The sequence below is a fragment of the Alosa alosa genome, chromosome 12 (genome assembly GCF_017589495.1).
Source record: "Alosa alosa isolate M-15738 ecotype Scorff River chromosome 12, AALO_Geno_1.1, whole genome shotgun sequence".
Taxonomy (NCBI): Eukaryota; Metazoa; Chordata; class Actinopteri; order Clupeiformes; family Clupeidae; genus Alosa; species Alosa alosa.
Genome location: NC_063200.1, coordinates 27,104,808 through 27,176,896, shown reverse-complemented (window position 1 = coordinate 27,176,896; position 72,089 = coordinate 27,104,808). Strand labels below are relative to the sequence as shown.

Genomic DNA, 72,089 nt, shown 5'->3' with positions numbered 1-72,089 from the left:
TGTGGTATTAGCACTCTATGTTTTTAAAATACATACAACATAAGCATCTAACAGAAAAAAAGGCTATACAGCTACTGTACATGATTAACTTAAGTTTTACAGTATGTGTTGCGATTATGAGGGGTCCTTGGAGAATTTTCCACTCCATGAGGGGTCCCCAACCCACAAAAGTTTGAGAACCCCTGCTCTAAATTGATTCCTTGATTCCTTGGAAATGGAAACCTTGGGGCATTTAAACATGTGACTGCTGTGAGCATTGCATATTGTGAATGCAGTGCAAAGCCAATGTTTCATTGTAAATATGTATATTGTATATATAAGGTATACACTTAACAGCTTAAAACAACTCATAATCAAAATATAATGGATGCATCCCATCCAGATGATTCAGTGACCAGGTGGAGATATTTATGCACTTTCGCTACCTACTGCATTATTTTCAACTACTGCTGCAGTAAGCTTTTACAGGTAGCGCAATTCTGTATTCCTTTGCCAGGTAGGCCTACTCTGCTATAGTGAGACCAGACAAGGATAATAGGGACCTCTTCTCTCTGACCTCGTTTAGCTATATCCGCCTCAACCCCTCTCGTTCTCCCTCTTCGTCTTTCTCGAACATCCATTCCCACTACTCTGTCGTGGCAGCCTAAATGTAATTACTGCGCAAATTAAACTTTGCCACGCTACTCTCCGAAGCCGTTTGCGTTTCGTTTTGTTTTTCTTTATTTGTTTTTCAGAGTGAGGCGTCCTGCGGAGCTGCGAAGACAGCAACCGCATCTCATCCTCATTACCCATGCATACCGCTTTTGTCACCCGGTCGACGGGTGCCTCTGAACAGCTGTTTTCCATGGCTGTATACAAGCATTTGTTCTAACATGAAAAGGGAAGAAGGGAGAGGAGGAGAGGCGAGAATAACGGCGGCGCCCGGTCTAGACAGAGAAATGGAAAGATCCGAGCAATGTGCATTCTGTTGCTGTCACTTTATATAGGCCTATCTAGTAACCTCTACCGCCTTATGACAGGGAACATTACATTCTCAAGAAGGCTACTGAGATGCTGTTTAGATGGGAACGTGTTGGTCTATTTGCCTCTGAGAGGCTATCTTTAGAAATGGATAGAATACCTGACATAAACGAAGCTTAAGCGTCTGAAAGGGGCAAAAAATGTTTTGGAATGTTGAATGTTGACAACACATGCATTACTTCCAACTGCGCCCAATGTGGAATATTTAAATTGTGTATCTGCCTCAAATAGCCTATGTAAAAAAGCCAGTTAAAGAGAGCGGCAGCAGTCCTCCAACCCAACCAACCAGTCCTCTGTGGCTGGTTGAGGGAAAGCTAGCAGCTGTCAGAGCTTTCTACTCGTGCGCTAGGCCTATGACATGAGTATGGTATGCTAACGCATGTGCCATGTAGCAGATTCGATTAGATCAAAGTCAACACATGCCAGTGGCCAGGACGAACAGGCAGCCCATCACTCTATCACAGCGCGGTAATGAGAGATAACCTCACCAAGGCATAGTTCTCCTCCGGTGCCACCCGCATGCATTTTTTATCAGGCGCAATTACTCAGCCATGCTGATACTCATCCGTTCTTTTCATTTGGCGAAAAAAATTTGCATCGCCTAACTGGAGGCCAGCTGTGGGAAGGCGGGAAGCGCGCGAGAAGAGCAGCCCATGAATGAATTAATGACCGAACTGTGCATCTGTCGGCCGAGACTAAATGTGTTTTCAAATAGGCTAATTCCATCTATACATTGGTATCCCCACTTTGACCATAGATATGGCCTGAAGCAAATAAGAAATAGGTGAATAGACAGCATTTACAAACATTTTTGCAGGTATTGTCTGAAGTCTTGTATGAGATAACATGAGTCTTGGCAAGTGGCATGGCCAGCTGTTACGACTTTCTTCATGCTTGAACAAGAGGCAAAATAAGCAATCAACTCTGACATGTCCAATGATTGTCCATCAAGCCAAAAATAGGGCTGTTTACCCTGTTTACTTAGGTGAAAAAAAACATCCTAGATGTGCCTGCCTCTCTTGTAAAACAATGTGTTCCCAGAAGTATCCCTTATAAATCTTGGTTGTGTTTTATCACATCCACAGAATTAGCTGGGAGTAGGCTCATTAATGAACATTCCCTGTCACTGACATATCTCTTGTCACTTTTCTAATCTGTGCCTCGAAATCTGGAGCTATCCTCCAGGCAATCTTTAGAGTCGAACTGCTAAGTGCTCTGAATCCCCTTTCACCAAATTAGGGAGAGGAGCGAAACACATTTGGAGTACAAAGCAATACACCTGAGGGATGCTTTCCAAGAGGATGTGTCTAGTTCATAATCCATTAAAGGTTTCTACACTGTATTGCATCTTTACTTGTGTCATACACAAGGATGATGTCAACACAGTTTAACCATAAGTGCTGCCAAAATATTCTGAAAAAAGGAGGTATACATTTTAACAAATTATATATACAGCTTTTTAACATTTCTGAGAAGGCTCCAATATCCACACCTTGAAATGGAAATTAACTGCTAAACTGTACATATTCCAAGTAAGGATCTAATCAGCAAATAGGTGCGAAATTCCAAAAGAGCCCAATGTTATTGGCAGTCAGTTAAAGTAACCATCAGTAATGACAGCCTGAAGATGAAAACCCAAAATGGACTCCAGTGGATCGAAGTAGAGAGCAGTGGGGAGCCCAGTCAGTCACTCTCACCACCCCCTCTTCCATCACGCCATAATGAAGCCGTGGTACCACCACTCAGCCATCTTTATGTGATGTGTCAATCATCCTGTCAGATGATCTGTCATGTTCCATTAGCTGCCAGTCATGCCACCATGCAAACCTGGGCGCTGGCATCCCACTGGTAGACCTATGCCCGGCACAGGGGGAGACAGACTGGATGTGACTGGCACAATGAATGATTTCCTACTGAGTCAAGTGAAGAAGGAGAGAGAGGCAAATTCCTGGCGGACGTCCATGGCATTTATGCAGATATATTGGAATAATATATAAATAACCCGATAAGCACAGCGAGCTGCTAGCCTGAGGGGATGAGCATCTATTACTAGATTAAACAACAGCAATCACCAGCAGTCACTCATCTTAAAACGTGCAAAATGTTAAAAGATGCCAAGCTGAGGGGGTGAAAAAAACAAGCAAAATCATTTCAATTGCTTAAATTGGAGGGAAATAGAAACTGTTTTCTCAAATTAATTATGAAAAAGAAACTAAACAAAACATTAAAAAGATGCTTGCATAATTAAATGACAGTAATTTTGTTCCTCCCACAAAGGCAACAGTAGTGGTATTTCACAGAGATGCAAACTACTGTTGACTCCTGTTGCTACTAACACAGGCTTTTAAAACACATCTTTACACAGTGGGTATTACTTAATTATGTTCTTAAATATTTCAGTGGAAAACATGTCTGGAGGATCAACTAAGATTTCAAACAACTTTGGGCAATGGACCTGCTTCTTATAGCTTCTGCAGAATTTATTTGCTTGGCTGAGACCAACAATATTGTTTATAATTGGCAAAACACAAACAGCAACTAGCGATCTGTCATTTCATTGGCTCTAAAGACCAAAACAAGTCATAACTGACTGGGAGGGCTCCAGTCAGACTTCAGTAAAGTGTGTCAACTCCCCATGGGACAACGGAACCCTGGGTGATATCACTCCTGGGACATGCAGGTGTGAGTGTATGGGTGTGTGTGTGATGTTAGAATGCCAGAGGTTGTGCGTGCATAAAGACATACAAAATTAATCAGGCTCTCACAGTGTGTGTCCGTGCCCGAGTGTGTGTGTGAGTGCGCGCACACACGCGGTGAATGCATTTCCCTCAGCTTTGAAATCCACATCAGTCGATATCAAAGCGGCTCACCGTCTCCGCAACACAATGAGAATGTGAACTGACTGAGCCGGATTGATCAACAACAGCACACACCGCCGAGCTCTCCCCAGCCCAGATAGAGTGCCGGGTCCCTGGTGCCTGTCTGAAAGTGCTGGTTATTGCCAGTATCCCCCGAGAGCACTCGTCTTCTCAGAACTACAGTCAGTACTGTGGACATCCTGAGGAGGCTTTCAGGAAGCACTGATTAGTGTAATAATTGAAGCAATGAAGGATTGGACTGTTATTTTCAGAGTTTTGTTTGGCTGAATGAGGCTAGTTTTAGACTGTTTGTATGTTCCATTAGAGAAGGTAAAATCATTTAAACTGCTCAGTTATTGAAATAATGAAAACTACACTGACATACCTAATTTGACAGGATCCTGGCAACATGCCATCCAACAAACTAAATTAATTCAACTCTCAAAACCTGGTCTAACTCTTAACCTGCCCAAACACTCTTCAGGGGTCTAGCTCCTCAACCACCAAGTGGTACCGAGTTTTGTAGCATTTACCTCTCTTTCGCTCTCTCACTCTCACTCCCTGATAAACACACACTCACTCGTTTATTCTGCTGTTGTTTTTGCCCTCAGGCCGACAGTGGGCCACTGCTTGTTCCAGTCTTTGATCATCGTTCAGCCAGTGAATTAACATACACGCTTATTTCAACAAGCACACACACACACAGACACACACACACACACACACACACACACACAAGCACACACACACTCCTTCTCATTCAGCTGCCATATTAACATATGCACTCTTCTTCCTCCCCTCACCCCTAATAAATCTCTGCCCCCCTGCATCCACTCCAACACACGATGAGGAACCAATCAATCAACCCCAGGTTGCTTCAGCAACCCCACTGCCTTACCGGCCTGCCGCATGCAGACATCACACAAATAGAAAAGGCATCGCAATAAACTCAGACACACACACATACAAATGCAAGCCCAGACACATAAATCTGCATGAACACACACACACACACACACACACACACACACAACCACCAGTTTAAATAAACAAAAGATGGATGGATCTATTATTGTGGGAGCATTTGCCTATTGAAAGCCCTCCCTCCCTCCACCCTCCTCTTCTCCTTCACTTCCTCTTTCATCACGCCCTCACTCACTCACACGTGCAAACATGGAGGAAAAGGCAAATATGGCCAGGGAGTTATTCTGATCTTTGGTACACAGCAGGGGTTGATTCCCGTGGCAGAGAGGGAGGCGCAGACTGAGACGGGGACTCTTGACCGAGGGGAAAACTTTGATCTGCAGTGATTTTTGCGAGCCAGACAAAGAGAAGAAGGGGACAGCGGGAATCAAGTTAAATCCTCTGCATGTGCCCCAGAAGGCTGTGTGTGTGTGTGTGTGTGTGTGTGTGTGTGTGTGCATGAGTCTGGGAGAGAGTCCCAAAATGACTGTGTGTATGGGTGTGTACTTGTGTGTAATAACAGACACAGACACACTACATGTGTGTGTGTTAGGAGTAGAAGGACTGCACAGAGACACAGACAGAAAATGTGAGGCTTTTTTATGTGCATATCTGTGTGTGTGTGTGTGTGTGTGTGTTTGTGTGTGTGTGTGTTTATTTGCAGGACATTGCACACTTGCAGCCCTGCACTGGGACCTGGCTGGCTGGTTTGAGTCTCCAGCTCCTGGCTGTGCTGTAAGTGCAGGCATTAGTGCCGTTTGGGGCGCTAACCTCCTCAGTTTGTCTGCATCAGCCCCGGTGCTCGGCATCCTCCTGCTTTAACCGCCGAGGCCTCTGGGATTGCGCCGCGCCACTTCCTGATTGGCTGGCATCGGAAGCGGAGCACTGGCATCTGCGCAGCCTGCTGGCCCTACACACGAGCTCTGCAAGGACGACACACCAGCACACCGTCTCCTTCACGTCTCACACACTCTCCTTCAGAGAGGCCTGAGCGATAGACCAGCTGGATAGGGCTGGAACGTGGTGGCCGAGATACGGTGGTCACCTGTTCCAAGCGCTTATAGGTCAGTGTCTGGAGGGGAAAGGACAGGAAGAGAGGGAGGAAGTTATTTAAAGATTCAATGCTGAATTCTGTGCAGCGACCTGTTAAAATAGGACATCTGGGGTGAACTCAGAACTGCAAACAAATGGAAATTCAAGTGTTGATTTATGTTTTCCTGCATGCCTCAAGCCCTACAACTGCACCAAACACAATCTTATGAAAACCAAGTTTGCAAAATTATAGGCTTAGTATAACTTTCACTGCAGCACAATTTTGTAGTTAATTACACTGAAGGTGGAACAGGAATTCTGTATACATGAAAAATAGTCCCACACGGTCCCACAAACAGTATGGTACATGGGCATTTATTAAATAAAATGTTCACCGTCTTCATGATTTTATTGTCAAACTACCCCAAATGACCCCCATCCCACTTTGTTCACTCGCTAATGGGAATGCATATTTTCTCTCCACAGAAAACATGGGGTTATTTGGGTTATTGGCATGGCCAAAGCATAAGTGCACTCCATTTTCACACTAATCTCCCCTCACATTTTCTAGAGTTTGGTATATTGGCCATACGATACATCATACATTTGCTGAACTTTAAGGGTTAGCTAATGTCTCTGAGGGGGCATTAGCGTTGAAGTGCTTATCTTGACCATTAACCTAGATACAGTGCCTTATCAGGAGCAAATAAAAACTAATGATACAGTGATCATAATGAAGCTGTGTGACCATGCACAAACATTTGACACGTATGAGAGACTAAGTGCCAAAAAGTAAAATTGTGGGTAAAAAAGTGAAAAATAAATAAAGCAAGCAATCAACAGTTTCGCTTACTTTTTAATTGCCTCACAAACGTTTCAGGCTGACACCCTTCTTCAGTGTGAAAAATGGCAAAAATAAGTCGGCCTCAGGGTAAAAAAAGTGATATTTGGATGAGATAGAGAGGTCTGCAAACTGGAGTTAGGGGTTGGGATAAAGTATAAAGTGCATGTTATGGCTTCCGTATGCCATAGTTCAAACTGATACATGCCATACAATTTCATTCAAAACACATCTGGTTTATTCTGCTCTTTTCACCCTTGAGGCTTGGTATTTCGATCCTTTGTATGTCTCTGCTGGCATTGGTCTTTCCAGCTAGTTATTCTGTTGAAGCGTAAACTAGGTGCACCTTAAAAACATATATCAATTCAAAATCCTCCTGTTCAGATGGCCCCCTTGCCCTGCATGCATTTAGCGCTTGAAAGTGGCACCTTTGTCAGTGCTGGGCTTCACCATAAACTGAGACAAGAGACAGCTCACAACCCATTTCATTCCTGGGGACTGGGGTCAACTTGGGCACAAAGCGTCTGCTGTTTATGCCATTCAATGTCCAACGAATGCTGAAGGCAGTGGCACAAACACACCATGGTGCCAACACACCCTGCAGACTTGCTCACAGTTACAATGTTGGTCATCTAACTGAGCACAATGCATCTATGCTGATGGATCCTCCATATAGCCACATGTATATGCCTAACTCCCACAGAAGTGTGTTCAGCACACCACTAGAGTAAGCTATTTTTTATTATGTAGGACATGCCTATGAGAGAATTGCTTTGAGAGCTGCAACTGCTAAGGCAAAACACTCTTGCAATCTGATAATGTTAAAAAGAAAAAAAAAATTATTGCATCCGCCCAATCCAGATCTGCACCAAAATGGGTTTTTTTTTTTCCTTGGCCCAATCCACACCTTACCACCAAGTTTCATGGAAATTGTCTTTGCGTAACCCTGCTGACAGACAGACAAACAATGCAACAAAACAAAACACAGTAAAACATGCCTTCCTTAGCTGAGGAGTGAAGTGAACACATTAGCATACTTAGTCTTGTGAGAGCAGATAGGTGTACCCAGGTGCTCTGACTGTGATTGATTAAAAACAAATATAAAGCCTGCACACAGCAATATAAAAATATAGTACACTTTTAAATAGATAGTGATACCTCCAAATTACCCTAGGCAAACATGTATCTCAGCCAGCCAAAACACAAACATGAATGCATCTCTGGCTGGGCCCATTAGAGGCCTGGACCAGTAGGAGTGCATACTCCAGAAACATGCTGGTGCGGCGGGGAATGAAAACAAGACTCGACATGCCTCCAAATCAAACCAAATAGGGAGAGGAGATTGTAAACAAGCTGAGGGGTGAGCAGTGAATGGGCAGACCTTTAAGTCTGGAGCTGAGGCCCCATTAAAGCCCAGGCCTGCTTGACTCACGGGTGCTGTGTTTGTGTGTGTGAGAGTGTGTGTGTGGCGCATCCTGTAACCACAGTAAAGCAGTCCCTGAGGCAACAGTCAGACAATCAGTCGGTGTGTGTTTTCAGGGATGGGGGGGGACTGGCTGTTGGCTGCCCAGCGGAGGTGAGCTCCTCGTTTCACACTGATGAGCAGCAGGACTTACTTCAAACGCTGGCGACTCCCAGTGACCCCTGCATGTGCACAACACACACACACACACACACACCTCACAAAACAGCCTGCCACTGTCACTCCACCAAACATACACAGACTAAAACACTCAAATTCTACAGTATTTAAAAAAAAACTCCAATTCCAAACATAGATATTACAAACAGATAATGTCCATATACAATACACTCACACATACTGACAATCTAAAAACATTAACATGCCACAAACACAGTCAAACAAACAGAACACACAAAAAACACTACACCCCTCATGGACACATACATATTGCTTCATTCATGAACGAGAATGACCCATTGGCACAAATCGATCACACCTCACAGTGGCAAAGCCCTCCCACATAACTCCTGAGGTGATTAGAGGCAGGCCCAGCTGATGCAGCGGGCAGAGGGTGGGTGTCTGGGAACACTCCCTAATCAGCGATGTGCGCACACACACACACGCACACACACACACACACACACACACACACACAGAGGTATCGATCCCTGGGTGTGCAGAGCTGTGGGGTCTTCTCACCTTTCACTCGACTCCCAGACTCACCTTCAACACAGGTGAAAGGCCGTCTAAAAACAAACCAACCACGCAACGGATTACACAAAAAAGACAAAAAACTCACCAAGTGGACCCAAAGCTAACACTTACACCAGCTCAGAATTCATTGGCTTTATTCTACACCCACTCGGTCTCTCTCAGTCTCTCCTAATCCATCTCTCTTTTTCTGTCACTCTCTCTCTCTCTCTCTGTCTGTCTGTCTTTCTTCCTTTCATCAGCCTCTACACTCCCTCTCCATCACTCGCCACCGCCGTCTCCGCGTAAAAACAGACACACACACAAGACAGTCAGCCGTCAGCCGCCCCCAGTCATCTTGGCGAAACTGGCACCGGCTGGCACCATTCTTTCAGTCACCTGCCACTGTGCCACCGTAGCCCCAGCCCCTGGCCCGCGATAAGAGCGCGTGGCACACCCGTCAGAGAGAGAGAGGCGATATTAATTAGGGGGGGGTGCAAGGCAGGTTTTTGACAGGGGCGTCCCGCAGGGGCCACGCCATGCGGGCCTTGGCTCTGACCTGGCCCAGTGGGGGTTAGCGGGCGCTGGTTTGGGATGGGGGAAACACAGGGGTGGGGAGAGGGGGAGGGGGGGGGTGGGCGAGGTGGGAGAGGGAGGGGGGGGTGGTGGTGGGTTGGCACCATGCTGTCTGCCAGGCTGAGAGCGTCTGCCTGCCTGCTTTGAAGTGTCACCTTGAGGGAGGAGGCACTGGCCAGCCTGCATGGGAGAAGGAGAGAGACAGGGAAAGGGCTGGGGGGGTGGAGGAGGAGAGGAGTGTCACGCCTCTGGTTGCCAGACATGGCGCTTTAATATTACATGGGCTGCTGTCCATCTTTCTCTCACACATACACACAATGACACACACACACACACACACGATCTTAAACGCACACAGGATATTGCCTCTGCTTGATTTACTCTGAAAGTGGATCTCTCTCTCTCTCTCCTCTTCTCATGCTGTGAATCACCTTTCTCTTTTTTATGTAAAACTCCATCGATGCTTTCACCTGAACTGCTTTCGCCAATTGCTAAAAAGTTTGAGTGGGGCATAAGGCTGCTTTTAGGTGAACGTGTGTGCATGTGTCTGTGCTTGCTAGGACAAGGACAGGTTTCAAACAGGGCCTGTTTATCCAGCGTGTATGGAGCAGTCACTCCCCATTAGGCAATGCTTGCTGTTAAAGAGGCTTCGGGGACTTGACGTCAAGTTGGCCGTTGCAGGTGGCAGGCGCTGATGCGAGGCAATGGCAATTCATTAGTAAGGCGGTTATGGGTGGAATTCGACAACCATATCGCTGGTAATGGCAGCCTTATGTGTGGGAGGCTACACTAACCCTGTGATTGTTACATCCACTTATTCCCTACATAGTGAACAACTATATAGTGGTTATTCATTATATAGTGAATGAGCTGGTGATCTGAACACAGGGTCTACCACTAAGTAGGTAAAGGTCAATTTATGACCTGAAGGCCTCAATGTGAATTATCTTATCATTTTGACTAGCAACGACTGAAAAGGGGGATTTGCAGCACTGTCATCCAAATGAACATTTGGTAATGCCATAGTGGTGTACAGCACAAGCTGAGGAACACAACTGATGTATCCAGACATGATATCCACAAAAGATGTATAAAAGCAAGGAGTCGGTTGAAGAAGCATTGAAGTTGCGCAGAATGTGAATAAAGAAGAGAGAACAAAAAGAGTCAGAGAGCGCTTGCACACATATAGGCCTTCACAGTGAGCAAGCATGCTCAAGAGAGAGGAGAGGAGAGAGCACAGTTTCTGCCCCCTTGTACAGCCGTCCCAGTTCACAAATAGCAGTGTTAACTCCCCTGATTAGCTTTGACATCTGCATGCTTTTATCTCTCCTCCATCTTGCTTCTCTTTTTTTTTAATCAGATTAACCCAAATGGGCATCCTTTAATGGGGCTTTTTTAGGGGAGCTGAGAGGGATGATAATTAAAATAATTAAACCACAGGGACAGCTTCCCCTCTCTCCCTCTTTTTTTTCCACATTTTTTTTTTTTTCAAAGTTTGGAGGCTACAGTGCTTGCGAAATCAAAAAAGAGGAGAAAACGAGAACAGCACACAGCATCCACGTTTAATTACATTAACTCTTCTCTCAGTGGTCCAACTACACAAGGCTCTCTTCTCCTTTGCCTTTCTCCCCGCGTCTTCAGGAGACAGTATCGAGTGATTTCTGAAGTGGTTATCAGCTATTTGACTGATGCAACGGGGAGGGTTGGTGAATAAATAGGCTCTTTTTAGCACGTAGCAATTTTGTCTGTTTTGGTACATTGCGTATTAAGCCAAACGCAGAAAAAGCAAGCGCAAAAAAAGTATTCACTTTAATGATTATTTATTCATGGACTTTTAAGCTTTTAATGAGGACAAATGAATTCGTTTTTCAGAGTGTCAGTGTGAAGTACACTTACCAAAAATTATGTTGTTTTGCATTTTCCCGCTCCAGCACGCACCCATGAGGGATGAGTATAAACATTTAATACAACCAGACTTCCGGCAAGGGACTGGTCCTGACCGTGATTGAGTTGGTTTAAAACCCGCCCTGTTCTTTGTTTGAACCTCTTATGAAAACATTTAAACTTCAAAAAACTATAAAATGCATCTTCCATTTTCATGATTTTCACCGCAGTGTAATCGACTGTCACTGGGTTGTGTTTCCCAAGTTCTGGCTTCCATAACACCCTTAAATAAGACTGACATTATTATTCATGTCTCATAATTCATGATGGCGATTTGGCCATATATAATATGATGTCTTAATCTGTGGTGGTCAAATTAGGCTGTCGTCCAGATTGTTAAATTCGTAATTTTCGGACCACTGGTGATTATAACAAGTAACATATTATTGCTATTGTTATTAGGGCACTATTACCACTAGTAATAACAATAGTAGCCTGATAACACTAGGCATATACTGGCCTAATAACATATAATCATTGAGGTCGAAAAGTGAGCTCTTATTCAATTATAGTTAGACTATATTTCATAGAACTCGGATAAATTATTTACAATGTCATTGCCTAAATATTATTTAAAAAAAGAACTTCTGGAGAGAGAGAGAGAAAGATGGCATTGTCAAGCTCAATCTCAACTTTACATTTGTCTGTTTTCAGTACTGACTGTTTCACAGGGTTGCATAAAAAGTTTTGGTGAAAATCCTGATCCCTTTGCTGAGAAATATTTAGATTTATATTTAAATTTTCATAGAATCTTTGAGAACATTGAGGAGCAATTTCACATTTGCACTGACATCTAATTCCTCAAAGTCGAGTCTGAAATCACAAATTGCTACGGATTCCCTCAGTGCCCAATTATCCGGCATCAATTTTCCTGACCCCTCGGAGTACTACTAAATTAATCATAAGATTTTTTCCCCTAAATCATGAAATACATATGCACACGTTTGATAAACTAATCATACTTGCTCGGTTATGCTCACAATGATTCTTTTTTCCTGAAGCTGTAAGTGTCAGCGGCACTTACTCGAGGAAGCTGGAAACATCTGCCAAAGAACTACAGAGAATAATTGGACAACGGCAGGCTATATGCTCACCGCATACACTGTGTTCCATCTCTCAAATACAGCAGCCTTAATTTACGGTATTAAAATATTAAGTAAAGAGGCGACAGAGATGGAGAGGGAAGTGCGGGGGAACAGGAGATGGTGTTTGGCATATAAAATGAGTGTTACCAGAGATGAGGCTGCGTGAGCACAGAAGCAGTATTTTTCCTTTTCCTACAATTATTTTAGGCCCATGCCTTGCTTTGAAAGCTGGTGACTGTCTGTCTCGAAGAATAAACGAGTTAATTAAATTCGACTTTTAACCCCATCAAGAATGACTGTCGCGAGACTACTCGAACTAATAAGCCAAAATTATTTTATGCGTTGGGTTCAGCGAGCCCATCACTGTCTGGTTGACTCTAGTCGCATCAGGACCAGGCACTACCTGTTGATCATGGAAGACTTCACGAGTACTCGGAACAACAGCGCTCTCTGGTGGTTGATACAAAATAATCTACTACGCCATCCTCTCGTATTGACGTACAATCCTGTTTCATGTACCAGAGCATCGCTTTACGCATACTGATTTAGCTCATCAGCAACTCTATTTTAAACATGACACGTGTTACAGGCATGTGGGTTTCTTCAGAGGTGGATGAAGTTCACAGCCTACTGTTCCTGGCTAGCATGACCGAGTCCAGACTCCAATTCCTAAGTGTTTGGCTCACAAAAATGATATCTAAAGGTGACATTTTATTCTTTCATGTCACCTCTGAAGGATGCCTGAAGGTCATGCTTGTTTATTCTTGAAGGTCTCTATATCCCCAAAGTTCCTTCAGCTATTGACTGTAACAAACTGTTCCAGGAATCAAGCTTTTGCACACCTGAAAAATATTGACAACTAGTGCCACCTGACCTGAAGGTCCTAAATAGTAGTTTACCATAGGCTACTGCAAAATTATTTGAAGAACCCTTTTGGTTTCAGGCATTCAGGGCCAAAAAGTATTTTTCAAGAACAGGTCTACCTTGTCAAACAGTTACATTTGTTCTATAACCACAAGGGTTTGATGTTAGGACATTGTGATTTATCAAAACATTTATTGTACCAGTCCTCACTTTGTTGAATGTCAAATAGAGAAGTTGATGAATTTTGATCCAGACACATACACAATCATAAGAAAAAAGTCAGAGAGCTGAACTGTAGTGCAAAACATTGAAGACAATTTTTTTTATTTCATTTTTCTTTTCTTTTTTTAATCGTTCACAGTTAACACAAGCAACTGCTTTTTTTTCTTAAGAACTTTGTCCCCCTCCAAACCTTTTTTTCCTCTTTATTCGTAACGTCCATCTCCAGTAAAGGAGCTCCCATTCAATTTCTCCAGTCAATTTTTCACTGATTGTACCTTGTTATCTTGGTAAGTTGTATTTCCTATGGTTGGCGTTTAAAGTGGATTGTTGTACATGCTTTAGATAGCAAGGCAGAAGGACTGAAAGAGGCTTCAGGTGGACAACAGGATTTTGGACATTAAAACAACTGGGCAGACAGACAAAAAGACTTTTCACATTCTGTTCACAGCAAAAGGAAAACAGCAGAGAAGCAAGTAAAAGGAGGTAACACCAGACACCCTTTTAGTATGTGTTGACTGAAATAATGTATTAGATATGTTTGGTGTGTGTGTGTGTGTGTGTGTGTGTGTTCCACCTCAGCACATCTGATCTGAGCTATGCTCCATATGCTCAGCAGCATAGTGATGGGAAAGACAAGAGTGCATGTGAGTGAAATGTGACAAAGTGAGCGTCACAATAATCAGTGTGAGCGCATCCCATTGCAAGTCTTTATGAGTAGGAGAGAGAAAGAAAGAGAGAAAGAAAGAGAGAGAAAGAAAGAAAGAATGAAAGAAAGAAAGAAAGAAAGAAAGAAAGGAGAAAGAAAGGAGTGAATTAGCTCATGGCCTTCTGTGCAATCAGAGAGCGATGCAACTCAAAAGTGATATGTGCATAAAAAAGGTTCTACATGATTCTTTTCTAACAAGAAAAGAAAACTGAAATGATAGCTCATACTTTTAAGGTATGCGTTCCTTCGCCTTAAGTACCTCTTCAGCAGCATGTCATGGTTTGGCACTTCTCACGCAGAATTGTGAAATACTTAACACACCATGATGCCATCGTTTAAAAACAAAACAAAACAAAAAAATAATCTGTGTGAGCCAGTATGCGTTCTAAAGGCAAAACATCAGGGAAGGCAACGGAATAGCTTTGCTCTGAAGGCAAAGGCCAAAGCAGTATTTAACCAAGGGTTAAATTAGGGAAAGACTGGACAATACAAAATTACGGTAGGTAACATGGCATACTGTGGGTAAATGATGGGGTTAGTCTCACAAAAGGGATCATTCCTTTCACTAGCAATGTTCCATGAGCCTGGAAGCGACTGGCTCAGCAACAGTTTAGCTTCACGAATCACTAGACAACTGCGGTTGCATCACTCATTGTGTTCTGGTGTGATATCTGCTGCTTGGTGTCAACATTGCTTAGTGTGTTGGTGGGAGGAAGAGATCTACATTAACAGCTGTGCTCAAGATCTGTGAACGGGGGAAAAAGGGTTCTCCATGTCCTGACATTGGCCATCTCCTCAATTCTACTTCTAGCACATTCAGCACCTTATTAGTGAATCAAAGTTCATTTAGTGCACCTTGAAGACCTACCTCTCTCTCCGAGCAGAATTCAGCATGCACAATGGGTATACGAAGGCAGCAGGAAAGCATGTGACAAGAGAATAAATAATTTAAAACTAGCTTAATAAAAAAATCACCTCTGCACTTCCTCACTCCTGAAAATTCCGCTTTCTAAACTCTTACACAATGGAAGGACAAACACATACACACACACACACACACACACACACACAACGACCTTCATATGTTCACTGATATTGGCAAAGACACACACAGATGACAGATGCATGATATGAGTGTCTTTGATTTAGTTGTACTTGACATTCTAACGTTACTTGGATTTTAATGGGGGTGCCTGAAAAAAAGTGTGAAACACGATGACCAAACACACACTTGACATTCACCTTCAATAGCAAATCATCAGTGCCCAACAAGAACCTTGATACCTTCAAAGTGAGATATTGCTCGAAAGAACCTGGCACTTTTGCCCACTGTTAGTGGCTGTAGTCAGGGCACATACCGTGTCTGTTGTCTTGATGTGGACAGGTTGTAGTAAAAAGCTTATTGTTCTCTAAAATGGCTAACGGATGGCAACACTAAAAGCTAAGTGTCCAGCTGAGTGCAGAGGTCTGTGAGAACGGACTTGATGGGGGGGGCAAATGATGGGAACACTGAGAGCCCTCTGCTGGTGAACACTTGCGACTGCACGAGGTGAATCCTCCATCATTTGTTTTCCAGTTTTCTTAAGGTAGATCATGACAAATAAACAGAGAAGCCAAAAGAAAGATAGTCCAAAATCCTGTTGTCCACTCGAGGGAATGGAACAAATAACACTGAAAAATCAAAAAAAGTCTTAAACGCTCTTTTACTGGTAGAAGCCAGCAGTTCTCTCCATCACTCACTTCAGCTTCGTTTCTCCTTCCAGTCACTCAGTAACTCAGTACCTCCTCCCCTCATCTCTCTACCTCTCCTCTCTCTCTCTCTCTCTCTCTCTCTCTTTCTCGCTCTCTCTTTTATTCCTCTCCTTCACTCCATCTCTCTGTCTCTCAGTCTGTCTTTCTTAACTGCTCTCCTGGTGGGTCTCGTTGTAGTCCATGATCTTCAGCTGCTTTTGTCTGGGCCGTCCAGCGCTGGCCGGCGAGCCCACCCCGGGCCCGACCCCCGACCGCTCCCGACTGTTGGCCCTCTGCAGGGCCTGCTTGGCGGGCGAGGACCGGGGCCCGGGGCTCGGAGTGCTCGCAACAGGGGCCGAGGCAGGAGGGGGGGTGGCGGGGTTGGCACTGCCCTGACCTGGGCACTGCTGCTTCTGCTGTGGGTGCAACTGCTGCTGCTGTGGTTCTAGTTGTTTCTGGTTTCTGTTTCTGCTGCTGCTGCTGCTGCTGCTTGTGGGGGTTGGCGGGTGGTGGTGGCGAGTCGGGCCCAGGCGACGGAGGCTCCATGCACAGCTCGTTCTTCAGCGCTTGGGAGAGGCTGGTGAGGCGGCGCGGGGAGGCACGCACCCGGCCCCCACCTCCTCCTCCACCTCCTCCTCCTCCAAGTCGGCCCAGCCCGTCCTCTCCTTCTCCACCGCCGCCACCTTCGCCTTCCTCTCCCTCGTTCTCCTCCTCCAGGTCCTCCATCTCCTCCGACTCTCCGCAGCGACTCTCGCTCTTGTTGCGGAAGAGCTCACGCGCGCGCATGCCCAGGAAGCTCTTGGCGCTGGGGTAGGAACCCACGGTGAGGGGCTCGTCGTGGGCGCTGGTGCCCCGGGGGGGAAGCCCCAACAACGGGGGCTCCAGGAGCTGAGGGGGAGGCTGGGGGCCGTCGCGGCGGCCGTTGACGGAGTTGGTGGCCGAGGAAGTGGCGGAGGAGGTGGACGAGGAAGAGGAGGGGGACGAGGAGGACGACGGGGAGGGCTTGGCCTTGGGTTGCCCGGGCGATAAAGTGCTGGCGTTGCCGTTGCGCGGAGGAGGGGAGGGCTGGACGCCCGGGCCCTCTTTGGTGGTGGCCTTGGCCAGGCCGTCAGGGATGGAGACACTGGAGCGACACACACACACACACAAATACATATAAACTTTCCTGTAAACATTTACTGAAAGCTTTAGGATCCTACTTTGATGCTTAAAACAGCTGGGTGAAATGGCAGCATGTGTACAAAACGAAGGGCTGCAGAGAGTGAGGCAAAGGTGTGGTCAGGGCACCTAATGGGCAGAGCCGAAGATACGTTTGGTCAAAGCCAACCAATAGCATTGTCAAGCAATCCCTTTGGGAATGTATCAGAGGAGATTGAAATATTGCTGTAGATTCTGGTAGTAAAAAAAAGTGTTTTGTTCACTTAAATTTCATGAGGCTTATTGTGATGAAAAAGTCAATAAAAAAGACCTATGAATGATTTCATGAAGCTATTTGTGTCGAGATCAATACAGCATAAATCCATTCTGGAGAATTTATTTACGTAAATTGAAATAAATTTTATCTACTTTAATACTCTATTGGATTTTGATCTCTAAGGAGTTTTAAAGGAGTTTAAAGTAGTCTGCTATTAAAATCTCTGGATTTCCAGGGTAGTTTGGGTCCAGCTTGAGGTCATTTCCTCTGAACCCACCCATCTCTCTCCCTCACTCATGTCCTGTCATCTCCACACTAAAACTGAGGCAGGCATTATACGATGACAGAGGGGGGCAGTTGGTACCATCTTGTACATAACCAATGCCTGCAGTGATGGGGTTACTATTAAATGACATGATATGTATTTTCTTCTAAACTTCTTTCTTTAACTACACTTAAAACCTTTGTTTACAATGTTACTTGTTATACTTCCAATTGGATTCAGTTAAGAGCTAAAAGAAGAAATCTGGCGATGTTTCTCGAGGTTACCGAGTACCGTCAAAAAACGAAAACAATCGGTTTTACCTAACTCAAGTTGCTGCAGCCAGCAGCTAAAGCAGTCAGGCAGCTACAGCGCTACACCCCCCCATGTTCATGCCCCCAGAGTGTAGTGCTGCTTTAGCTGCTGGCTGTTAAGTAAAACCAATTTTTTTTTTCCCGTACCGACAGTAGTCTGTGACATCGAGAAACCGGATTTCTCCTTTAATGTGCAACTTCAGTTTAATTTCACCGGTGGTTACCTTTAGAATTCAAAGTGAACTAAGAGTGCCGAGACCTATTCTCAGTTGGGGATTGGTTTGGTGTCAGCCAGGCTAGGGGTCAGACCCAATCAGAGGTAGAGTATGGTTAGGTGTGCTCTACTTCCACCCTTCTTCTCTTCTTGGTATGATGGTTGTGGTGCATCCTGTTACACTATCATGTTTTAGGGTAGGTTGTTGGATATGAATATTTGCATGTGATAGTGAGATGTTAGGCCACAGATGGCAGTCCCACAATGCAAGCAACATCTTTTCCTTGTTCCTGTATTTTTTTTTTTTAATTACTTTGGCATACTGCTGACATTTATTTTCAAGTCAAACAAATTAGACTACCTCTTCCTAGACACTCCAGTCTTTCAAGAGGTTTTAACCTTTTAAAACAAATATTTAATTCTTAAACCCTGACATAATATGTATTAACTTTGTGGATACCAAGATAAATTAATTGCATTAACCCTCAACATTTGCTCCTACATTAGACATGGGCATTGATGGCTTGTGATTGCTGGATACATGTTCCCGATCAGAGAATAGGTCTCCTCTCCCATACCCAAAATCCATGCCTCCGCAGCGAGTTTAATTTATCGCCAACCCGCCAAACGTTTAAGCCAACCCGCCCCGGGCAGAAAATAGGGTCCTTAAGGTTCGCAACGTTAGAATGTGTCTGTGTTTGTATATCTGTGTGTGTCTGTGTTACCTGGCCTCTGTGGGGCCGTAGATCTCGGTGCTGCCCCCTGCTGGAGAGTTGGTGGTGTTGGCAGGAGCCTCCATCTCCAGCCGGCTGTAGAGCTGCAGCAGCTCGGCCTGGAGGGCCTGGGTCACATGCCGCTGCGCCTGGTACCGGCTCTCTGAGGCCTGCAGTTCCCCTCTGTACACACACACACACACACACACACACACACACACACACACACACACACACACACACACACACACACACACACACACGTACGCACAATCAATTTAATTAGAGATATGTTCCGGTTAAATGCTTTTCAAATCAATATTTACACAATATGAACAATATTTACGGAACATGAACTATCGTATGAAATTCAAAAATATCCAAAGCTGAGCAAGGCATTTTACAGGATATTAAGAAACCTGTCGTTACAGTCACTTCACTCATCAGGACTTCAACACAAACTTGGATCTAACTTGGTTACACAACCCCAACTTTAAGGACTCCCATGTGTGATACAAAGTAAGTGCCCAACTCAGTATGAGGGTAGATGTGTGTTTGGTTGGTGTATGTGTATGTGTATGTGTGTGTGTGTGTGTGTGTGTGTGTGTGTGTGTGTGTGTGTGTGTGTGTCCATTAACTAATTCCACTCCTAGGTGTGTCTGCCTGCCCATGGGCGTACTTGGCCTGCAGCTTGACGTCCTCCAGGAACTTCTTTTGCTCGGCGATAAGGTGCTCCTTCTTGGAAAGCTGCGTCTCCAGTTCCGCAGCGCGCTGCTGGGCCGCCTCCAGCTTCTGGGCCTGGGAGAGCAGGTTCTGGCGCAGACGCTCCGCCTCCTTACTGCTGGACAACTGCAGCATCTGCTTCTCCTGGGGGGTTATGTAAATCCTTATGTTAGTGTTTCTCAAACAAAAACAAAAAAAACTTCTTTGAAGTTTTCAAAGAATCTTGCACCTTTGAAAAAATAATGCCATGCTATGTCAGTCTTTTAGAGTTATCAGCAATATTGCTAACAAACAGGTAAGGGGTTCTGTTCTTCCGAAAACCTTTAACTTCTATCTGACTTTTTATGAGCCTTCTACACATGTGAACAGAGGCTTCATTATGCACATAGCAAAGTATGAAAGTAATTCAAAATTGCTTGCATTCCTTTCCTGAGTAGAGTCTAGGAACTGATTCCAAGTTCATGATGCAATTAACACCAGTCTTTGGCACCTGAGCTTTAGATCCAGTCAGTGTCCTCCCTGTAGCCAGTCTGTGGGCTTACATCACTGGCCACTGGGGTCTGTGGGCTTAGCTTACTGGTGTATGTGGTCTTACTTACATGGTGAGTGTCTGTGAGCTTATCTCACTGTTGTTCTGCGAGTGTCTGCGGTCTTACTTCACTAGTGTCTGTGAGTGTCTGTGAGGTTACCTTAGTGGTGTCTGTGGTCTTACCTCACTAGTGTCTGTGATTCTATTTTAGTGGTGTCTACAAGTGTCTGTGATCTTAGTGATGTCTGCGAGTGTCTCTGGGCTTACTTTAGTGATGTCTGTAAGTGTCTCTGGGCTTACTTTAGTGATGTCTGTGTCTGTGGGCTTACTTTAGTGTCTGTATGTCTGTGGGCTTACTTTAGTGGTGTCTGTAGGTGTCTGTGGGCTTACTTTAGTAGTGTCTGTAGGTGTCTGTGGGCTTACTTTAGTGGTGTCTGTAGGTGTCTGTGGGCTTACTTTAGTGGTGTCGGGGCCCGAGTGCTGGAGCTCCTGCACACACAGCTTGTGGGCCTCTCCCAGCAGCAACAGCTGCTTGCTGAGGAAACTCATCTGCTGCTGGGTGCTCTCGCTCGTCAACAGCTGAGAGGGAGAAGTAAGGAACAGGAAGTAAGACATTAAGCAGGGTTTATACAGGAGTGCAGAGGAAAGATGAATGACCCAGGTAGGCCCAGAGGAGGGTTTTTTTTTCAAGTCAGATAGAAAATCTGGAGAAAATGAAATCATATGATTCAATTTAATTCAATTAAGTGTTACTACATGGTTAAATCAGTGAGCAGTGAGAGAGGGTTTACTGAACATTTCTGGATGTGGCATCTAGAAAAATGATCATCTGACCCCGATTCAGAGGCAGAGTCTGCAAATGATTTTAGTGGTCAGGTGCTTCTCACAGTGAAATGAAGACATCTATCCCAGAGCTGGACACTAAGACAGAGATCACACTGGCCAGTGGCAAGCGGCAGGTTTCCTACTGTTCTCTATGGTTCGGCAGCGGAACGGTGGCAGCACAAGTGTAGCGCTAGCATAGAACAAGCTGGACGTTGAAGCGCAACGTGACATTATTCAATTGTAAGTTTAGGCAAACATTTGTGTTGCTTAGGAACGAGATAGAACTTGTTATGGTATGAGCGTTGCGTTGCGTTGCGTTATGCTTACCGCTGCCGCTTCATTATTTCCAGTGTGATCCCCGCCTAAGGCTGCAGTCCTCAGACCCCCTCAGAATCCGTCACCAAGGGCCCAAAACTGGCCCCTACCCCACATCTCTGGTGGCATTTAAATCACACACACACACACACACTATACTGGGAACTACAAATTTTGACCACCTGCTGACAGGCTCCTGGTCATGTGGTCTAAGAATGTGTCAAATATAGAGTGGGCTTTACAGCAGACCAACAATTTCTAGGTCAATCTCTGGGCCATCTTGGCTCCAAGCTCAAAATACAAGAAAAGCAGATATCTGGTGAGGGGTGGACAAGGGAGATGACCAAAAGAGAGAAGCTGAACGCAACAGGACACCACCTTCAACAAAACTGTTCATTTTGATTCCTTCAGTCAAAGCATTTTCATGCCCAGGATAAGCTAATTGTGTAACTGCACTTACAAACGGCAATCTCTTGCTTCATAGCCCTTCTTACAAAATCCTGCCTTTTAAGATACCTTTGTTCTGTTGAATTTCGTACATGTGCCCTTCATGCTGCCTTTAACTTCCTGAATTCTATCCAATTATGCAGTCCCAACAATTAACAAACATAAGATGGCGGGCGGTATCGCTACCATTCCAGGCCATCTTAGCAAGTTCATTGCTGGTGCCTTGATACCTCTGGGCCTGGCTAAAGGCAGCCAGGCAGCCAACAGAGTCATCTTATCTAATCATTAGGTGTTTTCATTGAGACAGAAGCTGGCAGTAAATGTTCACGTATGATAATCTTCCCAAGCCACATAAAGCCAGTGGATGATCATGGGATGGCGGTACCTTCATATGCTAACCAAATCAGGCTGTGTTTGCCCAAGGTTTGTCCCGCTCCTTACCTTGGCAGTCAGCTGGTTGAGCAGGTGCCCAGTGTGGCACACCTTGTTGTTGGCTCTCTGAAGCTCCGCCTCCATCTCGCCCATCTGCTTCTGGCACTCCTGCAGTTTACTCTGGGGAAGGAAAGGAAAGGTGAACACACACACACACACACACACACACAGACACACACACACACAGACACACACAGACACACACACACAGACACACACAACCAAAATATCATCAATAAAAGACGATGCATTAATGATAAAGTGTTTAATAGCATTCAGTGTTTCCCCTAGAATTTTTTCCAGCAGCGGTGCTGTTGATCGTAGGAAGCGTAGGAAGAGAAACATTTGAAAAAATTATAAACATAAAAAATTATGACATAACCATCAACACAAGCATGATTATTGCAGTACTTGAACAGGATTATTCATGTTTTTCTTTCACCTTTTTCATTTACATTATTAGTATTAGCCACTGTACAACTGTACACTGTAGGCCACTGTACAAACTATTACTATTTAGAATACACAGTGCTGTGCATAAGTTAAGACATTTATATATAATGTATTTATTTACTTATACATGATGCATTAAAATAATTGATGTCCTATTTCTTTTTTAATTAAGGCATTAAGACAAAAGGCAAAATATGTTTTTATTCCTCCCTTTAGTCAATTTCAGCATGGGTGTCTTAACTTTTGCACAGCACTGTATAAACTATATAGACTTCTCTTTCATGCCATTACACTGTATTGGTGCTGTGCAAGTCGAATTGAGTGCCTGTCACTTTAATGCCCCGTGACGGACCCGTCCGCGCTAGCTTGATTCTCCACGGTTTTAAGCTACGCTTGTGGTGCATAAGAATATGTGGATGAAATTAATTATGTTTCCCATGTCATTTGGTAAAATAAATGGTCAAAAATTCGAAGAAAATTCACTTGGATTATAGCAGATAAGTGTCTTGTATTATATCTATAATTTTGATGAGCTCTACAGGAATTACAAACTATCTCAGATGTAAATGCTTGCATATCCTATTACACAAATTCAATTAAACCCCACCAATAGGCTAGCTAGACCTTAGTTTCATAGCCTAGGTATGTTAGCAACACAGGACTTGAAAGCATTGCCTGTATCACAAACAAAAACGAAACAATGAGTGGAATTTATCTGGGAATAGGCTACTGAAGGTAGGGGCGAGCTATCTCGATGGCGTGTTTAATTTGGTTCCTTGGTTAACATAATGTAGGCTACGTTTTTTTGCACAAAATTGCGTCTGCTAATAAACTTAAACATAAACACAAACAAGCGTGATCTCCTGTGGAATCCCTGACTGCGCCTTCAACGTTAGCCTACTATTATTTGTTGACATGAAACCTGAATGAACGGCAGCTGTTCCTGAAGTTCACTTGTGTCTATTTTTTTTTTTAATTAGGCAACTCTTTTTGCAGTGGCGCTTGAATTCCAGGAGCGGCGCTGCGCCGCTGATGAATACATTGTAGGGGAAACACTGGCATTACACTTACATTCTAAATACATGATAATACAAATACAACAACTTTATTTTGTACAGTTGGCAAACCTGCATGTAAGCTCCTGATTCTGGTTGAGGTAGAGGCTGTGAGTGTGTGTGTGTGTGTGTGTGTGTGTGTGTGTTTTGGCTTTGGCTGCCGCGTACCTGCAGCTCCTGGTTCTTGGTGTAGTGATCGTCCCGGCTCTGCTGCAGCTGGCGGACCTGGCTGTGGAGTCTGGTGACGAGGGTCTCCCTGTCGTCCCACAGCTGCCTGTAGCGCTGCTGCTCCACGGTCAGGCTCTCCCGCAGCGACAGCATCTCCACACCCTGCAGGTTCATCTGCTCCTTCTGCAACACACACGCACACAGCATTACATAAATGCACAATTGCACTGTATTTAACACTGGTACAGTGCACAAACATACTTTAATCAGTAAAGCTCCAGGCTACAACTGTATTCTTGCCATGGCATTTTATCGGTTAAAGGAGAAATACAGCGAATTTACACATAGATCTCCGTTTCTCAAGGTCACGAGTACTGTTGGTACTAAAAACAAAACGAAAACAATTGGTTTTACCTAGCTCAAGTTGCTACAACCAGCAGCTAACGCAGTCGGGCAGCTACAGCGCTACACTCTGGGGGCATGTCCGTCAGCCCCTATGTACATGCCCGCAGACTGAGTGTAGGACTACTCATTGCAACTCAAGCTAGGTAAAACCAATTGTTTTCGTTTTTTCTTTCAGTCCTCGGTGACCTTGAGAAACTCTATGTGAAACTCTATGTGATCTATGTGAAAACTTGCTGGATTTCTCCTTCAAGGTGCGTGTGTTTGCTCAGCCACAACCAAGGTTATTCCTACGTCACTGATGAACTCACACACACACACATTTTTTTTTTTTTTTTAATTAGGCCTGAAACTCAGTGAAAAGGCTTACTGATAGCAACTCATCAGCATATGACCCCATCAGTGCATGAGAGGCCTTTCCTAACACACACATAAAAAAACAAAAAAACAAACCCGTTACCATGGCGTTGTTCTGCTCCTCGAGTGCGGTGGCGTTGATGATGCGTCGCAGCAGCCGGCGGTTGCGAACGGCGTGCTGCTCGCGCTTGTAGCGCTCGTACAGCAGCTGGTTGTGCAGCAGGAGCAGCTGGCTGCGCAGCGTGTGCAGTTCGTCCAGAGGCGCCGAGCCTGAACATGCCCAATCCCACCACAGCACCACACCGCAGCGAACACGGACCAATCGGCCAGAACGCAGCAGCGGCACAACAGGAGAGAGAGGTGATCGTCCACGGAAGAAAAAAGCAACAAAAGAGGAAACGAAAGGAAGAGAGGGAAAGAAAACAAACAAACAAACAAACAAAAGGAGAGAGAAAGAAAGACAAAAAAAAAACAATAGATGGCGGTCAGTACAAAGGATTACATTTTAAACCATGAGAACCAGGCGCCATGAGGAGGACCTGGCCAGTAGGGGCTTACATAAGCCAGCGTCCAGACCAGACCAGTCACCCTGGGCAGCCTGTTTCTCACAATCAGAGATACAGGACTTCTATAAGTTATGCAACACTGTGGAAGTTGATTAAGTTGAAAACAGCACTGGTGGGTGTCACAATATGAGTAAAGGATGACTATAATGGGGGACTGGATGAAGAGGATGGTGGTGATGACGATGACAATAACAGGCGATTGTGAATGGACAAATTGGAGTATAGTGTTAGAGAGACATGAATGACTTTAATCTGAGCAAGCCTGTATGTATATGATTGAGAACAGAACAGGCCTTTCACAGCACAGCTTCTATGTGTGTGTGTGTGTGTGTGTGTGTGTGTGTGTGTGTGTGTGTGTGTGTGTGTGTGTGTGTGTGTGTGTGTGTGTGTGTGTGTACGCCTACATGTGCGTAAGCTGTGTAAATGGTGGCACTTATACATTCATCCTCATTTGACTGGGTTGAAATACAGGGAACATAGAGGCCTAGAGCTATAGGAAATTGGAGGGATTCCATAAACATAACAGGCAGGGGCACTGCCACTGGCAGGGGGCTTCTTCATAGGATGCACTCAAATTATAATGGAATGCACAGGACTTTTTTGGTTGCAGTTCATGAGCTAGTAAATCACAATAATCCCTATTCCAGACAGTGCAGTAAACAGGAGCCATTTTATCCTAAACTAGTTTGGTCTGGCTATCTGATCTGAGATCAGTTTGGTAATGTATTTGAGAGATGGAAATATGGGAAACAAAGGACAACACTCACAATGATGCTGTTTACCTCCAAAGTGTGTCCAGTCAGCTGATTTGCTTGGCAAAGGTAATCTGAAAGAGATTTGCAAAAATGGTCAGCGAGCAGGACCAGAAGGAGGTGGAGAAGGAAGGGGTGAAAAAGGGAAGAGAGAAAAAATGCAAAAGAAAGAAAAAAAAAGCAACAGAAGCAAAAGAAGGAAGAGATTCAGCGGTGCACCAGGCATTTGAAGTAAACAGGATGCCAACGATGGGTCAGCACCAGGGCTTCTTAAACAAAGCACAGAGGTTGCAAACACGCACTCAATACGAACATACACACGCAAACACACGACACAAGGTTTGGTATGCCTTGTGTCCAACTCAATTAGAGCCCATCCTTCAAACGAAATGCTCTGCAAAACCAAAGCTCTTTGGCAGGAGGTGGTCAAAAAACACTGAGACTGGGAGGAAAGAGAGAGAAAGAGAGAGAAAGAGAGAGAGAGAGAAAAAGAAAGAGAAAGAAAGAGAAAGAGAGTTGTGTAAGAGAAAGACAGAGACAAAAGAGAGAGAGAGAGAAAAAGAAAGAGAAAGAAAGAGAAAGAGAGTTGTGTAAGAGAAAGACAGAGACAAAAGAAAGAGAGAGAGAGAGAGAGAGAGAGAGAGAGAGAGAGAGAAAGAAAGAAAGAAAGAAAAAATGAGGAGGGAGAGAGAGACAAGAGAGAGAGAAAGAGAGAGAAAGAAGGGTCTGACTGTTGCGTGTTGTTGCCGTTGGTTGTGTGCGCATCTTGTGCTGTGTGGGTCAGCTGCAGTGCACTGTGGACGCGAGGAGAGACAATGGCTGCCGTTGTGTCAGACAGAGGCCATCCAACAGGTCAGCACGTCTGGAGAGCAGCCCAAGTCTGCTTGGCATCCGCACACACACCAACACACGTCTATCCACTATGCTCACACTCTTGCCTTCAAAACCAACCTAGTGTATTCTCTCTGTCTCTTTCTATCTCACACACACACACACACACACAGACACACACTGCCCTTTCAAATATCACAGGGAGAAGTAGGGCATGCATCTGGTAAACTTTGTTTTGGTGAGCTGATGCTGAAGAGATTGTGTGAGTGTTTGTGAGAGCATGCCGATTTAAAATGCATGTGGTAGTGCGTCTGTGTGTGTGTGTGTTTCTGGGGCAAGTGTGAGCTTCATGTGACATTTTAATCTCACTAGAGCTTGCGGTATGCTCCTTCACAGATCCAGTGTCACCGCCCTGTTTTAGGAAAGGCCCATCAATCTTCGGGTCAGTGTGTTGCATTGCATTTGTGAGATCTTACACTAGCTCTAATGGCAGCCATTTCACACTGTAATATCAAAGATGTCAGAGGGTGTACAATGATATCTTCCTGAACTCCACCATAGCTGGACACCACTCTGTCCTGCTCTGAGCCTCAACCAAGAAACACAGGGGGACAGGGCAGCTAACAGGAATGGAAAAGAGCAAAGAAGCAGAGAAGTACTAGAGACAAGAGATTTCAGATCACGGTCATATACTCTGGCACTCCCGTCTCTTCCGTGCGGCTCACCTCTTTAGCACCTTGTCGTGGACGTCGTTCCCCTGCTGCACGAGGCGATCCAGCACCTCCAGGGGGGAGGCCGTGGCTGTGGTCAGCTCCCCCTCGCCCTCCCCCTCGCCCAGCCCCAACTCTCCGTCCGCCTCCCCGTCTGTCAGCACCAGCTTTCCCAACTCGGACTCCTCTTCCTCCCCCAACCCAAACCCAAATCCTAGAATGCTGCCGCCGCCTCCTCCTCCTCCTCCTCCTCCTCCTCCTTTCTGCCCTCTCCTCTCCACGGAGGCCCTCTGAGTGGCCTCCAGCGTCTTCCTCGCGACGAAGAGCGAGGCAGCACGCGGGAGCGCCAGGTCGAAGAGAGCCTCGTAGGGCAGCGCAGCCGCGGGGCGGCAGGGGCTGGGGGAGAGCAGGCCGAGCTTGAGGGCGTCCTCCTCGGTGGTGGTGGAGGTGCACGGGCTGCGCTGGGCCACGTGGTCGCCTCCTCCAACTCCCCCGCCGCCGCCGCCGCCGCCGCCGCCGCCAGGCCCCGGAGCCTCGATGGGGGTGAAGACGGGCTGGAAGGCCCAAGGAAGGGACCCGTCCTGGGAGGGGGGGCCGCGGCTGCCTCCCGCCCGGCTGGATCTGCCACTGCCGCCGCCGCTGCCAGACTTCTCCTGGGAGGGCGTGGGCGTGGAGGTGGCATTGTGAAGGTGCAGCGGGTGGAGAGGATGGAGGGGGCCGTCGCGGGAAGAGGAGGAGGAGGAGGTCGGGCCGGAGCCGGGTTTCTCGTCCACGGCGTTGGTCAGTGTCTCTGTGGTGCGGAGGAAGGGCGAGTCAAAGCCACGGAGGGCCGAGGACTCCTGCTTGTCCTCCGTCAGCTTCAGCAGCTCCTCATTGATGGCAGCTAGGGAAAGAGAGAGAGGAAGAGGGACAGCGGTCAGAAACGTGGGAAGATGAAAAGACACAACAAAGCAGCAAGGGATGGATAGAGGTAAAGAGGAATAAAAAAAGGAGTTAAACCAGGGGGAAAACAAAGGAAATGAAGAGAAAAGAGGACAGTTAAATAAGTTAACAGGCGGAAGTGGAGAGAGCAAAAGAGTCACAGTGTGACCGGACAAAAGGGATCCGATTTCAGGTGAAAGAGAGATATTTAATATTAGTATATTAAGATGAGAGATGAGCAGAGTGTGCTGGTTTGGGCCTCACCTTCCTCTCGCTCCTTCTCCGTGCGTAGCTGCTCCTGTTCTTTCATGTAGACAGACAGCTCCGTCAGGGTCATGGACGAGCCCTTACCTGCTCCATCTACCACAGTGGCAGGTGAGAGGAAACCTTTAGTTCCAATTAGGTTCATTTTCCTTTAAAACTGACACAATGACATTTGTTATATTATTCGATATGATCGACGCCTTGCTCACCTCTGTGGCTGTTCACTTCTGCGCTTCCTTTATCCAGCTCTCTGATGGGATCCTGTCTGACCAAGTGGTGTTTGTGTGACTCTCCAGGTTTGCCATCCTTTTACGGGGAAAAAAAAAAAATGTTTAGGGCATGTAGTGTAAATCACAGCTCAGCCATCATCAGTCTTCTTCATAGCAGGGGCTATTCACCAGCTAATAAGCTGTTAAACAACAGCTCTACTACTATAGGTTGACAATGAAAAGAAATTCAGCAAAGCCTCGAGACAATTGTGTTCAAATTAGGGCTGTCAATCAATTAAAAAAAAATCATCTAATTAATTACATACTCTGTGATTAATTAATCTAAATTAATCACATATATAATTTTTGCTGTGAAAGTATTCAAATGAATAATCAGCATTAGTGACATTAAAGTTCAAAAACTCTTTTATTATTATTTTCACTGTTCAAATAATGGCCATAATAATCTGATATGACCTAATATGCTGAGGAAATAAATTCAAAAGTGCTTCACATACAAGACATTTCAGGCCACAGATATAACCTAGGGGACACAATGAAAATAAATAAACACTCCCCTCAATGTCAACACTTGCAGACATTGCAAAGGACTTTATTTTCAACACTTTATTTTTATCAACACCATCAGGCCGTTTTTTAAAAGTAAATGTTCAAATCAATGATCTAGGCAGCACGTTTTCTTCTCTCTCCTTCATTTTACAGTCTAATTTTTACTGACTAGAACGGCTCGGGGTCAAAGGTCATACGGAATCGATTAATCTGCACTAATTTTTTTTAATCAGTTATTTTTTCTCAAATTAATTAATCAAAATTAATCAGTTATTTTGACAGCCCTAGTTCAAATTAGTGCCAGAATTAAAAGTTGGAAATAATAGCATAGAAAGACATGTTTTAATGGCAGCACCATCAGCAGAGCACAGAGAGAATGCTGATAAAGAAACTGCTGATTACTGCACTGTTTGAAGTATTGGAGTTCCTCTACAGGGCAGCATTACAGATACCATTACGAGAATTCTCAGCTTGTCAAGCAACACTTGATTGTTTTGTCAAATGCTTCGAGCCCCAGTGTAAGAAACCCCACAAAAATGACCTCCTACACATTTCCCCGGGGCATAAATTAAAAACCACAAACTGCTTTTAGAAAGCCCTGTGCACTGCTAATATGGTAAAACATATTTGCTAAGTGCTGAACCATTAACTCCATTTCACAGTAGGCATGTAATCTTTTAATTTGCCAGGGATTATACTACTGCCCTGAACAAAGCTGAATGATCAGGAGAGCTATGAGAATGTAAATGCATGCGAATATATCGGCACTTAAAGCAAAATTATGCAGCACTTTGCCTTTACTTTTAATACACAACTAGATTTGATAGACACTGTGTGGTCAAGGCAACGGAGGTGCTGTTTTTGTTTAGAACGTTTTTGCATTAGTTTGCTAATTTGTGACCCAAACAGGTGCATTTGTGCTAATATAAGGGTACACAGCTACTCAGAAATCTGAGGACAAGATTTATTCAACAAAAATGAAGGCTACTAAAAAGCAAAAGTATGTAGGTTTTGCTTTATCTTTCGCTCCTGGGCCAGTGGGTTAGCCTGGTTTAGAGCGCATCTAGGCCATACCAAAGAGCTTCCAGAGCAGATGAAGTGTCTCTCTGGCAATACCTTGCATGGGGGGCTGGCCGTCTGGGCCAGGGCGAGGGGTGGGAAGTCGTCGGAGAGGGACGGGGGAGGGGAGGAAGCTGCTGGAGTGCTGGAGGACGGGGTGCCCTTCCCTCCAGCTAACAGGAAATACAAACAAAACACAGGATGAGAGGTTATAGAAAAAAATAACTCATGTATCATCTATGCTATGTATGACATAAATACTACATAAATGACGCCAAGAAACAATTTTACTTTATTAGAGGTTTTTAAGGGATTAAGAACAGCATGATTTGTGTCAGTAAGACAAACAAACAGATTCCCAGCTCTGGTGAAACGGTACTTCTTTTGTAAACAAACACGGTAATAATAGCCATCACTGACCCCTGGTACCTCTGTTGACAGAAATATCTAGGGCTAAAAATAGCACCCACCACCCCCTCACCAAAAACAGTCCACCCTAGTGGCACACGTACCCGAGGTGTTCTGGACGCGGCTTGGCAGGTGAGAGGCACTGTGGGATAGCTCTGGGTTGGGCGACATGCCGCGCGAGGAAGGGGGTGTAGCCATGCCACACAGGGAGGAGGGGCTCCAGAGTGGGTCCTTCATGCCATACGTGGAGTTATATTCACAGCTAGAGTTCTGTACATGCATGCACACGCACACGCACACACACACACACACAGGAATAGGGTTATCAAGATTACATATTTACATATCTTCAATTTACAGAGGCCTTCATACAAATGTTCTTGTCATAAACATCTCATCAGTATGTATGCAAGTGAGAACTCTTGTTGTGACCAGGGTGCTGTAGAAACACTGGTCTTCCAGTTGAGCTAGAGATCATACAGTGAGATAATATTACCGATGCATGTACATACATGTAACGCTACACTCTGACTATGGAGTGGAATGTGTCAATACGGATTGATCCTGTGCGACAGGTTTGAATGAACACAATGACATTCAACTGAAAGGAAACAGCCAGAGAGCCCCTAGAAAAAGCACATCTGGGGAGAAGTGAACTCGGGGAACTTTAATATCAGATCTATGCGATCTGCCTGCCTGCCGGCCTTGAGTGCAGAGACGCCTGCACCAAAAAGGAACATCGTGCACACAAAGAACGGCATAAAAATAAGAGAGTGTTGCACAACAACCGACATTACCTGATCCAGTACAGGCACCACAGTCCATAAACACTAACCTTTCTACATGAATGTTCAATCAGGGCCTGTTGCCAAAGCAACCAGCGCTGCGTCAGCTCCGGGGATGGCATGTTTTTCTGTTTTTTAAAAAGAGCTGCACACCCACCCCAATGACTCAACGTTCTCTCCCTGACAAACACACACAGGCACACACACAAACTGAAAACAAGGACACGATTCATAAGCCTGGGGGGTGGGGGAGGGAGATCTGTGTGTGTGTGTGTGTGTGTGTGTGTGTGTGTGTGTTGGGGGGGTGTGGGGGGGGGGGGGGACTGGGTGCATTGGATTGGTCAGGGACGGGTGATTTATAAACAGCAGCTGACACAGCTGATTTATCAGGAGTAAACACCCTCGCGAAACAAACACATACAAACACATAAACACACACACACTTCACGCAAGACGTACACGGAGGAAACAAAGGAGAAGAGTTTCATCCTCACTAGCTCACTCTCTGTCCTTCTGCTAAACTCAGGCTTACTGCCACAAGAAATGTCAAAGAGAGAGAGAAAAGCAACAGAGCAGAATGGGAGGGAGGAAGAAAAACGAGAGAGAAAGGGGGGGTAGGAAAAGGGGCGAGTTATCTGCAGATACTGTGTAGGGTGTTTCAACAGCTTTGCAGAATCAATGAGATCTCTGTTTTCTGCCTGGATTTGGAAAAACTTGGTGTCAAACGGTCTGTGGTCCAGAATCCCAGTCTTAATCACAAAGTTCACCACAGGGCTTCTGATGGGAATTAACCCATTACTGTTGTAGGAGCCAACACAAATACATGCCACTATATGGCTGGCCTGAGACATTTAAGGGACTTTTATTAACTCTTGCCTGAATCATGCCAGGTATGATGTTCTTCAGACAGACTGAGAGGTTGGCCATTGTGGGCAAGTCTAGCCACCATTCTAAAACGGATAGTTCTGGTACTTGATTATGATTGGCTGAAACACATTCAATGCCATTGTAAAACCCAAAGCAACTCCGCAACGCCCCTTAGCTGTTCGCTGGAACCTACGGCCTGTTGGGGCTTATTGCTGAGATCTAGATCAGTGGTTAGTGTGGGCGTAGGACGAGATGGAGTTGGAGGTGGGGCCCTTACCTGGCGTTGCATGCTGGGTGGGCTCCTGCAGACGGTCCCTGAGAGCGGGGGCAGGGATTGGGGCGGGGGGCCCGACTGGCGAGGGGTGGAGAACTGGGTGGAGGAGGAACTGCCTGTGAACAACAACAGGCAACAACAACACAGAGAACAGACATGAGCACACACAACAAAATGATCAAACAAGACTATGCACAATACCAGACTTAAAGTCAATAGAGCCTATTTAATAGATACACACAATAGACAAATCAACCATATTTTTTAATAAATGTGCAGAGATTCTGAAATTCTATCTTTATGGGGCAATGAGTATATGTACTTCCATGTGCATTGTTCATTGATTTTGGGGGAAAAATAATTTAAATGAGTTAAACATAAAAAAGGTGAGGGATCTGAACATACAGCACTGTATACACTACAGAACAGATCATCACTATACTAATGCAAAATCTGTTTAACAACAATGTAAATCCTTATGAGTAAATCCTTTTGAGCTGATGTATGAGTCATGTGCGGGAGGACATTACAGTGTGTGATGCAAGACTGCAGCTAATAGCACTTGGCCTCTGACCGTAGCTGCTCTGGAAGTCAGTGTAGGGGCTGGCAGTGCAGTCTGTCGGGCGCAGCTGCAGGTGGGCACTGAAGTGCTCGGGCATGGTGGCATAGCCCTCCTCACATGACGCCTCCTTGGGGTCCAGGGACACTTTGGCACACTCGATAACGATATCATGGACCTCGAAGCGCTTCCATCTGTGGCCAGGGATGTATAAAGTATGGCTCAATTTCACAAGGTTTCTTTTCACATTTTACCATATCTAGGTATCTAATGACACCAAATTAAGACTATGGGCTCTGGTTTCATTGACGGGCTACTTGTAATGAGCAAAGCAATGATCAACACATGAAGTAAAGCTAACTTAAGTTAATAACTAATAGCTAGCTTTAGTGAATGTGCTTTGCCTATTGCCTGTCAATGAAGTCAGGGCCTTAGGTCTCCTTCTGGCTCAAACAGCTGGTCAGTGCTGACATGTGCTAAACCCTCAGCCTTTTCCCCTCTGGAAGTTTATTCACAGTTGACTAGTTGTCTCACCTTGTTGGGTCCAGCTCATGGTCCTTGGTTCCAGTCACTAATTCTGGGTGTATGCGAACATGTTCCAGCATTGGCTATGGAACAGAGAAAAGACATGAAGTGATGGCCAAAAAAATACGGCTGAAGATCAGCCTACAAAAGCAGCAAGGAGCATTCTACTTTAGAAAAATGTTTGTGTTAATAAGTAATACTGATCCTTGTGCCAGGCTCTGGTCCCCACTTCTCTGCTGGGGAAAGCTGCTCTTAGCAGTGTGTCTGTATGAATAGTTCTCAAAATCCCAACTACAAAAAATTTACCTACTCTGTAGACAGTGTAGAGTGAAGCTGCTAATCCCAAATGAGTGTTAGAGCACTAACTCAAATATTCGGCCAATATTTACAATAGATATTTAGATATATGCTGCTGATTTTTTGCACTTGTGGTTAGATGGTTAGACCTCTATGCTACAGCTGGTTGAAGGCTCACTATCAATAGCCTATCCAAAGTAGCGACGACTGTATTCGGTTTTTTTTTTTATCTATGAACAGAAACATTGCATTGCTAACCAATAACCAATTAAATATTCTGGGTAGTGACAAGGCCTTTGAAAGATAAGAATTTAAGCCGTTTTCTCTCAGGAACAACGTTACTCTTCCAAAAGTTCTGGCTGGAGTCTAATGGTAATTTAGTTAATACATGTGTGCGTCTCACGTGTTCTACAGCAACAACAACAACAACACTGGGCTGCCCGCAGATGCGCCTGACTGTTAAATGGCCTAATATGCTCGGACATTGGCCAATGCTGATTAATTAAAAATGCCAAAAAACGCCCGATCAATCGGTTGACCTCAAATTTACAAGCTGTTGAAGTAATGGGACAGGACAAAGATGCAATGCTAATAGTAGCTTCTGCCTTACTGACATAATCCCAAATGTGTTACTTGAGTATCATGTTATTTGAGTCCAAAGTTTGAATTGGTGGGGAGCCTCAGTGTTACTAGGTGAAAACACTAGGTTGGTGGCATGTTGTGCTGAGCAGAGAACCATGTTTGTAAAGGCATGTCCTTTGGATGCTCATATGCCATGCATCCAAGTCGTAACAGATATCACAGGTTTACAACAGCAGCAGATCCAGTGCAATTCTTCACATTTTGTGAAACAGTGTGGTGAACAGCACCACACACACATGTAAAACACTGCAACCTTGCCTCTAAAAGCTGTCATAAGCAAGTGGAAATGCTGCAAAACATTGATTAGCTGTTTGCTGAGGGTGGGGTGAGAACATTGAGTAATCAGACCAACTTCAGCAAGCCTGTGGTTGACAAGAGTGCCTGTGAAATTGCCTGCAATAGGGTCTGAACGAACATGCCTCCTGATGTGTTAGACAGCAATCATGGCTAGAGGCTATCCAGTGGAAATGAGTGACTGACAGACACATTTGAATTAGCATGGAGATGCTCTAGTTCTAAAGGTCTGTCATGTACTCTAGGATTCACAAAATCTTTAAAAAATGTGCGAAGACAGAGTGAGGACAAGGAAGACTTCAACTGGCCAAGAGCACTCTGGCTTCCTGAGGACACCTGCTGTCAAATGAACATTCCTAATGTGAATAGGGGTGTACGATCCATGATAATCTAAATTGTAGTATACTATGCAAGATGACATTGAGTATTTTTATGTCTATATCTATGGCAGGTGTGTTTTAGCAAAGACAGAAGCATTACATAGTAGAGGTGTAGTGATCATAAGACACAACAAGGGGAACAAGGAGGTTTATATAAATATAGATACTTTTTGCCAATACAGCACACCCCTTCATACAAACCAAATGCATGATTTGTTCTGTTTTTGATCAGGTCAGAGGTCCTCACCTTCACCACCTCCTCAAAGGTCTCCACGTTCTCCTTCATGCTGTAGTGGGAGCGCAGGTACGAGACAAAGTTGCAGGGGTACATGCCATACAACCGATGGAATAAGAGTACACGCTCGCATGCAGATGGATAAGGTACACCTCTGACACATGGCCTAGAGCAGAGAGAAGAGAAGAAGAGAAAAGGAGAAGGGGAGAAGAGAAGAGAGAAAAGAAGAGTAGAAAAAAGATAAAGAGAATAAAAGAAAAGACAGGGGAAAGAAGAGTGGAGAGGGTCATAATAGCAAATCATTTTTACGGCTCTTCAAACACAGCCAATCACTGATTGACACCTTGATAAACACCCTTCGACATGATGTTTCTGCAGACAGCCACTTTCTACATGACAATAGCATCAAGAGGACAGGATGTCTGTTCAACAGTGCCTCACAAAATAATCACCCCTGTTTACTTGCAAAGAAAATCCTCTTACGCAAGGCAAAGCACTTATAATCCAATTCGAAAATATTAAAAGCACTGACACGCAGCCAACCTGCTGATTAAAAAATGCTGATTCTTCCATCAATAACAAAAGGGAGCCTCTGGCTCCGTTTGCTTTGTGATCTGGGCCAGGCCACCGAAGCATGCATGGCACATCATCAAGTCATTTTTTTAGAGTAGGTAACCCAGGCCATGCTAGCGCCGATTAATTTCAGTGAGTCACGTTGAAGTGTTTGGCTCTAACTCAATCCAATTTCGGACATGTGGACACGCTTTGGGTGAGACGGTAAACATCTTGGAGAGACCAAGACCCACCAATTGCAGCACAGAGCTCAGTCAGAAGGCCCAACAATTAATCATCTGGTCAATCTGACCAACCTGGATTAACAACAATTAGCGCAGGATCGAAATTAAATGCCATGCATCTTGCCATTTCCAGGCACTTTGCCAAGGAAGATATTTCCTGCTTAACTCATGCAAAAACACATTACTTTCTCACCATGTCAATTAAATCTATTCAGAAGTACAGTAGCAGTCACAGACGTATGAATCAAGCCAAATCAGTTTCTAGTGTAGCTCCCATGGTCAGCATAGAGAGAACTGAAGTTGCCCTTTGCTCCATTTTGTGTCTTGTAATATAACTGGGAATCTCCACCACCAAAGGGGAGCTTGGCCTAGACATTGAGCTTACCGGGATTCTTGAGATTCCAAGATGCCAATCGTCCAAATATGTCAAAGAACTCATACAGGTGTTGTTTTCCTGCCTGGGGGATCATGGGGAGCAGAGTGATGAGCACCAAGACTCCAGTTATAAGCACCACCACATCGGTATCCGTCTGGAAGGAGAGCCCACACATACGCACAGAAACGGTCAAGACAGAACACTAATTAGTGTATTTTTAAATCATTTTAACTACACCCAAAAGGATCTTACTTCATTTTATTTTACCTAAGTTAACACTGGAAGGACTTCATGCATATACAGTATAACTATGCAAACACAAAAATGCAAATACTATCCCTCCTTCTGAACTTTTGACATTTGGGTGGTAGAGTGATATCTACATAACAGTAGCATACTTTCTTTCAGCCAACACTGTTAATTTGCTAGATGAGTCATGGCAAATATGTAAGACTCTTTTGTCAGTCATTATGTGTCCCTGTGCAGGATTTATTACAGAAGAGCACTTGAAAAGCCAGACGCATCATGTACCAACGCACTGCTATTTTATATGCCTCTAATTTGCCGTCAGTGAATTGGGCTACTGGTGAGTCACACGGACTCTGCTGGCACAGTGTCTGCACATTCAAACTGCCTTCACAATATTCGGATTAGATTTCTGACAGTTGACAGCACTAATGAGTCAGTCAGCCTTCAAAAGTCAAATGCAATTTTTGAGTCCAATTTCTTTCCCTTAGTCAAAGTAATCCTCCTGCCATAACACAAAATACACTTCCCCAGAACAGCGCAACGTAATGCTGTTGACAAAAATGCATTCACAGGACTGTGATCGACTCTTCTGTTGTTGAATTGCATAGACTGCATACTGATATTGATTGAGCAAAAGCTTAGGGACTCATTCAGTTGGGGTCGCTGGGGCAGCCAAATAGCATTTTACGACCACACTGGCAGGTGCTGGTCGGTCCCGCCGTTCCCAGCATACCTTGAGGCATTTGAGGAGCGAGAGCAGCAGGGGGTAGCGGGCAATCTTGTGGATCCAGGACGGCTGCTTCCTGACGACGTGCCCCAGCAGGCTGAGTGTGGGCAACCTGCACGAGTGCTTGGCCATGCACTCGTTCATCTTATCCAGAAGGTGCTGCAATGGAGACACGCAACAGACATGCTCATCAGTTCTATTCAAATTCATTTATTTTTACATAAAGTACCTAACTAACTAAACTAACTTACCCTCAGCTAAATTACACTTCAATTCCAGTTCAACTGGAGAACTAAATAAACATAATTTATTTCAAAATGTTTCATCACTATTCTATTTATTCTTTATTTTTGCAAGCTGTTGTCTGAATAGGATGAACCAATATCATATAATTAGATGTACCCTTAACCTAGGTTATAAACTTTTAGTTGAAGTATAATAATTAGTGAATAGCAGCTTATTAAACAATAGTGTGGCAATCTGGTGAAAAAAACAATCTGGTTATCATGACATCATCTTTATCACAACACTTCTATAAACAAATAAAAAAAACTCTCAAATGAGACCATTATCCAAAGTAACATACCAATGAGACAATCACAATCAAACACAGATTTAGCATAGCAGAATACCTTGGAGTAAGAACTAAGTACTCTATCCATTTAATAAGACAAGGTGCAAAGCGTTCAGGAATGTGTGACATTGCCCAAAAGTGCATCTTAGGTGCAAATTAGACATGCTAGGGTGTTAAAGGTGTTCGGAGAGGACAGGCTCTCTGAAGAAATCAGTCTTCAAGAAATGTTTGAGAAGAGAGGGACGCCCCTGCTCTGACAGCATTTGGTAGCTTGTTCCACCATTGGGGAATCAGTCTGGACTGATGTTGCTTTGTGTGTAGGGATGGCAATGCCAGACCATGTTCCTTGGAGGGACACAGTGGTCAACAGGGAGCATAAGCCTGTCTAATTGAATTTAAGATGGGTGCAGAACCAGAAATCCCTCTATTGGAAAGCATTAGTGACATGAATTTGATTTGGGTGGCAATGGGTAGCCAGTGATTTGAATCAAGGAGGTCATTCCGTGAGAGGAAACTGCCCTGATGAAACCCTTTCAATAGCATGATTGACACAAGGGTTCTCTTTTCTCGTGGTCACGCAACCTCTCAACTTCTTTCTGAACTAGAAGAGTACTCAGAGATATTACAGAGTGCAAAAGCAAAGTGCTGTATGCGGTGTTGTTCAAAGTTAGTGAAAGTAAATGTGTGAGGCCGCTCAGCAGGTCAGATCCATTGCTGAAATTAATGGGGTTGTCTGATGTGATGTGACACATTCCCAGCAAGTTTCCAACCAGAAATCACACCTTGAGTTTTTGCATAATACTGGACACAGATAAGCAGACAAATAAACCACAATGAAAACATCCTTGCCGATATCCTTTATTCCTTAGACATCCTTGACAGAGGTAATATTCCCAAAGCAAACTGTCATTACATTCCATGACATCAACCCAGCCACCTGAATAAATAAAGACGGTTAGGCTAAACAAGCACCTGTAACTGTATACCTAGTGGCCACCAGCAGATGTCTGTACTGCAGTAGAACCGTATTAGATCACAATGGAAAATTTAAGTTAACTCATAATCCTGTTACTCAGCTGTGAACATGGCAATCAGAAACTGATTAAGACTGTAAACTGAATCCTGATGACATTGTGAGGCCTTCAGGGATACAGTGATGACACATTACAACCCTGTAGAGAAGGTCTGCCATTGCTGGCTCCCACCGTCAGGCAGACATGCCTCAAAGGGACAGGCTGACTGGAGACGCCAGCCAATGCAATACTGGATGATTAGAGCTCAGCTGCAGGTGATGCTGTCTGCAGAGTTAGCTGCTGTGCCACGATCACATTATAAAAAGTGATGTAGTGGAAATTTCCCTTGGAAGGAACATGTGGGTGTTTTTTTTTTTTTTTTTTTCTGCCACGGGTCGCTGTCCCAGACACAATCTTCGTGTCTCCCTGTGTCTTTTTAGATCCTGTGCTGGCCTTAATGAGTATGAGATCATTTCTCATTTAAAGGGTCATTGGGTGGCCATTGGCGAGTGGGCTGCAAAGCAGAAGCGATACTAAAGTGTAAAGGTGCAGCGCTAAGCGCTAACCCGCGGCTTCATCGCCTCTCCAGCGGAGATGAGGATGTATTCATGCTGATTAGGTGGGCTCCGAAACGCACTCAACCTGATTGGTACGGATAGGAGCACACGCCCACTCGCTCCCCCTTGCACTCTCAAAGCAACAGGAGACAGGCGAGCCAAAGGGCCTCTGACGTAGGCTTGCTGTGCAACAGAGCGGAGTATATGGACCACATAACAGATAATGGGGCAATGAGGGAAGAAACATAAGTGATTTTTCAAGGATCCAAATCTGGATTTCAAATAAACATCAGGGTCTGAGATCAGTGTTCATCGTTCCACTTCTATGGCATTTAAAAAGGGGAATAGCCTATTTGTGGGGGGAAAGGTGTCAACCAGATGGCTAAACCAGCCATGTGTGAGCCCACTGCACGGTTGGTTGTCTGAAGAGGATTTTTATTGAAGATTAATAACAGTGCCATGGCCGCACTGTGCAAACAACTCACTGCCTCAACAACTCTCCTCACAATAAACCAACTGTAACTACAATCACAACAGTGTACATGAAGGGCACTTGCTTTGTGTTCATGTTGGTGGAAGTTCTTGGCTGTCTGCTTGGATCAATGCACAGATTCATCACGACAACATGTGTTAGTGTGTACCATGTTGATAATGTTAATCTCCACAGAGGAAGAGGTATTCATCATAAAACAGTTTCCACTCAAATGTGTAACTGTTGCATCTGCAAATACTGAGAAATGGTTCCTTGAAAGGTGAAACCTCTACTTGACTCATTATTTCGACACAAACAACAAACAGTTTGCTCAAGCTCTAAAGGGCTCTTCACACCTCAAAACCACTGGCTGACAGCCATGAAATCCACTTCAAATGTTTCTGCACAGATCCTTTTAACAGGGGAGTCTAGGTAGAACCAGAATCTTCTATGTAGTCCAAAAAGTCTGCCAGGTTTACTACAACATGTCAGAATTACACAACCTTAATCCTTGCAGAGCAGAGCACACTGGTTTACTGCTATATTCATTCACTGACTTTTCACACTGAAGAGCAGCACCTTGGTTCTCCAAGCACAACAATGCAATAATACAAATGTTATTCTTCCTACCAATAAATATATCTAGTCAAGCCTTTGGCATCATAAAAGCATTTTGTGAATCATGATGCATTGGCTAAAAAGCTCTTTGTATATTTTCACCTGACCAGGATTGGCAGCATAACATAAGCAAGATCATTAGAATTATACATTGTCTTCAAACCTTATCGTGTGGCTCTCGCACTGAGGACAGGATGTGCATGGCCTGGGAAGAGTTGGTCTCCAGGAAGTAGTCCACAAGACTGTTAAGTAGCACCGACCCTCGCTCTGGAAGAGAAATGAAATAAATCAGTGGTCATAATGAAAAAGTTTGAAAACCATTCAAGACATAACTGTGAGGTGTTATTATTATTATAATTATAAATTAACAAGGATAACCCCTGTCCAAACTGGCCCTTGGCAAAACTGACAGGGCAAACAGCCAGGAATTGGATAGTTTTAACAAGTCTGTTATATTGACACAGATGGCGCATCATGAGTCTTTGGCCACATGCACTCAATCAAAACTTTTGGAAGCAGAAGGGGCACACAAACCTATCAGTTCCCAGTCCAGAGTCGTTTGTTTGAGCATTTGACAGACACTGGCATCATTCAGAAACAAGATGGATGAGTATGTACCCAACTTCCCCCACTTCAACCCTTTAGTACATTACCCATAACCCAAAGCAAGCTACACGTTTAGCCTACTATAAGCAGAGACACTGCAGTGGCAGATAACACATTCAACAATTCAAGATCCATTTTCGCAAATGGATCTTTACAAGTATTTAAAGGTTCACCATCTCCAAGTAATGGGCAAATAATGAAGGCACTTCAAAACACAAAAAGACTGGCCTATACACTTTAATGCCAAAGTGTTCAATGAAAGACAAATGCAATATCATTTGTTTAACAAGTGTTAATGCACTTCCTTTAAGTGACTTTGGACTAAAACATTCTACCTAAATAAAAGTACATGGAACAGGTCACCAGTCACTGTCAAATTCAATGGCTTATAAATAGATCCTATCAAGTTGCCATGTGCTTGTATGGGCTATATGTATCCATATTGAATAATACAAGTTGGTATATACGGGCTGAAAACCACCATTGTGCTGAACCTGCTGATGAATACTCTTCAGCACAATTATCTCTCCAAGAAACAGAAAACAACCCTTTCTAGAGGGACCCAAGGTCTCTGCCATAATAACTGGGTGGCAAATTTGAGCACTGTTTTTAGGAGGCATGACATTTCTCACCAACTGCAAGTGCAGTTCCACCTTAAAAGCCAACAGCTGCATCTCAATCTCCCTGCAGAGGAGTGGGTGTTCAAAGTCACAGAGCTCCTACACAGTATTTCCCTAGTGTGACGTTCAACTGAAATCATCGCCGCGTTTCAGGGAGCGGCTCAATACCCAACACCCACACTGTCAGAAAGAAGGTTTATAGGCATCGGAGTACATCCTTTAAACCCCTAGCCTGAGCAAAAAAAAACAAAGAGAGCCCTAGACCCGTTTCTTTCTTACCTGAGCTGAGGTGTTCGTTGATGAGCCCCTTGATCTCCTCCAGCTGACTTATGTCGGAGGACTCCAGGAGAGGGAGCAGGTCCCCCACGTTGGGCTGCTCCCGGGCCATGGTGGAGGCGGATGTGGAGTGTGGGGTGTCAGGGCAACGGACGCCACTCCCAGACACAACAGCCGAGGGGCAGGGGTGTGAGGCGTGGGACGAGGGGAGGGGAGGGGAAAGGGGGGAGGGGGAGGATCGGCTCAGTCGCGGTCACAACACCCTCCGGTCCTGCGGCGCCGGGGTCCCGAGGCCGCCTGCCGAAACAGTCTCCTGGCACCACTGGGAGAGGAGGAGGGGAAGATGGGTGAGGTTAAGTCCACGTCCCCATTTCCAATTCATTCCCTTCCTGACCCCTCATTTGGACTCACCATATGCTTTTGAGTCCAGAAAATATCCTGCAGGCAGGGCGTAGATAAATACCAAAAGATAAACACCATTACAGTACAGCCCCAGAATAAACAATATAAAATCCAGTTCCACTTAGACTGTAGACACTTTAGTCATGTGTAAATATGAATAAACATAAAACTTAAAACACAGCAGCTGAAGTTTGTGATCACACAGAGGGAATAAAACAAATAATTGGGTGCAGCTATGAAAATTAGTTATGATAGCACGATAGTGATCCTTTAAGTTGCTGAAACTGAGATATTACAGCATTTTTCTGACAAAGAACTGCAACATAGAAAATAATCCTGCATCTGGATCATGAGGATGTGGTAAATCTGAAAAACCCAAGGTTATTCGAACCGGTACTTTTGAAGTCATGTTATCAAGCATGCATGCGCACACACACACACACACACACAGACCATATTACAATACACTCCACCTCCTAAGAGGAAACATATTCTAGTTATTTTCTTAGATTCTTACTGATCTATCCAAGTTTTTAATTATATTACCTGATAAAACCACTGATGTAACTTGAAGGCAAGTTAAAAAAAACAAGCAGACTTTGGATCAGCCCATTTTATAAGGCATATCAGGTAGGAAGACACCCCCTCAAATGAACTCAAGGGACAATCCATCAAAAATAGTATATCAAGCCTGTATTTCAACAGAGCACAAAAGACATGACAAACAAGCATTAATGTAACCATAACATATCACTAGAGCGCAAAAATTGAAGAAGACAGAGGGTTACCAACAGTGAATGTCATCCTAAAACACAAGTCTGTCTACACCTCTTCAGTGAGATGACTGTCATCAACAACATAGTCCCACAGAGCCCTCCACGTCGGCGTGTACCCCAACCAAGCCCTCCGCCGTCGCCTGACGCACACCTCCAAAAATATTTAACCTAGCGTTGAGGCGATGCAGACTACAAGGACTGTGATTGGTCCACTGGCCCTGTGTGTTGAGCCAGCTGCTTCAAGTAGCCTACTGTGGGGAGTAGCAACATGCTAGTTCACTGACATTAGCTTTGCAAATAAACTCAGACATATTTTGGTTACAATGACGGGGTTATCCGATTGCAGAGTGTTGATTTGTCAGTAACGTTTTGAAATCAACACTTTGCCAGCAAGCAGTACTTTGTGGGCAGTTGTGGGAAGTTCGCTTGCTAACATAACATAAACAGGCTGGCAGATACCTTGCAAATAACCTCAGACTTATTTTCTTGTTATAGTACCTACTATTCATTGGTCTATTTCTTGATAATTTTTACAAAATCTAAGCAAGAAAAGGCCAAAAAATAAGATTCATATTTCAGCAGAAAATGTATTATTATTTAATTTATCGATAAGCTTTGCTATGCTAATTCCTCTCCTCTTGGTTAAACAGTACCCTCCAGCTGAATACATTTTCTTAGATTTGTGGCTTAATGAGGATAAATGCACTCACAGCATGGAAGGAAAGAATCACCACGCTAATGGGTCTGGTGAGACACAATGGGAGCAAATCCACTTGCACGGTCCAAATGATTTTGTTTGGCCCTTAAACTAATGAACAAGAGCTGGCTATTCTCAATAGCCAAGCATGCATCGGGGGTCAGTGGGTTCCTTAATCTCGACTGAATATTCATTCTGTCCAGCATGGATTAGTCCAGTGTGTGTTTGTGACCAAACATGAGGATTTAAACCAGAGGAGAGTAACCCTTTCAAGAGTGACCCTTTCAAACGCAGCCTTGGATTTTCCCCCTAGTCTCTGCTTCATCAACACAGCTAGAGCCGATCACCTTTACCGAATGGAGTGGGAACAATGCGGGCTTTTGAGGATGCTTCATGGGTCGTGAGTGGGTTAGGGTGGGGTTAGGGTTGGGAGCAGCGTCCCAACGTCCCAACTCACCCTCGGAGCCCATTAGGGCCCAGTCACACATTCAAATGCAGACTGACAGCGCCGTGGCATTCACAATAACAAAATAATCTGCCCTCTCATGCCAGGCCGGCTTCCTAGTGGGCATTTAGCAAATGCCGTTAGCAGGAACAGGTATTCAAAAGGCATGATGTGACTGCATGCCTGCTGATTCAGCTAGCTGGAGGGGGGGTACTGGGGGATTGGAAGCCCTCCTCACTGGATTGACATCCAGCACGCTTCAACGATCAACAGCTATCACAACTCCCACTGATCTTTGGCACAGTGAAATCTACCAGGGGTGATACTCACATTTCAATACCAGTGGACGTTACTTCACTAATGGCAGTTGTAAATTAAAGCCATGGCCTCTAATCAGGATTTTTTTTTTCATATGATGTACAAAATCCAAGTATCCTAACCTATGTGCAGGGAAACTTTTTTAAAACATCAACAGCAACAAAGCAGCTGAACACAAACCAAGTATGCTATATAATCTCCTGTGTGACCACTTCTCAGCTGTGAGCACCCATAAGAAAGGTGTGTGAACTTTGTGTAAAACCTCAAAAACTAGCTAGAGAAAAAAACATAGATAGATAGATAGATAGATACTTTATTGATCCTCAAGGGGAAATTCAAGAATGCAGATGGCAGCGGATGGTGGGAAGGCAGAGGAGGTGGTGGGGGGGGGAGCTAGGCAGCCACACAGGAGTCATGGGAGCACACAGCAAGAAAATAATCCCAATCTGTTCTCCTGATCCGGGCCGGCCGTTTCCCCATGCAGCTCCACTGCAGCCAGGACAGTGAGACAAGGAGGGGGGCACTGAGGGGGGCACTGAGGCGTGAAGAAGCCCACACTCTTGGGCCGGGATGGGATGAGGGGAGGGTGGGGGGGGGGGTGGGGGGAGAGGGGGCTGAGCTGTGGGTGAAAGTGATCTTTACTTGTGGTGACACCCCCGCGATCGCAGCCTCAAAGTGCCCGCTCTACTAAATCTTTTCCTCCTGACAAGACAGCATAAATAACTTCTGACTGACAGGCCATTATCCCAACGATCCGCATGTGTGCAACAGCACACACCAAAACAAGTTGCCCATCATCTGCAAAATCAGCCAGAATTTGTCAAAGAATGACAATTCAGTTCATGAATGTATTGCTGGTAACCTTTTGCCATAATTTCATGAATGCACTGATGGTAACTTTGTATATTTCTTGCAATGCACCAATTATAGTTAGGCTTCATTAACTGAAAAGCATTACTATACAAAATAAAAAAGAAATCATTATAGTTCAAATAGAAATGGGCTGCCTGATTTCCAGAAGATATTGCGCTTGATTTCGGTTTGCTGCTTTCTATGTCTCCCAATATCATGCAATGTACTGTGCAAAAGAATGTGCTTGTCAGATCCCACCCACATGATTACTTCCACTGAAGCAGTGCATAGCGGGAAAGGCCATCCCAGCATGGAGTCAAGATTCAAGAACCTGATAGCATTAAGCAGGCAACACACAAATTCTTAAAAAAAACACATCCTTAATTAATTTAACCAGATGAGCAGCTGACATCTCTAGTAAATATTTCACTGGCATGAGGCATGGGTCACTTTAACACCACTGGACCTGTATCTCTGGGAGGATTAGTTGAAGAATGAGTGTTCTATGGTGCTGACAGATTCTGACAGGCAAGCACAGCTGGAGGACAACACTCAGTGAAGACAAGCCTTCTTCGGTCACAATCAATCAAAACTCCTCCCTGCCAAAGCAGAAGAGAGCCCCAATGTGAAGCATAAGACAAGAGACACATAAAGTTGGTTGGTTTGATACATTCATATGCCGACTCCTTAATGAGGGAGTGAACAGTGACACAAACAGAAACAAATGTTACCGTGACCTTCGGGCATAGCAGCCACACATCACCCGGCATAGGACATACAAAGAGGCCTTATGTTGCCTGTGCACCTCCATGCAAACGCTGGAAATTGCATTTGGCTCTGTGCGAGTTGGTAAATGGCACTGCAAAATGTAAAAGGCTCTCACAACGGCGTTGGCAACTTACTTAACACAAGACTGTCGCAGGAGTTTTGTTAATTAGTGGTTGAATAGTATGGCTGTAAACACCAATATTAGTGGATAAAGCGATAATATAACACAACGTGGAAAAACTGCGCATCTGTGGATGTAACGGTGTGACTATGAAAGATAGCAGGCTACCGTGCTATGCGAGTCCTCTAAGAAAAATAGTCCGTATTCAATGAATGGTAGGTTATACTTAGATGCTGTAGATTCAGATGTAGATTAAGATTACTACGTCACTTTCAAATATTACTGGATTGGGCTAAATTATAATTGAATGTGTTGTCAGCGTAGCTAAGGGAAAAAGCTGCCAATTCCTAAAACTGTCCGTAAAACGGTCTATGTACAATTAACGTAGAGTTCGGTTTAAACTGTGCAGCGAGCTAATGCTGCTGTGCAGCTATGACGCTGCGTTAAAAAGCTCGCTGTTGCGAAAAGTGATGACTGCAAAAATGTGGCGATTATCATATATTGCTCTAGATGAAAAATAAGTTTAAGGCGTGGTAATAAGACTGCGTATGCCTGTCACTGTGTAATACAAATGTTCTATATACACAGAGCGACTTGATTAACTGCTGTGGCTAGATTGCTAGCGTTCTCGCTAGCAATCTGGAATGACCACTGCTTGGCGTAAACAACTCCGGAGAACAATGGGGATCGTTGGCCAAACTAACCCCTTCGGCTTATTACGCGTATGCTTTGCTAAATCTTTCCGATACAAGCATGCATCTGCAGGACATCACACGACTTACATATTCCCACAACGCTAGAAGTCAAAAACTAAGATAGCTGAAGCTACCAAACTGTAATTCGCCGCCAGTCCCTACACCAGGCATTATAATCGTGCGCTTTGTACAAAAAAATGATATCCTTTGTCAGTCACTGTCGAGGTCAGAAAATCCACTTTCCTATTCGGATTTATCATTATGAGTGACACAGCATTGGAAAATTTGCAATGCATCTTTAAAAACATGAATAAATAAACCTGTTTACCTGTTAGAGTAACTGCACTCCACAGGGCGCCGCCATCTTGAACACCTCACACCCCTCCCTCTGCAATTACCCTCCGCCGCCGTCGAGGCAAAGTAATCCCTGATTACACTGTAGTGTGTTTGTTCATTCTAAGAACGCGGTCTTTTTTTTTTAACTTATTTTACATCTTTCATCTAAAAAATAAAACCATTCGCCACTTTAGGCTATTTAGAAATATGTAGCTGACGAACTTCAGATGAAATTCTAAAAGCATGATTGTTTTTCTGCAAAGTGGAGGGATGTGCCTAGTGTAATGCGGTTTTCGCGTGACTCAGGTGCTGGGCGCATGCGCCACGTGAGATTCTCAGAAGGCTGCAAAACACATGAAACTGCATGCCTTTTAGGATAAATGTGATGTGACAAGTCTGTTGAGCAACTATGTGCATTACACTTTAAAAATGTCAAAATACCAATGCATTCCGTTCAACATGATTTTCAGATATTTCTGGCACCAGCTGACCAGTAGCCATATGATACTTTATTTGTGTGTGCTTTCCTCACTTAATAGGCTACATTTTATTCCTACAGATCCAACATTAATCTCATATTTGGTAAACAAATTGCTCAACAGTCAGGGATGGATTACTGCACAGGCCTACCGGGCCCAGGCCCCCAAGGGGTCAGGGGGCCCTGAAGCCCAAGCCTTTGCATGAATCACTGCCTCAATATCAAAAAATCAGGATGTAGGGTATGAATCTTATTGAATTTAGCATTGGCCATCCCCAAAATGCACCAGAATACAGGAAATCACATCAAATAAATGAAAAAAATCTGTGACAATTAGTGGGGGGCCCTTAATACATCTGTGCCCAGGGGCCCAAAAGTTCATAATCCATCCATGTCAACAGTGTAGTTGGATTTCAGGATCAGGTGTAATCAGAAATCTACAGACAGATAGACTGAAGCTCTGTGAATTCCAGTAAGCTAGCTATGGCAGCTGGCACTCTTCTTCCTTTGGCCCCTCTTATATTGCAAGAAGCCAGGAGGCTCTGTCACACTCCCCCCACCCTACCCTCACTCTCACGGATACAGACGAATATTTGAGAGTAAATGTGTCTGTTGTTGCAGACTTGTCTTGAAGACTGCACACATGGACACATATGCACACATCTGCATAGACACACAGACACACACACTGCATGCAAAAATCTAGACATACAGCTTATAATATATGATATATATAAATAAATATTAAGAAATCAGTGGCACTCATGTTTGTAGTCTAGGTCTGCATTACTCTAAGTCAGTACAGGACAGGAGTAAAACAGGCCTTTGACACTTATCTTCTCTTACGAGACCTAATGTATCTCTGTCCATGATGAAGTGGTCATCTCGACTATAAATGGTTATGGTTATGGTTATGGATTTAGCAGACGCCTTTGTCCAAAGCGACACATAAATACAAAACAACATAATAATATTTAAAATTGAACAGGGAACAGATTAAAATGTAGGTCAAATATAGTAAGGAGAATAGTTGTAGTACACAATAATATCAATTCAAGCAATAGCCTAATAAAAAGCAATGTAAAAAAAAGGGGAAAGGCAATAATAAAACAATAATGTCAATTCAATCAATAATATAAAACAATGACATGCTAAGACTACATTAAGGAGAATATCAATAATAAACAATAATGTCAAATTAATTAACAGCCCAATTAAAATAAAACAACATTATATAAACCATAACACATAAGCGGCTTAAACAACTAAGTATATGTTGAATAGGAATGTCTTTAGACCCCTCTCAAAATCCACCCAAAACTACCACAGGAACGGAGAGCACTGGGCAGTTCATTCCACCAACATGGAACCACTGAAGAAAAGAGTCTGGAATTAGACCCAGTTTTTATGACTGATCGACACAACATTAAGCTCACCAGAAGACCGCGGTGGCGGTTGGGGATATAAGGCTTGATTATTGAATTAAAATAACTAGGAGCAGATCTAGTTAGTGTCCTATAGGCCAAAGTGAGAGATTTAAATTTAATTCTGGCTACTATAGGGAGCCAATGGAGAGTAACTAGGAGAGGAGTTACATGTGTCCTCTTTGGCTGATTGAAGACCAGGCGTGCTCCAGCATTTTGAATCAGCTGTAATGATCTTGTTACACAAGCGGGTAAGCCAGCTAATAGTGAATTACAATAGTCTAGCTTAGAGATGACCATGGTCTGAACAAGAAGTTGTGTGGAATCTTGTGTCAGATAAGGTCTGATCTTCCCTAATGTTGTAAAGCATAAACCGACATGATTTTGCAATAGAAGCTATTTGCTCAGAGAAGTTAAGTCGGTCATCAATTACAACGCCCAAGTTTCGTGCCCGATCTAGTTGGGGTCAGTGAAGTTGAGTCAAGCTGGATGTTAATCTGTTGGGGAATAGCTGTTTTAGCTGGAAACACCAAAAACTCTGTTTTTTGAGAGATTAAGCTGAAGGTGCTGATCTTTCATCCAGGCTGAAATATCCTTAAGGCATGCAGAAATCCGGTGGGAAACACTAGAGTCATCAGGTGGGAAAGACAGGTAAAGTTGAGTGTCGCCTGCATAACAGTGATAGTCAAATCCATGGGAGCCGAATGGTATCACCTAAGGAAGTGGTGTAAATAGAGAAAAGCAAGGGTCCTAATACTGATCCCTGAGGCACACCTGTGGTGAGGTCATGAGACTTAGATACCTGTCCCTGCCAAGACACGTTGAAAGAACGCCCCTTTAAGGTAAGATTCAAACCAGTCAAGAGCTTTTCCAGAAATTCCCAGTTCAGATAGTATAGATAGGAGAATGTCATGGTTAACAGTATCAAAGGCTGCAGATAAATCTAGTAGAATTAATACTGATGACTGAGCAGAGGACTTAGCTACTCTCAATGCTTCAGTCACAGACAGAAGAGCAGTTTCAGTAGAATGACCACTCTTGAAACCAGACTGCATAGGGTCTAGTAGATTATTCTGATGAAGAAAGTCACAAACTTGCTTGAAGACCACTTTCTCCAAAACCTTTGACAAGAAAGGAAGAAGGGAGACAGGTCTGTAGTTCTTCACCTCAGTTGGATTAAGTGTACTTTTCTTTAGCAGAGGTGTAACCCTGTTTAAAAGAATAAGGAACTATTCCAGAACTGAGTGAAGCATTAAATACATGTATATACAATATATATAAAGAAATAAATATACATCAGGGGCTGTATCCACAAAGCCTTTTATCTTACCGCTAGGAGTACTCCTAAATCGCACTAAAAGATTTTAGCTAGGAGTTTTCTCTTAAAAGTTATTCACAAAGCCTTTCAGACCTATTTAGTAAGGAAAAAGGGCAACTCCTAAACTAAGAGTGAGTCTTCGTTGCTATGGATGACGTCATTACTCATGCACGAGCTTGACTGAAGTGACCACCTTGATTGGCTGATGATTGCAACGCGGGAATGATTCCAAACACCTCCCTTACGATGATGAGTGACATGTGACAGATCTGAGAATGCGTGCGCTACACAAGTAGTGCGAAGGACGGAAGATGATGAATAACTGAATAAAAAGGCCTAGCCTAAATGAATAAAGAGTAAGGCAAAACAAATAGTCTAGCCTAATGAAACATAGGCCTACGGATTGATGCAGTATCTTTGCAACATTATTAAATTAATCTGTCACCATATGCCTATGTTTGCAAAGAGGAGAACATTTTAATTTTGACTCACAATGAAACGTTACATTTAATTTACATGTTGACAATGAGTCGTTTTGGTTGTTGTTGGTGGCGTTATTGCATCCCTTTTATGCCTACAATGCAAAATTGTTCCCTCGCGATTGGAAGCTCCTGTTGCCGCATACGCATTTCAAAACATCGCGACGTGAAATGCCGCAAAAAGCTGTTTGTGAATAGGTCTTAGTGAGTTAGGAGTCCTCTTGACTTCTTTTAAGCTGTCCCAGACTTAGGTGCTACTTTTAGGTCTAAAATGCTTCGTGAATTACTTTTAGTGAAAATAATTAGGAGTCTTAAAGTTAGGAGTGACACGCCCATTATTTTTAGGAGTTGCTCCTAAATTCGCCACTTATAGGAGCTACTTTTAGCCTTAAAATTCTTTGTGAATACGGCCCCAGGTCTATGTGTGTTTTGAGTTCAAAGATTTACAAACCTCAGTTGCCTAAAAACAAGCTATAAAGCACAAAGTAGGATACGTTCACAACTCCAGTTTGATTTTCAGTCATCATAAAAAAAAATACTGTCTAAAAATAGCGCTAGTTAGATTTTCTGCTAAATTTTACAACGCCAAAGCTGAGCACATCTCCTCAATTTTGTTTGAGATGGTCTTCCTTCCTTCAGCCTCACGGGGGCTTCAATCTGTGCTCACTGATTGATTTCTGAAGTTTACAGAGATCAAACACCCCCATCTAGTGGAGAATATAATTCACGGCATTTCAATGCTGAACATTGTTGGTGCTTTGATGTGTGTTCAAGGAAGATATTATGCAGAGGGTAGATAATAAGCTATGACCGAAATCTAAGACTAAAGCTAAAACTATTCATTATCTTGACCTAGCAACTTACTATGTGGATATGTTTTATCTGGACTTTGTTGACTAAAACACTACTCTCAAAAGACCACAATCTAAATATGGCTATGACATAAAAAATGTTGCCTGATAGCGACATTACGCGATTACCATAACAAACATCCATAACACTACTGCACAAAGACTGCAGCACCGCCACTCTTTTGGACTCAAAGCACCTCCACTTCTTTGGACTCAAAGTCCAAGTTTGTGAGTTCTCTGACTACAGAGTTCTCTAACTGTACAACTGACATTTTATGCCAACGCATTACATTTACTTTACATTTATTAATTTAGCAGGCGCTTTTATCCAATGCGACTTACAGCAAGATAATAACATTCAAGCTTACAGTGCAGAGCAGACCTTACCTGGGAATTACTGCATCTGTGATACTATTGCCTACATTATAGATAAGTATAGTTAAAGTGTGGTCGGAGGATAAAGTGGTAGACGAATGGAGGTAGATGAGGGAAGTGGAGAGGAAGGAGGTAGAGGAGGGAAGAGAGAGCATGGTGCACATCAGGTGTGCAGGTTGTCAAAAGCGCTAGGGGAGCCGGTAAGCGCTAGGTAACGCATACCGTTGCATCATACTGTTAATTCAGTTGCAGACAACGGTATTATTAATCATGTGATTTTTAATTATTGCTAATTGTAAAAATAAAAAATCATCCTCATTTTTAATCTGAAATCTCTTTCGCAAATATAAACCTTTGCAGAACTACATTCTCGTCTACACAAATTACACTTCTGAGCAAACATTACTGTGCAAACAAGACTTAGCATCGAAAGACTGGTTTGGTGTGTATTCTCAAAGCTAACATGCTTGTTTAATTTACTTTTTCCTACTGTAAGTATGAAATGGTAAAAGAAGCGTTTGCAGTCTAACTTTTCGATAGTAGGCCAGGCTAGTCTAAATTGAGAGACAACGGCTGTCTTTCTGGAGCATAAGAAACAAAGTTAAACTAAATGTTCAAAACTTCGATTTATTTTTGTGTAATTGCCGTTGTGATAACCATAAAACATGTCAAGAAAAAATAAATAATAAATCGTAAACGAAAGCATATTCAGCGGGAATCAAATGTCAGCAGTTACCAAGACATTATTTTGCACCCTGTGTTTGTACGCAAATATTCACCCAGCGCGCTGCTCTCTCATTGGCTGTCAAACCACTGTCAGATTCCGACAAATTTATCTGATTGAAAATCAGGGAGGGGAGCAACAGGGACTTGGCAGTGTCAAGCAATGCGCTACATATACCTTTCGAGCCGTTAAGCTTTGCTTCTCACACATTTAGGGAAATATAGCTTATTTCAAGGGCCAACAGGAAATAATCTCCTTAACTGCAGGTATGTTTTGTGTAGCCTAAACTACGCAACTTTTAAACTGTGTTCTTAGCCGTGATAAAAACTTTTAGGCTGCAACACACAAATATACGTTTACAAATCCAAATCTATTTAATTACTAACTCATGTTTAAAAAAGTCAGACATAACAGACAAAAACGTTCGCTTTCTTCATTTGTTATTGGCTAATGGTAGGTTTTTTTTTTTTTTTTTTTTTTTTTTTTTTTTTTTTTTTTTTCAGATTTTAGATTCATATATTCATTAATGTATCTATTTGGTTTGACATCTATAATGTATGCCTATGATATGGCCTTTCAAAATGGTCATTTTTATTACATTACATTTAACTCATCCATGACAGCTGGGCCTTTATGTTCTTTAACAGTGTATTTTTGCATGTTTTCCAAATGGTTGTTTTAAGTCATAGCCTGACATCCAAAAACAAAATTATGTTTTTAACAGATTCACCATGCCTCGCTCATTTCTGGTAAAGAGCAAAAGATGTGCATCGTACAACGTGCACCGTGTTTGTGAGGATGTCCCGGCTGAACCAAGACACCCGTCATACACGGTCCCGGTCTCAAGTAAGTGGTAGATAAATTCTTAGGTCTGTTTGTTCAACTTTTGCGATAAAAAATAATAGCGTCGCTTTAATTAATCACCTATTTGATTTCACTCTTTTATGAAAAAGTCACATTTTACAGCGTAAGATGGTCTCCAAACTAACATGTTACTTTTACGCATGTCTCCTGATAGGATATGAATTCCCCTATTTAGCCTATACTATTTGAAACAGACATATTTTGTTGTTCAGGTAACAGAACTGGCATAAAAGCTTAAGACTGTAATGGTCTATAATAAAACGCAAGGCATAATCATTTCAACGCCACGTTTCTGCCATCGCCGTTAAAGCGATGGTTAATCTCAAAGTGGCTTCTCTATTATGTCATATCTTGGTCACTAATCAACTTGTTTTCTTATTGGAAAAAAATTAATTTAACAGAAAACAAAGTTATAGATGGTCTGTTGGAGCGGTTTGCAAATATTTGCAAGTAAGGCTAAAACTTTAGATGGCTTACACAGCCCCAGGGTGGTGGTGTGGGCTTGCTTTAGCGACAGTTACAAGTTGGATCCTTGACGCTCAAGTTGAAGTCTCCTCATCATTGATCCTGCCACAGCCAGGCGGTTAGGGTGGATTATACGGATATGCAAATTGAAAGACGCTATAAGAAAAAGGCCTTCATTGTTTTTATCTTTGAGGGAATTTATCAACTTTTATTGCCTTTGACGGAGAACATGGTAAACAGATTTGACGTGCACCATGTTTGTCGCCAAACAATCAATTCATTTTAAACCACAGTGTAGTGAAAATAGAAGAAATGTTGAATGAATTCCATGTTGCCTAAAGAAAAAAAACTCTAATTAGCATCTGAGCGTTTTTCAATCACACTTCACTTTCATGAAAAAGTAATTTATCTAACTAAACCCATTCATTTTGAATCAGTCTGAACCTAGTCTGAAACCTCATCAGTATATTTGACAGTGCCTAATATCTGATTCATCATCTACTCTTATAGCACTTGAACCCCTGGAACTTTCCAGGACTTTGTCCCAGGAAGAAGAATCACGGTCAGGTGGTATCCCCTCACACTTGGACTCCTTCAACAACATCAAGTTTGAGCAGGAGCCAGAGTGCCCAGTGCCATCACTCCCAGAGCCCACCCTGCCCCCAGTGACCCCAGGGAGGCCATTTTATATGTCAGGTAAGGACATGCTCTGTGACAATATCTGAGTAAGGCTACTTCCCTTCTTATCTTTCATGAAATATCTTTCAAGGAGAAATCAGGATGACAAATTCATATTCATATTCATATGCCAAGGATGAAAGTCTTCATAACTTGACAGGTGTTTCCTTCATCTTTTTGATATAACAGATCAGATCACTTTATCTATATATTCTATTCCTTGGTACCCGCATAAGGGGTTTGCATTTAGTTTGGTTATGTTGCTGATTAGATCAGAAACGGCCACAGCAATGAAGAGAAATGACTGAAAATGTTGTTGACATTTGTGGGTGTTCGCCTCAGGGTTTTTCTGGTCTAGTTGCTGATCAGATCATAAATGGGCAATAAATAAACTCGCCAAAACACTGACGAAGGAAGGTTGATAACACAAGTGAAATGTTCTCCTTAAATGATAGCAGAAGAATTAAGACTTTTGTATAATTTCTTCCAAATGCATTTTTTTATATAAAGTGTAAAAATGGTTGGTTGTAATCTAAAATCATGACTTGGACAATTATAATGACCACATCTGTCTGTCCCTCCATGTGCAGAACCTCAGCTGGCTGATTTCCCTCCATACTACAAGCACTCCTATGGCTGGGAGCCTCTGCCCACACCCTTTGACTTCCCCCCGATGGGCTTTCCCTCCTCCCTGCTCCAGCACACTGCCAGCCTGTACGGGGCCCATCTGAAGCAGAGTCCCCCAGACACACCACAGCCCCTGGACTGCAGCACCCACTATTCACCTACCTCTGACACCTACCACTGCATTACCTGTGAGAAGGTCAGGCTTTATTTTGTCAACCCCCACCCCAGACAGACACACACACACACACACACATTCTCCCACCATCATCATCTGCCTAACATATCCACAGAGAGATAGGGATTTGAAATATTGTCTCATATGGTCAGACCTGAATGATTTCAGAGACAATGCTGTGATTTAGTTTTTTTATTGTTTTGATATCCTTTGCAGCAGGCAGTTTTTAAGCACCATTTAATTCTGGTCCTTCAACAGACATTGCTTTCATTACAGTACAGTTCAGATATAAATTGTCTCCATCAGTGTGTGGCCTCCTCACCCAGGCATCAAACCCATGACCTGATGTTGTTAGAACGTTTTATTTACTTGTTTATCTATTTAATCCATGCACTGAGAACGGAGTACTCATGTGATGTGTTCTCTCAGGTGTTCTCCACTCCTCACGGACTCGAGGTGCATGTGCGACGCTCACACAGCGGCACCCGGCCATTCGGCTGCAGCATCTGCAGGAAGACCTTCGGCCACGCCGTCAGCCTGGAGCAACACATGAATGTCCACTCCCAGGTACGTATTTCTTGGAGCTCACATACAGTGTAGTGTGCAGACTATCTCCCTCCCAGGTACAGTCAATGACGAGCCAGGCTAGCTATCCGTATTGCCCCCCAGCATATCCAGTTTTCCTATGAAAAACAGGAGGGAATCCAAAATGAAAATGAGATGAATGACTCTTGTGTTTCACCTGTGTTTGGTTAGGTCATGATTGTTGAAGGGATTTGGGTGGATAATGCACTATGCCACTGAAAAACAGTGATACTACTGTAAACATTTCCTCTTTATATAAATCCTGCCTGAGACAAGATAACGAAAGGCCAGCAACAGGGAAAAAGCTAAGCTAGCATACAGTAGCCTGAAAAAGTTGTGGGATCAATACCCAGCTTCCACTGAGCAAGGCACTTAACCCTGAATTGCTCCAGGGACAATGACCCTTATAATATAATTGACATAGCCTATGTAAGTCGTTTTGGATAGAAGCGTCTGCTAAATGAATAAATGTTTTCATTTTTGCAACCAGCGTGCACACACACACACACACACACACACACACACACACACACACACACACACTGTACAGTTAAAGCAGTAGTTGATGTAGTATTTGCACTGAACTGTTGATGCCATGTGTTTTTTTCTATTCTAAGGAGAGGACGTTTGAGTGCAAGATGTGCGGGAAGACGTTCAAGCGCTCCTCCACCCTCTCCACCCATCTGCTCATCCACTCAGACACGCGGCCCTATCCCTGTCAGTACTGCGGCAAGCGCTTCCACCAGAAATCTGACATGAAGAAGCACACCTACATCCACACAGGTCTGTCTGCGTGTGCGCGTGTGCGTGTGTGTGTGTGTGTGTGTGTGTGTGTGTGTGTGTGTGTGTGCTGGTGAACCTGGGAAGAGATGGAGGAAGGGACAGACATGTATCTGATGTGTGGATGTATATTTATTTTTTTCATCTAGGTTCAACCAGCCAAACAAAACAAAAAAAAGAGTAAATGAAAATGTGACCTAAGTGCTTACATAAGACATTATTGAGGGTGAATAGTTACAGATTATGAAATGAATGTATTCTACCATGTGCCGGGAAAGTTTTGGTTCATCTTATTTACATTTGGCTTTGATGGTGCCAGCATCTTTTGGTGGCAACCAAAGGTGTTTTGGTTTCAAGTCCTTTAAAGTGCTTCCAAGACTATAACGCAAATTCACAGCACTGTAATGGTCTATAATAAAACGCAATAATCATTTCAACGCCACGTTTCTGCCATCGCCGTTAAAGCGATGGTTAATCTCAAAGTGGCTTCTCTATTATGTCATATCTTGGTCACTAATCAACTTGTTTTCTTATTGAAAAAAAAAACTAATTTAACAACTAATTTAACAACATATTATAGATGGTCTGTTGGAGCGATTTGCAAACATTTGCAATTAAGGCTAAAACTTTAGATGGCTTCCACAGCCCCAGGGTGGTGTGTGTGTGTGCGTGTGTGTGTGTGTGTGTGTGTGTGTGTGTGTGCTGGTGAACCTGGGAAGAGATTTTTTTCATCTAGGTTCAACCAGCCAAACAAAACAAAAATAATAAATATAAAAAAGTAAAATAATAAAAAAAATGAAACAAATACATGACTGATTTGCATATTTTCCTGGTTGGAGGAGAGCATAGCTTGGTGAGTCAGAGATCACTGGAAATATGCAGACAGTTTTTGTGCAAATCTGTTCGACCTCAGCCTGGAGACATTGTTGGTGTTTTGTGCTCAGAAGAGTAACTGATCGACAGAATCACTGCCCCTAACATGCAACATGTGTATGCGCTCCCACAGGAGAAAAACCTCACAAGTGCCAGGTGTGCGGCAAAGCCTTCAGCCAGAGCTCCAACCTGATCACACACAGCCGCAAACACACCGGCTTCAAACCGTTCGGCTGCGACATCTGCGCCAAGGGCTTCCAAAGGAAGGTGGACCTTCGCAGGCACCATGAGAGCCAGCATAGCCTGAAGTAGGCTGCAGCCAAGTGGGAGGGACGCAGAACAGACAAACGAAGTCGGGGTGGGACAGCGGGACACACCTGATCCTGGATCAGCCATCACCCTCTCTCCACTCAGGCCAGCGGGAGAGGCACTTTGACTCAGGGGTGGTGCATACAGTGTGGGTGCAATGTAATGATGCCAGTGGTTTACGCCTTCAAACTTTCAGGGACTGGAATCTACTGGGCTGGGCCCATGAGTCAATTTGGAGAAAAAAAATGGAGCTAAATTTGTGAATGTAAATATATACACAAATTACTACTTTGTAATTGCTCCCTCCCTTCTTCCCACACAGAGAAGCCTAAAGTACAGATATTTATACATTCTTTGGTTTTGGAAACATTTATAGGGACAACAAAAGGAAGCATGCAACAATGACATCAGCACCCTTTCAAAATCATTTAGGTAATGAAAATGTACAATCAGTGCTCTATTGTAATGCATATGAGTTTCCAATGAACTTCTGTAGTCTTCAGGAAATTTAGGGAAGATACAGAGAGGCTTCCGGCCACATCCACCTAGTTTCCCAGACCTTATCTTCACCTGAATGGAAGGTCATCACACTACAGCTTTCCAGGAAGAGGATTCCTTTCAACTCATCTAAAATGTCAGCCTCAATTTTATCAAGCCAAGCCAATTGTACAGAAAAAGCCTTGGCATCTGAAATAGAAAAGCTAAGCATATAGGTTACAGAGAATATCCTGGCATGAACCAATATCTCATTGTAGAGCTTTTATAGAATCTACCTGAAGCAAGCATCACAAAGGGCCAAAATCATGGTGTTTTTTTTATCAGTAATTATGGCTTCAAGTAAAAATCTGAAGTGAGAATGATATTTGTTTGAAGTTGTGGTGTTTGGGCTTATGTTTGCTTTTTTGCCTTTGCTGAGGTGACTTCACAGATGATATTTTTTTTTGTGTATTTTGTAAATTGTGCCACATTACAGCAAAACTATTTAAAGTAAGTATTGTATGAATGGATGTCCACCTGCCAGTGGTGTTTATGTGACCACATGAAGAGATTAAGCATTATATTGTTTGTGTGTACACTGAATAAATGTAATTTTTCAAAGTATTTTACTTTTATCTAAGAGTATCCATCCTATTATTTCTTTTCTCCATCTTTCTCTGACCTTTTTCTCGAATACAAATATATTCAAATGGCACAGTATAACTTTGCCCTGATAAAGTACTTGGAATACATTCTGCTTAACAAATAATCTAGGCTGCATTTAAATAATATAGTCAATACAATCAGAGTTATGCAATGTTCAGAATAACAATACAAGCAATAGCTCTATAGAAACAGGAAATCTATCTTAATCCTACCTGACACTGTCTTTAAAAGCCATGACACACAGAAAAAAACTCAATTTGAACAGGCCTCTGGTCTCAATTATTTTCTGTGTCACGGAACTATATTTGCCTTTCTCTCTCTCTCTCTCTCTCTCTCTCTCTCTCTCTCTCTCTCTGTCTGTGTATTCGTGTGAGTGTCCAAAAGGATCCGGATGCTAAAATTCCTGTCACCTACTGTGAAATGGCTCTCCTGTGAGCTGAGCCAAAGGCTCTGTGAAATCTCTGGTGAAATTGCAGATAGCAGCTCATTCAAATTTTTACCTGGAGCTCCATGCAAATATCCTGTCAACCAAGTTTATGTACTTCAAGGGTCTTTCAGAAGAGTGTATCATACAATACACCATATTATAATTACATTTTGGAAAACTATATGTCATCATAAATTAAATATGCCATCTTCTGGTTTTTAGTAGAAGACATTTTGTAACGCATCACAAAATAATTTTATGACAGACTTCCCAATGAGTAGGCTTGTGTAGTTGTTATGATGTACAACATTTGACTCAGGACTCCTCCACAGTGATATTCCTGGACAATGGGGTGTTGTGGACATATCTGTCCATGTAAATATTTTGCTCTATAGACCAGATTTGCCTACACCTATGATAGAAAAAAAAAAAAATATGACTGTGCACACATGAGATCCAGAGAAACCATAGTTATTCTGTCCTGTGCATCCTGGTCAAAAGAAAGCAACTCCCATTGTTCTGAGTAGTTATTACCTTGAACATCAGCCACTACACCAGTAACTTAGTTTACTGGGAACAGGACAATTAATGGAGTTTAATTCTCTCTTGAGTTCTTGAACTAAATTTGTTTTGGGTAGGGTGGGTTGTTATGGTTCTACTCCTCAGCATGGCTTTGTGATGTGGTTTAAAAAACACCCTCTACATTTTACCTGCAAAAGACAATAACCACAGAGTGTGTAGTGAACACTGATGCATCCAGGAGCTAAACAGATGCATTCATGCCCGCAGCACTAAGAGATTCCTATTTAACTGTCTCTCGACGTGGTGACTAACTGTAACTTTTTACGCAGGTCATGCACCGCTTCGTGCCATCCCTTGGAAATAAACACACAGGGAAATAGGAGAAGTGCACTGTGACAAAGCCGGTTACTGGGAGTTCCAGAGAAGCCCTTAATGCAAACACGGAGAAGGAACTCAGGTACAGATTCCTGGTGGACAGACAAGAGGGCGTTTCACACGAGTGGAGGGATGAGGTTCAAGTGATTCCTGGCAAACAAGTGGATTATTTTGCCCTCTAATGTCAACGACCAGTGTCACACCCGCAAAAACTGCAAACAAGAGAGGAAGAGGAGGGGGGAGGAGAAAGGTGGGAGAAAAACATGACTGCCACGTCGCACTTTATGACCGGTGACAGCTGGTGGTGCTCCATGGACCTATCAAGAAATCAATAAAAGCTCTTTAAAAGTTAATATTGTTAAAGTTTATTGTTGTCTCTACTCACTTCCCTCGACTCCCAAGATGAGATTTTTCTCAATGGTATCACAAGAGAAATAAAAAATAGTCTTGATTTCTTTGCATGTAGAATCTCCCACATCACACATAAGCTGATATTTTTAATTGGTAAGCACCATGGTAGTGGTCAGAAGTTACAAGGACCACTTTTAGTCTGCGTGAGAAAGGCTGTACTGTTGCCAGCTGTGACTACTGACAACACATTATTGTTTAAACTTCCGTGTGCCATATGCATGAAAATTTTGCAACTGTGGATAATTGTTTTTACAGTTAAAACCTAAAAGTGCGTAACAAAACTGAACTAAACAAAGTCAAACTTGTTTAAACTAGGGTCAGCGGGTGGTGGGATTTAAGAGGAAATCAGTGTCCAAACAGAAGGCAAGGCTCCCAGCACTGTCCTTGCACAGGTACAGTTGGTAAACAAATCTGTGGTGGCAATGCAAATAGCCATGTATATTACGACAGCAATGGGGTCTGCCACGGAACAGTTAGGGCTGCATCCTGTTGTGGGGAAACCGAGCAAATCATAATCCTGCACAGCCCAGCCAATCAGAGCGAGCAGAGCGGGAAGGGCGATGGCCTAGAACAGGTTTCTGTTCCCGTGGGTTGGCTCTGGGTTAAAGGAAATGGGAATGCGTGTTCACACACACACACACACACACACAAACACAAACACACACACACACACACACACACACACACATTTCTGTACCCAACTACCTCCCTCCCCACGTTGTCTATGATGTCTATGAGCACAATTAAGACTGACCTGACATTACAAACCAGCCTAAAATAGCTTTGTGAAACTGGCCCCTGGAAGACAGTGACTGTCTCACTGGGGCCAGTTCCTGTGAACATGCAAAGGGTTGGGAGGTAGAGTTACTATGGCAACATAACTGTAAAAACAACTGAAAGACTGTACAACTTTGATCTCCGATTGACTTTGGCAGAGTCATTTAACTTACAGTTATTGTGCACACAAACAGCGTAATATCAGCCCTCATACACCCATATGCTGATCTTCTTTAGGAAATACACAAACTTTTTATATTAATGTGTTGTGCAACTGAATTTATTATACAACTGCTTACACACACACACACACACACACACACACACACACAGTTTAGGTGAGGAAGGAGTGAGAGAAGGGAGAAGGGAGATTTGGCTTGCAAATTTTATGTATGCAAAGCAACCTGGCTCAGGTCTGGTGGATTTCTATGCCGGGTGCCAGAGGCTAAATCCTCCAGCGTTAGAGGGGGAGCTGTCTTATCTGTGCAGGGACTCTCCCAGTCTTCTCTCTTCTGTTTCTTTTCTTTTCATTTGTTTCCTTTTTATACCAGGTATTTTCACACTGTGTTGGTTTAGGTGGTATTCAAACTGTTGTGAACCAATTCAACTTTCCTTTAACTGTGTTAAGGACCTAATGTATCAAGAAATCATAAGATGAGCTGAGCAGAAGCATAGGCCCTTAACTCAGCCATTTCCTCTTTTTGGCAATACAAACATCAGAAGAAACATCAGGAGAATGAGAATTCAGGAATGTCAAGTTAATTATTGCAACAAATCCATGCTACTGCATGTTCATATATCTTCTCCACCTCAAATGTAAACATAATGGCAAAACAAACAGCCAGCTTAGCCAAGAATTTGCCTGGGCAAGTGTTACTGTGCATAGGAGCCTGACAGACCGAAGGAGTTAGAAATCTGACACAGGATTACGTCTGCCCAAAACAACAGTCATAAGCTTTGTCTGTTACAATAACTTCACAGTTCATTAGTGTTTTTGTTTGTGTAAAAAAAATGACAAATGATTCCTATAAGAGTGCATCTGAAAAAAAAATTAAAATGCTGAAAACAAACTAAAAGTAGAAAAAATATAAATATTATAAGAGTAAACATGAAATTATATATTAAATCTGTACTGTATATTTGCATGCATAATTATATGTTTTTTCACAACAATGATGGCTTTTAATGCCTGTTTTTAAGTGGACGGTCTAATATGTCTCAATAATACTAGTTTACTGACTCTTACAGATAAGCTCTTATAGTAGACTACGCATGATGGCCTATGCTCATGTACCAGGAGGAAAAGATTAGTGTAACTTACAATGGCTTTGTTAGTTCTGCAAGCTTTATTGAGTTCGACACTCTAAACGGCCTGAGATAAGAACAGACGAAGAAGATACAGCAGTTAATTTGACTCAGCACCATCCCAAAGCACACAGATTACTGGAGACAGACAGATAAGAGCCAATCATTATTTAAATCCAAAGGAGGCGAGTATTTACTTGTGCAAAGTTCCTCATAATTAGGAATAGAGAGCCAACCAGTTTGGGCCAAATGATGAGAGGGGAGTGAGAGGAGGAAAAGAGGAAACCAAAGTGTATCACCTCTGATTTCCCTATCGGGATGTGACATCTGCTGTTGAGCCATTGCTGCTTTCCAAGGTGCGGCACGGTGACACATTTCCCACTCAATCAAAGCAGTGTGTTGTGAACTTAAATTATGATCACAGCTGTCCATTCTACTGGTCTCTTTTACTGGGGTCAGCTAAGCTTAATAATGTGAAGGCCCTGTTTACTATTCAGGCTTCAGGCACTGAGCTGCACTAAACTGAAACAGACACAGCCGTATGAAATATGACATGTCAAATGAATTCTGAATTAACGCCCAAGTGAAGGAGAGCACAGAAAATGTCATATTGGCTATAAGTTAGTGGTAAACAGTGCATGCTAAAACAATATGGAGGCCTTAAAGGGCAGCAATAACAACTGGAGAAGTCAGGGAGGGATGATTTGTCTTTTTGCCTGGATACAGGAAACATGTCCCTGGTCACGTGACCTGAGTGGCTGGCAGGAGATACGGAGTGATTGACAGTTACTGGACAGCAGAGTAGGAAGAGCCTTCCCAGCATGTGAGGCATGAAGAGCATTTTTCACAGAGAAGCTTTCTATACAACAACCAAATATGGCATTGTGTGTTATCAGGAAGAGAGACCGGGGAAAAGTGTGTGCGAGACTGAGAGACATATGTCGTTAAGAGAGGGAAGAGGGAGGTGAAGAGAAATAGGATTAGAGCAATAGGGGGAAAAAAGGAAGAAGTGTGTCAAAAAAAAAGAAAAATAGTGTCTTGAACGAAAAGGAAACAAATGTTGAGGACCTCACATAGAACGGGACTGAAATCTGAGGTCAGCAGAGGCCCGAGCAGCAGGCCGGGTTGTGATGCATGGGTGATAGGCGTTATCACATACGGCGCAGGCCATAACGGTCAAAACACGCAAGTGGTGCTGAAGGGAGGATCCAACAGCCGCAGTGCGCAGATAGAGATATACGCACCAGTAATCAGAAACACACAGAAACTACAGCAGCACTATAGTCAGCTAGCAAGACAGAACCCGTTCCACAAGACAAACACATTATGGACCAATGAGCAAATTAATTCATGCACACAAACACAAATTAATTCATGCACACAAACACACACAACATATACAACATAATGATCAACCTGCATGTTGTTTACAGTCCAAGTATACAAATTGCAATAAATGTATAGGATACTGTTTGATGTGTCTCTTCTGTTCTAAATAAAAATCAACAGATATGAAATTGATTGATTGCTTTATTTAGAGCCAAAAGCATTGAGATACTAGCCTGGCTAACGTCAGACCTCATCTCATTGAGATAGGGTCAGGGAACTAGACATTCATTTTCTCGTATTTGAAACGTGGTTTACGAATTCCCAGAGCCATTTATTGGGCGATACGAATGTCTATCAAATGCATCTGTACGTAGCTCGTAACGGCTTCGGTGTGTCTGTGTGCATAGGAGGCTGCCTAGTGTGGGAAAACCCAGGCTATCGAGATACAGGACTCCCAGGGTGAAGACACTTTCATTTCAATAGACACAGGATAAATAAGATCAATGTTAACCTTACATCAGTGCACTGTTCACAAGTAAGAAACAACATCACTGCCAAACACACACACCCTGACCGATTGTGACTGTCTTGTCTTACCCTCCTCTTCTACAAAGCAGCAATATCACTAAACACACAAACACACACACACACCCTGCCAGCCTCCTTTAGCCCTCCTCTTCTACAAAGCTCAGAGTTTCATAAGACAGTATAGGAAGCCTTATCAGAGCGCTGGGAGTGGGTGACTCGGCAGTCAGGCTACAACAGCTGACACAAGCCAAAAATAAATCCTTTAGTTGCTTTAGTTTAGTTTCTCTGTATCACACCACCAAAGACACAAACATCTGAAAAAGTTGGTAATTCGATGAGCCATCACTACAGTAGCAAATGTGGGGAAGAAATAAGTTCAGTGCTATTGATGGTTTTGGTCTGGACAGGCCATTTCATGCCACATTGAGTGGATTAGAGGTCCAGTATAATGGCCTTATAAGAATCCAAATTAGATAGGTAGAGAAGAAATATAACGAGATATAAAGTAAACCTTGACAACCTATGCTCAAACACAGTGATACTAAGCTATATGCACATATTTGATTCAGTGAGCTGTGTGTTTAAACACAGTCACTGACATGGTTTGGTTTAAACATCTGTTATTTGGCAGTAATTCATCATGTCACACAGAACAGAGTAGGGACATGGTTTCATGTTTGGGACAATGGGCACTTTGGCACCAACTTACAAAGCTTCCAACTTCCTGGACCTTGTTGTCATTAATATCTTCTCCCCATATGAGGCCATTTCACTATGAATGCTCCAAGTTAGCATCCAAACATAATTATAAGCTAATCCTGGACTCTTTTCTGTAGCAAATGAGCTCATGCTATTAGTTAGATGCAGCCAGAACAGGAAAATAAGTACTTTAAAAATCAACAGCATGTTCAGAGGGATCATCATTTAGACAAAGACCCATAAAATAAGCTCCTATGCAAATAATTCTGTGGACAAATGTTTTGTAATCATTAAAAATCAAGGTTAGAACTATCAACATTTTCATGACGTATTCTACAAAACATAATACTACCATTTACACAACAGATACAGTAGGGAAGTGGCAAAAGCCAAATGGTTTGAACCGAGTGTAGCCATCTAGCATTATTAATGCAATATATCTGTGAGTAAGAAGGCAAATGTATGTGAGCAGTGGTTGATATGACTGCTTTAGAAGGCTGCTCTAACTGAAATGTCAGGGTAAAGATTTAAAGAAAGAACCCTGTGGGGAGAAAAACCTTTGTTTTTTAGGCTTGGAACCTAGGTTATGCAAAATAAAGCAGATACTTCTCCTTTTTCAAATATGCATTAACCTCAACAAAGCACAAATCAAAGTAGTCCTATTATACATTTCCCCTTCCCATCCCTAGCATTCTTGAGGTCAGCTCTAAATGACAAGCTCTCCAACAAACAGACTAGCCTACATTGCATAACTTTATTAAGGGAATGGGTGCTTGCATGGCCATCCGGACATAAATTGTTTTTTTTTTCTGACCTGTGTGTCCTCGGGAAAGACATAAATATTTGGGTCAAGCATGGATTACCTCTGAAATCCTTGTCCAAACTAGGAGTGGCGAGGTAGGGATTTTGCCTTCAGATTCAACACCTCGGCCACTTTTCAAGCAAGAAAGAAAGAAAGAAAGAAAGAAAGAAAGAAAGAAAGAAAGAAAGAAAGAAAGAACAACAAGTGGTTGGTTGCTTACAGGATTGAGGGAGCAAAAACAAGCTTCAAGGACAGAACAGGTGTGGCTACCCAGGGACATAAAGCCTAGATAACTTAAGAAGAGCAAACATATACAGTACCCTCCAGAATTATTGGCACCTTTAGTAAAGTTGACTAAAAACAGGTATAAAAATAATCTTTTGGTGATTTATTCTAATGTCACAATGACAAGAATGAAGAAAAATACAACCTTGAGGGGAAGCCAATTTATTCTGAGAAAACTCGTAATATTCTCCAATGAGTTGGAGAAGTTGGAGAATACAAACTAAGGGATTTAAGACCATTCGTCTTTACAAAATATCCCCAGATCGTCCAGATTCACACTTGTGCATTCTACTCTTTGACTCACCCCACTGTTTTTCTATGGATCAGGGGACTGAGATGGCAATGGCAGAAGCTTGATTTTGTGTTCAGTAAACCATTTTTGTTTTAATCTGGACATTTATTTTGGTTCATTGACCTGATGAATGATCCAAACATGATCCATGTTTAGTGTCTTGGCAGACACATTTTCATTGAAAATGTTCAGATTTTTTGGGGGTTCATGATACCACGCACCTTTATAAGGTTCCCAAGGACTTTGGGAACAAAAACTGTCCTACAATATCACAGCCCCTCCACCATAGTTCTCATTAGGCATGTTTTTTTTTTCAGTATAGTCATTCTTATATGTATGCCAAATTCACCTAAAGTGTTTTTTGCCAAAGAGAACAATTTTCATTTCATCTGACAATACCACAATTCCAGACTAAGTCACGGTACCATTCAATAACTCCTGCCGTTTACATTTGTAATTAAATGACTGAAAAGGCTTTTACCTGGCATGCCCTCTAAATAATCTATAAGCAGAGAGGTCACTTTTGAAGACTTTTTGGGGAATTTGGTGATCCAAGATTATACCTTTTTCTGTAACTCTCTAACAGTGATTCTTATGGAATTTTTTGCCTCTCTTGCCATCCCCCTGTGAGTGGGGGCAAGATAACCATGGGTCTTTGTACAATCATGTTTGCCACATTTCCAGTTGATTTGAACCTTTTAATTATTGTTCTAAACATGGGCATTTTCAACAAAGTAATTTGTTTGTTATAGCCATTCCCTGACTTACAAATGCTGACACACTTTCTTTTTATTTAAATTTAGTGTAGGCTTTCCCATGTTGAAAAATGACAAGGCTGTTTAGACTCTCTGTCACTTTATTTTCATACCTCAGTGAAAAAGAAAGTCATGAACTACTTCTGAAAGTTAACAGACACTCTGATTAACTTAAAGAAGTTAAATATGAATAGGAAAATGCTTCTGTTACATTTTGGATATAAGATTTTCTAGGGGTGCCAATAATTGTGGGCAACATGTTTTTGTTAAAACTATTTATTTATTTAAGAATTTCCTTTTTTTAGGATAATTTTACTTCCCTTCAAAGTTGGATATTTCCTCATTGTTTTCATTGTGTGATTACAATAAATCACCAAAATATTATTGTTATACCTGTTTTTAGTCAACTTTACCAAAGGTGCCAATAATTCTGGGGGCAACTAAATGTTACTAACTATTTGGAAAATCCAATGTGAAAACATATAGCCTAGCACACAACAATAAAAAGCAAGACTTAGGCCTAATCTATTTCAATTTTCATAAATGAGTGAGAACTAGATTTTAAGTGGAACAAAATAGCAGTAGGCTACTGTTTCCATCCGGTTCTTCTGGACAGACGGACCTCCTGTGTTTAGGGAAGTGGCATGAAGAGAGCTGCAATGTCTCTCTTTTGTTAATCAGTTCCACCAATATCTCACCTAACAACATTTTTTGAAGTATGGCTTTTGCCAAGTCTTTAACCACAACGTTAACTCAAGACGACGAACTAAAAGGTGCTAACGTTACGTACACAAATGTTCCTGTTGTACCTGGCAACTCCGCCACTGTCAGTCTCCCACATACCAAATTGGTGTGCGTGGAATATCCAGGAGTTGTTATCAATGTCGACAAAATGTTGGATACAATTGGGGGTGAAAAGGGAGTTTCAAAGGTAAATGTCACGGACACTTGTACCGCACATGTGTTTCTCATGTAGGTACGTTAACGTTAAGCGCCAGACCTTGCTATGACGCACCATTAGGCAATTGTGATAATGTAGCCTAATAAAGGTGCTAAACGTTATTTGATATTTTGGTGTTGTTCTACTATACATCTATACTTAAAGAAATATGCCCATTTTTTTAACAGACATATTCAGACTCAACTAAACGTCTAGAACTTCGGTATCGCCCTAAAGACCCATACTGCCATCCAGTGTATGGAAACCGCTATCCCTCCACCAACCTTCTGCTTCGGATTCGTCGAAGAGTTCGGAAAGGAAACAGTCAAGACGTGCAAATCAGCATGGAAATTCTGGGTGTGATTGAGACGACGTACAAGTTTCAAGGTAGCAATTAAAATCCCAAAGTTGTAATTTGCTGTCTCTAGGTCTCAGATGCGTCATTTATCCCTGATAATTGTAGGCTACTGACATTCTGTTGTGGTCAAAGTGGTAACAATTCCGAGAATGTTAGAAAAAGAATAACATATTTTAGGTGATACTCCGGCTAAAATTAGCTAAATTTAATGTTGGTTATTATACAACTTCTGTATTGTGTTGGTGGTTTTGTTTTTACAGCAATGGCAGACATCCAGTATCTGGCTGCACACTCAGAATCAGACAAGTCATGGACCTCATTGTACAACAAAGTGATTCTGCGCCAACCAGAGAAAAAGGAGTTCTTTGACCAGGATGTGCCTCTCTTTCTCCCCCCACCAATCTTCTCTCGCCTGGACAGCACCGTGGACTACTATTACCGCCCAGACACACAGCACAAGTCAGTGTAGGCCAGGGCTGTACTAATTTTTTTGTTTGTTAGCTTCAGTCTGGAGTACACTGCTTTTACTGTCTTATCATGTTCTGAATGACACTCCCTTATTTACAATGAACAGCGCAGAATGCAAAAGGGTTTTTTGTGTAATGTTGGTCTAATGCAATTGCATTTTACTTTAGTCATCCTTTGCTTTACTGAGAGGTAGAAGTCATTTGAAAGTTTACTACATGAGCATTTTGCAGAGTTAGGCTGGTTTTGTCACGTGATTGTTACAGTTAAGCCATTCCATAACACCTAACAGGATGTGAAGGCTTGCCTCAGTGCTCAGAACTAGTGTGTTTAGAAGGGTTACGTCAAGATCAGGATAGACTGTTGTTTCTTTCTTTCTTGAGTCTTTTTTGAGTTTCTTCAAATGCTTCAACATGATCTCATAAGCTGCACTGTTTCTTGTGTTTGATTCTGCAGAGAGGGTTATGGTCCTCCTCTGGCCTCCAGCGACAACCTAATTGGCCTGAGTCGGGCGCGGCGGCCACACAATGCCATCTTTGTGAATTTTGATGACAAGGAAGTGCCCTCCGAACCACTGGAGGCAGCCAAGGTCAACTGGAAGAAAGTCAGCATCCATCCCAGTGAGAAAAGGGCAGAAGAAGAGATTCTAAAGGTGTGTGTGTGTGTGTGTGACAGAGAGAGAGAGTGCGAGCGAGCAAGCGAGAGTAGCATACTTATCTTCTACCCCACCTGTTTTCTCTCTCTCTCCCTCCCCCTACCACAGTTGTTTGAGAGAAGGCCCATTTGGTCCCGCAATGCGGTCAAGGCCAACATGGACGTGCATCCAGAAAAGCTCAAGTTGCTTCTGCCCTACGTGGCATATTACATGGTGAGTGTGTGAATGGGCCAGGCTATCATCATGCCCAGTTATCATCATGCTACAGTTGGCCTCTGCCTGGGTTTAGGACAAGAGAGAGGTCAACCTCCACCCCTGTCCCTCCCTCACCCAATACATGGTTACGGTAGAATATGTCTGTTTGCATTTCTGACACAAAAAGTGGGAATAAGTCATGGTTGAGTTAGAGTGTGTTTTCACTGTTTATGGTTTTGTCTTGGAACGTAAATGGTGTACACACAGTAAATAAATAGTCTTGTGCATCCGAGTTCTGATGGTTTGTATTATCACATCAGAACTTTGTGTGTGTGTTCATGTGTGTGCTGTCTCATTCAGTTGACCGGTCCATGGAGAAGCATGTGGGTGAGGTTTGGCTATGACCCGCGGAAGACTCCAGAAGCAAAGATTTATCAAGTGCTGGACTTCCGAATCCGCTGTGGGATGAGGCATGGTGAGGGCTCCAAAGTCCGGTGCTAATCTGAACTAATGCAATTTACAAACACAATATTAAGGGTCACCATCTGGTGAGCATGTGGTATACATATGCTGCCTGCAAACATTAGCCCAAGCGTTTGTTCCTCCTGTCCCCCATAAAGGATATGGTGTTGGTGATATGCCAGTGAAGGCCAAGAGAAGTGCATACCATCACAGTCTGTACACCACACTCAACAAATCAGGTCAGTAAGACAACAATGGCATGTATCCATGAATAACACATTTAATCACATGACTTT

At 43.1% G+C, this 72,089-nt stretch overlaps 3 protein-coding genes across 4 annotated transcripts in view; 2 read left to right on the top strand and 1 right to left on the bottom strand.

The window, feature by feature from the left end:
* Positions 1-15,754: 15,754 nt before the first annotated feature.
* LOC125304284 (hamartin-like) lies at positions 15,755-48,038 on the bottom strand. Its single transcript, XM_048258408.1, is given in 23 exon segments — positions 15,755-17,120; positions 18,927-19,097; positions 19,594-19,781; positions 20,623-20,745; positions 22,195-22,305; positions 23,862-24,044; positions 24,724-24,890; positions 25,969-26,012; positions 27,495-28,362; positions 28,665-28,760; positions 28,874-28,970; positions 30,560-30,675; positions 31,015-31,180; positions 32,840-32,952; positions 33,411-33,589; positions 33,930-34,003; positions 35,781-35,887; positions 35,890-35,934; positions 36,951-37,095; positions 37,924-38,076; positions 41,315-41,418; positions 42,657-43,746; positions 46,610-48,038. Coding segments are annotated over 22 exon segments (4,329 nt in total). The 5' UTR covers positions 42,766-43,746; positions 46,610-48,038; the 3' UTR covers positions 15,755-16,150.
* A 5,832-nt stretch (positions 48,039-53,870) lies between these two features.
* gfi1b (growth factor independent 1B transcription repressor) lies at positions 53,871-60,180 on the top strand. The gene is made up of 7 exons (XM_048259616.1): positions 53,871-53,978; positions 54,437-54,558; positions 55,552-55,737; positions 56,310-56,542; positions 56,951-57,088; positions 57,724-57,889; positions 58,893-60,180. The coding sequence occupies exons 2-7, from the start codon at positions 54,444-54,446 to the stop codon at positions 59,069-59,071; spliced, it is 1,017 nt and encodes a 338-aa protein (XP_048115573.1). The 5' UTR covers positions 53,871-53,978; positions 54,437-54,443; the 3' UTR covers positions 59,072-60,180.
* Positions 60,181-69,329: 9,149 nt separating this feature from the next.
* gtf3c5 (general transcription factor IIIC, polypeptide 5) overlaps positions 69,330-72,089 on the top strand; it is a 6,600-nt gene continuing 3,840 nt past the window's right edge. Inside the window, exons 1-7 of one of the 2 annotated variants that reach the window (XM_048259614.1) lie at positions 69,330-69,649; positions 69,847-70,045; positions 70,277-70,475; positions 70,938-71,133; positions 71,245-71,349; positions 71,692-71,806; positions 71,952-72,032. In XM_048259614.1, coding sequence (XP_048115571.1) covers positions 69,437-69,649; positions 69,847-70,045; positions 70,277-70,475; positions 70,938-71,133; positions 71,245-71,349; positions 71,692-71,806; positions 71,952-72,032 — 1,108 coding nt within the window. In that variant the 5' untranslated portion in view covers positions 69,330-69,436. Of the gene's footprint in view, positions 69,695-69,846; positions 70,046-70,276; positions 70,476-70,937; positions 71,134-71,244; positions 71,350-71,691; positions 71,807-71,951; positions 72,033-72,089 lie in introns of both variants that reach the window. The other variant, XM_048259615.1, reaches the window with a different exon arrangement.

Coding starts and splice junctions, on each gene's coding strand:
- gfi1b (XM_048259616.1), top strand. CDS start 54,444: ATGCCTCGCTCATTTCTGGTAAAGAGCAAAAGATGTGCATCGTACAAC. Junction 55,738..56,309: donor GAGGCCATTTTATATGTCAG/GTAAGGACATGC, acceptor CTCCATGTGCAG/AACCTCAGCTGGCTGATTTC. Junction 57,890..58,892: donor GCACACCTACATCCACACAG/GTCTGTCTGCGT, acceptor GCGCTCCCACAG/GAGAAAAACCTCACAAGTGC.